General features: G+C 29.5%; 2 protein-coding genes and 5 long non-coding RNA genes across 19 annotated transcripts in view; all 7 read right to left on the bottom strand.

Moving 5' to 3' along the window:
- LOC148239691 (uncharacterized) overlaps positions 1-4,156 on the bottom strand; it is a 7,586-nt gene extending 3,430 nt beyond the window's left edge. The window contains exons 1-5 of the mRNA XM_088212203.1: positions 3,791-4,156; positions 3,603-3,704; positions 3,050-3,347; positions 2,584-2,732; positions 2,227-2,511 (exon numbers count right to left, since the gene is read on the bottom strand). Of these exons, the coding sequence (XP_088068329.1) occupies positions 2,227-2,511; positions 2,584-2,732; positions 3,050-3,347; positions 3,603-3,704; positions 3,791-4,096 (1,140 nt within the window). The 5' untranslated portion in view covers positions 4,097-4,156. The remainder of the gene's footprint in view (positions 1-2,226; positions 2,512-2,583; positions 2,733-3,049; positions 3,348-3,602; positions 3,705-3,790) is intronic.
- An 11,661-nt stretch (positions 4,157-15,817) lies between these two features.
- On the bottom strand, positions 15,818-25,582 carry LOC110826009 (uncharacterized). Of its 6 annotated transcripts, none has more exons than XR_015816650.1 (5): positions 22,249-25,487; positions 20,683-20,724; positions 20,007-20,551; positions 19,811-19,910; positions 15,818-17,926 (listed from the first exon to the last, which is right to left on the bottom strand). It is a non-coding gene; the product is annotated as an uncharacterized LOC110826009 (long non-coding RNA). The 6 variants fall into 6 exon arrangements; XR_015816651.1 differs by having other exon boundaries at positions 15,818-19,910; positions 20,007-20,332; positions 20,509-20,551; positions 22,249-25,484; XR_015816652.1 differs by having other exon boundaries at positions 15,818-19,910; positions 20,007-20,297; positions 20,509-20,551; positions 22,249-25,484.
- A 441-nt stretch (positions 25,583-26,023) lies between these two features.
- Positions 26,024-30,584, bottom strand: LOC148239690 (uncharacterized). Of its 2 annotated transcripts, XR_015816658.1 has the most exons (5): positions 30,195-30,584; positions 30,054-30,089; positions 29,862-29,956; positions 29,676-29,704; positions 26,024-26,235 (listed from the first exon to the last, which is right to left on the bottom strand). It is a non-coding gene; the product is annotated as an uncharacterized LOC148239690 (long non-coding RNA). The 2 variants fall into 2 exon arrangements; XR_015816657.1 differs by lacking the exon at positions 26,024-26,235 and having other exon boundaries at positions 28,654-29,704.
- Positions 30,585-33,971: 3,387 nt separating this feature from the next.
- On the bottom strand, positions 33,972-34,786 carry LOC148239689 (uncharacterized). The gene is made up of 2 exons (XR_015816659.1): positions 34,477-34,786; positions 33,972-34,304 (listed from the first exon to the last, which is right to left on the bottom strand). It is a non-coding gene; the product is annotated as an uncharacterized LOC148239689 (long non-coding RNA).
- A 1,473-nt stretch (positions 34,787-36,259) lies between these two features.
- LOC110826008 (uncharacterized) lies at positions 36,260-42,312 on the bottom strand. Of its 7 annotated transcripts, none has more exons than XR_015816647.1 (4): positions 40,191-42,312; positions 40,010-40,124; positions 36,681-38,793; positions 36,260-36,508 (listed from the first exon to the last, which is right to left on the bottom strand). XR_015816647.1 is itself a non-coding variant. In XM_088212205.1 (4 exons), exons 1-3 carry the CDS (start codon positions 40,446-40,448, stop codon positions 38,723-38,725), a joined length of 444 nt encoding a protein of 147 aa, XP_088068331.1. In that variant the 5' UTR covers positions 40,449-42,311; the 3' UTR covers positions 36,260-36,737; positions 38,720-38,722. The 7 variants fall into 7 exon arrangements, 5 of the variants coding, with proteins under 5 accessions (XP_088068331.1, XP_088068333.1, XP_088068330.1 ...); XR_015816648.1 differs by having other exon boundaries at positions 36,260-36,737; positions 38,720-38,822; positions 40,191-42,307; XM_088212205.1 differs by having other exon boundaries at positions 36,260-36,737; positions 38,720-38,793; positions 40,191-42,311.
- An 8,211-nt stretch (positions 42,313-50,523) lies between these two features.
- On the bottom strand, positions 50,524-52,140 carry LOC110825721 (uncharacterized). The gene is made up of 5 exons (XR_015816656.1): positions 51,578-52,140; positions 51,437-51,472; positions 51,245-51,332; positions 51,059-51,125; positions 50,524-50,946 (listed from the first exon to the last, which is right to left on the bottom strand). It is a non-coding gene; the product is annotated as an uncharacterized LOC110825721 (long non-coding RNA).
- A 2,415-nt stretch (positions 52,141-54,555) lies between these two features.
- Positions 54,556-55,570, bottom strand: LOC148239688 (uncharacterized). The gene is made up of 2 exons (XR_015816655.1): positions 54,999-55,570; positions 54,556-54,827 (listed from the first exon to the last, which is right to left on the bottom strand). It is a non-coding gene; the product is annotated as an uncharacterized LOC148239688 (long non-coding RNA).
- Positions 55,571-72,089: the final 16,519 nt, after the last annotated feature.

Below are 72,089 nucleotides of genomic sequence, written 5' to 3'. Positions count from 1 at the left end.
CCCTTCTATTCATCTCTTTCCGTACTACATAAAAAATTGTAAGAGGAATAAAAGATAAACGACTTTTCCTACCACTAACGCTCTTCCAAGCCCATAACATTTTTCTCACATCATCCACCATTACCCAACGGATGCCCAATGCCCTATATGCTTATACACTAGGGGCATTGTAGTAAAATATGGTCACAAGTCTCTTCTGCCCTCTTACCAAGATAGCAGCCGTTCACTAGGATCCTTCCCCTTTTCATCAATTTGTCGATGGTCAAAATAGATTTACGACCTACCTCTCATGCAAAAAAAGCGATTTTGGAAGGTACATTCACTTCTCATATCTACCAGAATGGGAACTTGTTCTCCTTCTATTCAACTTGAGATGGTATGGTATTGTCAATAGTTTTTTTAAAAAATAAAAATAAAAATAGTAAGATATGATTCATTCACAAGACTAAGAGGTTGCAAACCCGTGTATAAAAGAATGTACAAACCGATTAATGTCAATACAGTCCCCTAAATTCCTCCAGTGCAAGAAGAGGATAAACCCATAATCAAAAAATCAAGGGTCTGAAACCATCTATCTTTAACCTTATCTCATCTTCCACCCCCCTCAAAAGCTCTCATGTTTCTCTTTCTACACCACATGATAGTGAAGAAGGAAATGGAATTCCATCCCTAAGGAATTGAAACTAGAGGTAGAAAGGATGAGAACATGGAAACTATCATATATGTCTATATCAAATATGCTAATAATTAACAAAAAACAAACAATAGGAATAGGATAGAAATTAAAACAAATGAGACCGCTTGTTAAGGTTTCAACTGCATTACTACACAAGGAAATAAAAATGATTACATACATCAAGTGCAATTCTTCATTTTCGTGCAAAATAACTACTTATAAGTCCCATTGGCTATTTACAGTCCAAGAAGTTAGTTCCATAGAAAAAAAATTTAAGTGACAAAAATCTCAACATTCTTGTAAGTCCCATTAGATAGGTCGATATTATGTCCACACATGGAGTCTAGCATCCAAATAAGATTACCTAGCCCCTCAGTGATGTTTACACTTAGGATAGTGGAAAAAAAATAACATCTTATTTATGATATGTATGCATCAGTTGGAGGGTTGGCAAGGGAGACAAAATTAGATTTTGGCAGGATCCGTCGCTAAAAGGAGGAGCACTTAGAGATCAGTTTTCTCAGACTTTTACTATCACACAACACAAGTAACAGTCAGTGAATCATTCAGAGATATAAGAAGGAAGGGAGTGGCAGGTAAATATGCTGAGAAATCTCAATGATTGAGAGATTAACGAGTACGAGATGTTTCTAAATACTTTGTCTTTCATGTCAGCAAAATAATAGCAATAACCAACCAGTATTGAGTCTCAATGCCATCAGGTCTTTCTATAATTACCTGGCTAAGCATAATACTACAAAAACCAGGTTTCATTTTCAACAAATCTGGAAGGTCAAAGCCCCTCTCAGAGTAGCTTTCTTCACGTAGGAGGCCAATGGGGTGTATACTGACAATAGACAAATTGATGAGAAGGTAAACGATAATGATGAACAGTTGTTTTCTATGTAAAAGAGATGCAGAGACTTGTAATCATGTCTTGCTTTGGTGTCCGTTCGTATACAAGTTATGGACTATGGTTTATGGGTTGCTGGGGATTAGTCAAATGATGGCCGAGTAGGTAAGGAATGAGATCTGGGTCTGGAGGGGTATCAGTGGTGTTAACAAACATGTGGATCTCGTCCTTCTTGCTATATTTTAGGTAGTGTGGAAAGAGAGAAACATGAGAACTTTTGAGGTGGTAGATGAAGATATTGATAGGGTTATGAATAGATGGTTCCAGACCGTGAGTACTTTTGTTTTGGTCATTCTTTTTATTCAATCAAGGATTTTGGAGATCTTATTGATATCTTTATTGATATGTGAACACTTTGTACATGGGTTGGCACCTCCTTAGTGCTTGTGAATCAATTATACACACTATACTTTTTATTTCAAAAAAAAAAAAACACTCGACATTATATAAGGCAACTGCACATGGTTCTATGTTCTCACTTTTCTTAATATATCCTACACCAAGATATAAAAGGAAACAGTAACACTGCAATCTAAAAGGAAGTACAAGAGAAAATTAGTACTTGAAGAAATTACCGAAGCATATTTGATCAATTAAGACCCATAGATATGCCATTAAATGTTGACTAGTTTCTCACCTTATCAACTGCAAGTGTGAAAACTTCAAGGTCGCCATCAGGCTTTATGTGGAATCGTGTAAATGACTTGTAATTGGCAATTCGAAGAGAGGAGAAGGCTTCATCAAAGTGGATGTGAAGCCAGTTAATGCAGATATACAGGTAGCTGCCAAACACCAAGGAAACCACAGGGGTTGAAAAAACCCAAAAATAGAGGAAGACAGTAGCATAATAAATGACAGCACCCCCTCGAGAGAGTGACTGTATCCCATTCTTGCAAATATTGCTCCGTGTTACTGCCATTACCTATAAGATTTCTCCCAATAATTTAGAATATTATTTGGAACATTTATCACCAGAAGATGAGAGATATCTTACCTCTGGAACATCAAAAGCAGACATAAGATACTTGATACATGCTGGATAAAGACCAAACGTCCATTGTTCTATACGAGCTCGAAGGCCAGTAGGATCTGGAAAATGCTCACTTTCCACTGACCGATACCACTGATACAAAGAGTGGTAACCTGAAGAAAGAAAAATACTAACACATTACCTCAAAATGAATAGCGTTATTGTTTAAATGATAAAAACTATCATCTTAATATTCCTCATATTCATATTTTGATATATATATATATATATATATATATATCAAATGTCAATCTTTGCCCTAACTTCAAGAGTTTCCTGGTCTACTTATCTTTTGTGAAAGAAGGCATTTAGGCCACACAAACCAGAAGATATTGAAGTAACACAGAAGTAAGGATCCGGGTGAATCCTATTAAAATAACATCTTTCTATAAGATTTTATTAAATAACAACATACAGCTAATAAACTAACCAGATGTTGCTAGCAGTTTATGCTGAATGCATGTCTCTACACCCAGTTCCAAAAGCAGCATAAGAATCAGAGCTGCTGCCAGGTGAGCAGAAACATGAAGGATTCCAATTATTACTCGTTTCTTCCGAGAAACTTTTGAAGGGACGAAAATAATTGCAGTTATCAGTAATACCACAGCACCAGCCAAGGACACATAAGAGTGCTCCAACACGTGCATAAAAGCATTCCACACTGTGCCAAAGAAACTCCTCAAGTGACCAGAAAATGAATCATCTTGCAAGATGTGATCAAGCTTACACTGAAGATTACAAGGAAAAATGAGTAATATTCCAGCTCCACAGCAATATTTACATGTTAAAACTATTTTTTTGCATAATCCTAATGGAGAAAGAGGACTCCACCAAGGTAAGTTTTAGCACCCTGCAAACTAGTACATATACAAAGAAGAAACTAAAGACATCCTAATTTTTATGGAAGGAGGATCCAAGGACATATAAAGTTAAACTAACAGGCATGGCTTTCTAGAACTGAAAAAAATTGAGCAGAAATTCACCTGTGGAAACATCGAAAAAACCAACACAAAGTATATAATGCCGCCAATGAAATCAAATTGCCAGTTCTTCTTTCGAAATTTTAGAATATTACCCAGTGCAATCTGCATGTAGTAGAAAATATGATACATATATGAAGCTGATAAAACAATTAAATATGTATAGACACAAAATTAAATTCAGGGATTACCCTGCTTGAATCATCAAAAGAAGGATAGGCTGCCTTGCTCTCGTATGCCGCTCCGTAAAATTTGGAAAAATTACTGAAGACATGGGTTGGGTGTAAAAAAGCTCCACCACAACCATTCACAAGTAAATGTTGTACGTACACAGGCTTATCTGACTGAACACATGAATGACGCATATAATGATGTAAGTCCCCTGCCAATCGAAGTTTACACCTTCCTTTTAAGTAATCACATATTAGGTGCTCGATATTCTTTCCAGAAACATCATTCCAGTACCAATCAAGAATCCAATTTGGTTCATGTGTCATAATGATCACAGAATCATCCTCACCAACCTGTATAAACAGTGCAACAAAGATTTTCCAAAATTGGCAAAAGTTTTGGAAGATAAATTAGATAACATATCACAAATTTAAAGCAACCAATGGCACCGAAACACAGTACCAGATATTATATATATATATATATATATATATATATATATATAATAGATGGTCAACTAACAATCCTCCTCTAGATGAAGAAGTAAATAATATAAGGAAGGTTTTGTTTCTCTTCCAAACAGATCACAGTTCAAACAATAATTAACATGGTTACAACAATTCTAAGTTGTTTTATCAGAGATAAACAGACTCGATCTTTTCAATCAGCTTGCTTTTCGAATAATTGATCAAAGAATTAATCATTTCATATGACATCAAAGCATGAGGACTAATGTAGGAATCCTAGTTGCTTCATTTCTATTCAATTTAATTTTGTATGAAGTACAAAGGACTCACATTTCCCAGAATCGCTTGACCCCTTGCAATTATCCCAAAATTTTGAATTTGGTCACAATAACACTTGGACTCATTTTGATTCTTAATCTGGATATACAATATTAGGAACCAGATTTGAGAAGAATTGTGGCAGCTTAAGAAAATTGGGTAGGATAAGATTCCAAAGGTCGTGGGAGAAAAAAAGTAGGAAAGGAGAATGAAGACTTTATGTCCTAAGGAACTTCTCAAGAAAGATTAGATGTCAAAGTAAACAGCAAGAATCCATCAATCAATATTTTTTTTCTGTGGGAATCAAATTATATTGATTATCTTCTCTAGACACTTCTAATATGTTAACTAAGTTCTTTTCAAGTTTGTAACATGAGCATCCATATCCTCATTATAGCAACGAAAAAGATTCAAATCCAAGGTCCTTTTCGCACACTAACCAATCAGTGTGTTAGAGTTGAAATCAAACAAAGACTTTCTGGCCTATCACTAGTACTCTATACCTATGCACTTTAGTACATAAAAGTAAATCAACATCAATTCCTAGTCTTATCTGAAAAAAGCAGTCCTAACTATCTAGTTTTGAACACATCACTAGCTTCTCACTAAATACTTGATACCTATCAGCTTTAATACATAAAAGTTAATCAACATTCAATTCCTAATCTTAGTTGAAAATAACAATTCTAACTATCTAATTTTAAATATATCTCTAAGGATGATATCATATATTTGCCAACCACAACTCATTTTGTCTACTAGCCATGATCCAAATGGAAAACCAGCAGACCATACAAAGAAAAGTAAAATATTTTGAGAAAATTATTAGCTTATTCAAATTACCCTAAAAACACCAATTACGTTGTATTTCTTAAAAATAATATTGATCTACCACTATTTATGAGATAAATCCAAAGTTATAACGAGTGCATATTATTTTACAAATGGTAAACAAGTAACTTTCAAGCAACTGAAGAAATCATTCAATCCCATTTTAAGATTGAAGATTAAGTTTAAGAATGATTAAAGAAAGAGAGAGAGAGAGAGAGAGAGAGAGAGAGAGAGAGAGAGAGAGAGAGAGAGAGAGAGAGAGAAATACAAGAGATACTGAGTGTTTTAGGAAGCCACCAACCAGAATTGAGCAAGTTCTCAGCTTCCCGTTTGTGGACAGGTGTGGAGGAAATATATTAGGATGATCACTGAATAGTGAAGGGAACATTTCATCATACTGAAGATGCAAATGTTGCAACAATTGAAAGAATAAATGAGAAGTATGCAACACAAATAATAAAATAATGAGGTAAAATTTCATACGCACTCTCTTCCTCTGCCGCTCTGGCTCTCTTATTCGCACACACTCTCCCTCTTTTGTTGCTCACAGACCGTAAAACATACAGCAGACTATACTGAGAACTTGCCAGCGTAAGTAAGAGAGCCAGTGTTCTCATGTTTGCTACAACCAATCAACATGCAAAATAATTAAAATGAAAATTTAATTTTCACCACTTACAGGGAATTTTGAAGAATGGTCAGGACCTCCGTCCTCTCGCCAACGAGCAAGAAAAATGACAAACATATCAAAACCCAAAAAATATAATGTGAAAGACAAGAAGAAAGAAATACCACATAAAACACAGTAGCTCTTCGTACCAATTGAAGAAGATGAGTGCCCACCATCACTAGTATCTACCATCAAATCGAACCACAGATCTTCTTTTCCACTAAAGTGATCATGGAGTAGATCTCCTCGTAACTCCAAATGAAATATTTTTAAAACTTACTGTGATAGATGATGCAGAAATAAATAACGTTGTAACTCTCTCCAACTCTATCAGAAAATTTTAAAAAATAAATTAGGACTAAAAAAAGCAAAACTAAACTGAAAAATACGATAAAAGAAGGAAGACAAACCTCTTATTTCATGGATGCCTCATAATTCACGTTTAAAAGAGTATTACCAACAAAAAAGAATAAAACACAAGCGACACGCCTGGACCATCTTAAACTTTTTGCCTAAAGAGTTACACACTAACAAGTTTAAAAAATTTTATCTACCAAAAAGATAAAAAAAATATGTTTATTTATCTTAAAAGTGCTCACTAATATTTATAATAACCTTCGGTAATCCTACATTAAAGTAAACAAAAATAATATTGCTAAGTAAATATTTTTTTTTTGAGATAAATATTGCAAGTAAATAATCCTAAATAGAGAAGAAAATATGTAATAGAAAATAAATTTTATGTCATAAGCATAGGAAAATAAACTTTTTATTTTACGAATATCTTATAACCCAACATGTTTCAAGCAGTGTTACCCACAAAAGAGAACAAAACAGAGATAATATATGATTGAGCTCTCTTTTAACTTTTTGCCTAAAGATTTTCATAATAACAAAGAAAAAGAATTTTAACTAGTTATCAAAAAAACATAATATTAAATATGCATTTATTTACCTGATTTTCGACATTTGAAATCTACAACAACTACACAAAAATGAGCATATCAATTTATAAATGATCAAGACTCTTTTACCTTGTAATTAAAATAAGAAGAAAATCAATAGCAACTAAATGCAATATATGCACAGCTTGGCATGGACGTATATCAAAACTTTAAATTAAAAAAAAAAAGACGACTGAAATCAAGAAGAACAGAAATTAAAAGAGGACAATTTTGTTGTTATCAACATAACATTAAAAACAGCCTCAAGTATTGCTATATTAATGTACACATAAAGAAATTCACTGAGAAACTAATGCTAAGTTGTTTTAATTTTTAATCATTTCAACTCCTGCAAATGTTAAAAACGAGATACTCATTTTCAGGGCTGATAGTTGGATTTACTCTTTTTCCTTGTAGGTTTGTAAGGATAATTGTAATTTATTTGTTTCAATTTGTCATTATTGTGTTTGAGATGTTTGTTTGCAGGAAAAGTTGAAGAGCCAAATGTAACTTTTCTTTTGGTTCACTTGACTTTGTGATTGTTTGAGTTTGTTTGTAAGGGTAGTTTGTAATTTGTATTTTGTAATTTGTCATTATTGTGTTTGAGATGTTTGTTTGCTAGGAAAGTTGAAAAGCTAAATGTAATTTTTGTTTTGGTTTACTTGAGTTTTTTTGTAAGGGTAGAAGTAATTTATTTGTTGTAGTTTCTCGTTATTGTGTTTGAGATGTTTGTTATCTGGGAAAGTTGAAGTACTAAATGTAATTATTGTTTTGGTTTACTTGAGTTTGTGATTGTATTTGAGTTTGTTTGTAATTGTATTAGAATTTCAGTGCCTACTTGTTGTTGAAATTTGTTGTTTTAGTTTTTTGTAATTTCACTCGAGTTAATTGTTTGTTTCATTTATTTGGTATTGAAAAAAAAAATCAATTGAATTTTTCTTTCAGTGTACTTGGATTTGTAACTGTATTTGAGTTTGTTTGTATTTTTGTTCCAATTTTGATTTCTAATTATAATTTGTTTGTTTTGCATTGTTCGTATCGATCTATCGTCACGTAGATTTTTAGTATTCAAATCCATCCTTCAACTAGGTTATGGTAGCATAATTTAAAAATTTTTATTTGATTAATTAGTAAAAAATAAAAATAATTGACTAATCAGATAATAAAATAATGAGGTAAAATTTCATACGAACTCGCTTCCTCTGTCGCTCTGGTTCTCTTCTTCGTACACACTCTCTCTCTTTTGTCGCTCACAGACCGTAAAGCACGCCACAGGCTATACCGAGAACCTGCCAGCGTAAGTAAGACAGCCACAATTCGCAGGTTTGCTAAAACAAGTAATTATACAAAATCATTAAAATAAAAATTGAATTTTCATCACTTACAGCACAATTTTAAAGAATGGTCAGGATCTCCTTCCTTTTGCCAGCGACGCGAGAAAAAAGAAAAACATACCAAAACCCAGGAAATATAATGTGATAGACAAGAAGAAAGAGATACCTCATAAAACACAGCAGCTCATAGTACCAAACGACTGTATAATAGACCAGTTAAAATATCCTGATTACCAATTCAGTAAATGCAACCTTATTAGAAACATTAGAAAAATTAAAAAAAAATCGCTGACCAAGTACTCCTGCAACCGAAGAAGACGAGTTTCCGCCATCACCAGTATCTGCCTTCAAATCGAACCACAGATCTTCTTTTCCACTAAAGTGATCATAGAGCAGATCTCTTTGTAGCTCCAAATGAAACCTTTTTAAAACTTAATGTGATAGATGATGCAGAAATAGATAGCGTTGTAACTCTCTCCAACTCCATCAAAAAATTTTAAAAAATAAATTAGGCTTAAAAAAAGTAAAATTAAACTGAAAAATATGATAAAAGAAGGAAAACAAACCTCTTATTCTATGGATACCTCATAATCCACGTCTAAAAGAGTGCTACCAACAAAAAAGAATAAAACACAAGTGACACGTCTGGACCATCTTAAACTTTTTGCCTAAAGAGTTACATACTAACAAAATATAAAAATTTTAACTACCCAAAAAAATAAAAACACATGCTTATTTACCTTAAAAGTGTTCCCTAAGATTGATAATAACCTTCGGTAGTCCTACATTAAAGTAAACATAAAGAATATTGCTAAATAAATGATTCTAAATAGAAAATAAAACTTATATTACAAGCAAAGCAAAATAAACATTTTGTTCCATGAATATCTTATAACCCAAAATATTTCCAGTAGTATTACCCACAAAAGAGAACAAAAAAGAGATAATATATGACTGAACTCTCTTTAATTTTTTACCTAAAGATCTTCATAGTATCAAAGAAAGAAAATTTTAACTAATTATAGAAAAAACATAATATTGAATATGTGTTTATTTACCTAATTTTTGACATTTGAAATCTACAACAATTACACAAAAGTGAGCATATAAATTTATAAATGATCAAGACTCTTTTACGTTGTAACTAAAATAAGAAGAAAACCAATAGCAATTAAATGTAACAAATGCAGGCATGGACGGATATCAAAACTTCAAATTAAAAAACACCGACTAAAATCAAGAAGAAAAGACATTAAAAGAGGACACTTCTGTTGTCTTCAGCATAACATTAAAAACAGCCTCATGTATTGCTATGTCAATGTACACATAAAGAAATTCACTAACGAAATAATGCTAAATTGTTTCTATTTATAATCATTTCAACTCATGCAAATATAAAAAATGATATATTTGTTTTCAGAACTGATACTTGGGTTTTGCTCTTTTTCCTCATAAGTTTGTAAGGATAGTTGTAATTTGTTTATTGTAGTTTGTCGTTATTCTTTTTGAGATGTTTTTTTCTGGGCAAGTTGAAAAGTTAAATGTAATTTTTGTTTTGGTTTACTTGACTTTGTAATTGTATTTGAGTTTGTTTGTAAGGGTAGATGTAATTTGTTTGTTGGAGTTTATCGTTATTGTGTTTGAGAAGTTTGTTATCTGGGAAAGTTGAAGAGCTAAATGTAATTTTTGTTTTGGTCTACTTGAGTTTGTGATTGTATTTGAGTTTGTTTATAATTGTACTAGAATTTCAGTGCCTACTTGTTGTTGAAATTTGTTGTTTTAGTTTCTTGTAATTTCACTCGAGTTAGTTGTTTGTTTCATGTATTTGGAATTGAAAAAAAATCAATTGAATTTTTCTTTCGGTGTACTTGGATTTGTAACTGTATTTGAGTTTGTTTGTATTTTTTTTTCCAATTTTAGTTTCTAATTATAATTTGTTTGCTTTGCGTTGTTCATATCGATCTATCGTCATGTAGCTTTTTAGTGTTCAAATCCATGTAGCTTTGTAGCTTTTTAGTGTTAAACTAAGTTATGGTAGCATAATTTAAAAATTTTTATTTGATTAATTAGTAAAAAATAAAAATAATTGACTAATCAGATAATAAAACAATGAGGTAAAATTTCATATGAACTCGCTTCCTCTGTCGCTCTGGTTCTCTTCTTCGTACACACTCTCCCTCTTTTGTCGCTCACAGATCGTAAAGCACGCCGCAGGCTATACCGAGAACCTGCCAGCGTAAGTAAGATAGCCACTATTCGCAAGTTTGCTATAACAAGTAATTATACAAAATCATTAAAATAAAAATTGAATTTTCATCACTTACGGCACAATTTTGAAGAAGAAAGAGATACCTTATAAAACACAGCAGCTCATAGTACCAAACGACTGTATAATAGACCAGCTTAAATATCCTGATTACCAATTCAGTAAATGCAACCTTATTAGAAACATTAGAAAAAAAAAATCGCTGACCAAGTACTCCTGCAAACGAAGAAGACGAGTTTCCGCTATCACCAGTATCTGCCTTCAAATCGAACCACAGATCTTCTTTTTCACTAAAGTGATCATAGAGCAGATCTCTTTGTAGCTCCAAATGAAACCTTTTTAAAACTTAATGTGATAGATGATGCAGAAATAGATAGCGTTGTAACTCTCCCCAACTCCATCAATTGAATTTTAAAAAATAAATTAGGCTTAAATAAAGTAAAACTATACTGAAAAATATAATAAAATAAGGAAGGCAAACCTCTTATTCCACGGATACCTCATAATCCACGTCTAAAAGAGTGCTACCAACAAAAAAAAATAAAACACAAGTGACACGTCTGGACCATCTTAAACTTTTTGCCTAAAGAGTTACATACTAACAAAATATAAAAATTTTAACTACCCAAAAAAATAAAAACACATGCTTATTTACCTTAAAAGTGCTCCCTAAGATTGATAATAACCTTCGGTAGTCCTACATTAAAGTAAACATAAAGAATATTGCTAAATAAATGATTCTAAATAGAAAATAAAACTTATATCACAAGCAAAGCAAAATAAACATTTTGTTCCACGAATATCTTATAACCCAATATGTTTCCAGTAGTATTATCCACAAAAGAGAACAAAAAAGAGATAATATATGATTAGACTCTCTTTAACTTTTTGCCTAAAGATCTTCATAGTAACAAAGAAAAAAAATTTTAACTAGTTATAGAAAAAACATAATATTGAATACGTGTTTATTTACCTGATTTTTGGCGTTTGAAATCTACAACAATTACACAAAAGTGAGCATATCAATTTATAAATGATCAAGACCCTTTTAAAATCAGAAGAAAACCAATATCAATTAAATGTAACAAATGAAGGCATGGACGGATATCAAAACTTTAAATTAAAAACTAAAATTAAGAAGAACAGACATTAAAAGAGGACAATTTTGTTGTCTTCTGCATAACATTAAGAACAGTCTCAAGTATTGTTATGTTAATGAACAAATAAAGAAATTCACTGATAAAATAATGCTAAATTTTTTCAATTTATAATAATTTCAACTCATGCAAATATTAAAACGAGATATTCATTTTCAGGGCTGATACTTGGGTTTTACTCTTTTTTCTTGTCAGTTTGTAAGGGTAGTTTGTAATTTGTTTGCGGTAATTTGTCGTTATTGTGTTTGAGATGTTTGTTTGCAGGAAAAGTTGAAGAGCCAAATGTAATTTTTATTTTGGTTTACTTGACTTTGTAATTGTATTTGAGTTTGTTTGTAAAGGTAGATGTAATTTGTTTGTTGTAGTTTCTCGTTATTGTGTTTGAGATGTTTGTTATCTGAAAAAGTTGAAGAGCTAAATGTAATTTTTGTTTTGGTGTACTTGAGTTTGTGATTGTATTTGAGTTTGTTTGTAATTGTATTAAAATTTCAGTGCCTACTTGTTGAAATTTGTTGTTTTAGTTTGTTGTAATTTCACTCGAGTTAGTTGTTTGTTTCATTTGTTTGGAATTGAAAAAAAATCAATTGGATTTTTCTTTCAGTGTACTTGGATTTGTAACTGTATTTGAGTTTGTTTGTATTTTTTTTCCAATTTCGGTTTCTAATTATAATTTGTTTGCTTTGCATTGTTCATATCGATCTATCGTCATGTAGGTTTTTAGTGTTCAAATTCATCCTTTAACTAAGTTATGGTAGTATAATTTAAAAATTATTGTTTGATTAGTTAGTAAAAAAATAAAAATAATTGACTAATCAAATAATAAAATAATGAGGTAAAATTTTTATTTTGGTTTACTTGACTTTGTAATTGTATTTGAGTTTGTTTGTAAAGGTAGATGTAATTTGTTTGTTGTAGTTTCTCGTTATTGTGTTTGAGATGTTTGTTATCTGAAAAAGTTGAAGAGCTAAATGTAATTTTTGTTTTGGTGTACTTGAGTTTGTGATTGTATTTGAGTTTGTTTGTAATTGTATTAAAATTTCAGTGCCTACTTGTTGAAATTTGTTGTTTTAGTTTGTTGTAATTTCACTCGAGTTAGTTGTTTGTTTCATTTGTTTGGAATTGAAAAAAAATCAATTGGATTTTTCTTTCAGTGTACTTGGATTTGTAACTGTATTTGAGTTTGTTTGTATTTTTTTTCCAATTTCGGTTTCTAATTATAATTTGTTTGCTTTGCATTGTTCATATCGATCTATCGTCATGTAGGTTTTTAGTGTTCAAATTCATCCTTTAACTAAGTTATGGTAGTATAATTTAAAAATTATTGTTTGATTAGTTAGTAAAAAAATAAAAATAATTGACTAATCAAATAATAAAATAATGAGGTAAAATTTTTATTTTGGTTTACTTGACTTTGTAATTGTATTTGAGTTTGTTTGTAAAGGTAGATGTAATTTGTTTGTTGTAGTTTCTCGTTATTGTGTTTGAGATGTTTGTTATCTGAAAAAGTTGAAGAGCTAAATGTAATTTTTGTTTTGGTGTACTTGAGTTTGTGATTGTATTTGAGTTTGTTTGTAATTGTATTAAAATTTCAGTGCCTACTTGTTGAAATTTGTTGTTTTAGTTTGTTGTAATTTCACTCGAGTTAGTTGTTTGTTTCATTTGTTTGGAATTGAAAAAAAATCAATTGGATTTTTCTTTCAGTGTACTTGGATTTGTAACTGTATTTGAGTTTGTTTGTATTTTTTTTCCAATTTCGGTTTCTAATTATAATTTGTTTGCTTTGCATTGTTCATATCGATCTATCGTCATGTAGGTTTTTAGTGTTCAAATTCATCCTTTAACTAAGTTATGGTAGTATAATTTAAAAATTATTGTTTGATTAGTTAGTAAAAAAATAAAAATAATTGACTAATCAAATAATAAAATAATGAGGTAAAATTTTTATTTTGGTTTACTTGACTTTGTAATTGTATTTGAGTTTGTTTGTAAAGGTAGATGTAATTTGTTTGTTGTAGTTTCTCGTTATTGTGTTTGAGATGTTTGTTATCTGAAAAAGTTGAAGAGCTAAATGTAATTTTTGTTTTGGTGTACTTGAGTTTGTGATTGTATTTGAGTTTGTTTGTAATTGTATTAAAATTTCAGTGCCTACTTGTTGAAATTTGTTGTTTTAGTTTGTTGTAATTTCACTCGAGTTAGTTGTTTGTTCCATTTGTTTGGAATTGAAAAAAAATCAATTGGATTTTTCTTTCAGTGTACTTGGATTTGTAACTGTATTTGAGTTTGTTTGTATTTTTTTTCCAATTTCGGTTTCTAATTATAATTTGTTTGCTTTGCATTGTTCATATCGATCTATCGTCATGTAGGTTTTTAGTGTTCAAATTCATCCTTTAACTAAGTTATGGTAGTATAATTTAAAAATTATTGTTTGATTAGTTAGTAAAAAAATAAAAATAATTGACTAATCAAATAATAAAATAATGAGGTAAAATTTTTATTTTGGTTTACTTGACTTTGTAATTGTATTTGAGTTTGTTTGTAAAGGTAGATGTAATTTGTTTGTTGTAGTTTCTCGTTATTGTGTTTGAGATGTTTGTTATCTGAAAAAGTTGAAGAGCTAAATGTAATTTTTGTTTTGGTGTACTTGAGTTTGTGATTGTATTTGAGTTTGTTTGTAATTGTATTAAAATTTCAGTGCCTACTTGTTGAAATTTGTTGTTTTAGTTTGTTGTAATTTCACTCGAGTTAGTTGTTTGTTTCATTTGTTTGGAATTGAAAAAAAATCAATTGGATTTTTCTTTCAGTGTACTTGGATTTGTAACTGTATTTGAGTTTGTTTGTATTTTTTTTCCAATTTCGGTTTCTAATTATAATTTGTTTGCTTTGCATTGTTCATATCGATCTATCGTCATGTAGGTTTTTAGTGTTCAAATTCATCCTTTAACTAAGTTATGGTAGTATAATTTAAAAATTATTGTTTGATTAGTTAGTAAAAAAATAAAAATAATTGACTAATCAAATAATAAAATAATGAGGTAAAATTTTTATTTTGGTTTACTTGACTTTGTAATTGTATTTGAGTTTGTTTGTAAAGGTAGATGTAATTTGTTTGTTGTAGTTTCTCGTTATTGTGTTTGAGATGTTTGTTATCTGAAAAAGTTGAAGAGCTAAATGTAATTTTTGTTTTGGTGTACTTGAGTTTGTGATTGTATTTGAGTTTGTTTGTAATTGTATTAAAATTTCAGTGCCTACTTGTTGAAATTTGTTGTTTTAGTTTGTTGTAATTTCACTCGAGTTAGTTGTTTGTTTCATTTGTTTGGAATTGAAAAAAAATCAATTGGATTTTTCTTTCAGTGTACTTGGATTTGTAACTGTATTTGAGTTTGTTTGTATTTTTTTTCCAATTTCGGTTTCTAATTATAATTTGTTTGCTTTGCATTGTTCATATCGATCTATCGTCATGTAGGTTTTTAGTGTTCAAATTCATCCTTTAACTAAGTTATGGTAGTATAATTTAAAAATTATTGTTTGATTAGTTAGTAAAAAAATAAAAATAATTGACTAATCAAATAATAAAATAATGAGGTAAAATTTTTATTTTGGTTTACTTGACTTTGTAATTGTATTTGAGTTTGTTTGTAAAGGTAGATGTAATTTGTTTGTTGTAGTTTCTCGTTATTGTGTTTGAGATGTTTGTTATCTGAAAAAGTTGAAGAGCTAAATGTAATTTTTGTTTTGGTGTACTTGAGTTTGTGATTGTATTTGAGTTTGTTTGTAATTGTATTAAAATTTCAGTGCCTACTTGTTGAAATTTGTTGTTTTAGTTTGTTGTAATTTCACTCGAGTTAGTTGTTTGTTCCATTTGTTTGGAATTGAAAAAAAATCAATTGGATTTTTCTTTCAGTGTACTTGGATTTGTAACTGTATTTGAGTTTGTTTGTATTTTTTTTCCAATTTCGGTTTCTAATTATAATTTGTTTGCTTTGCATTGTTCATATCGATCTATCGTCATGTAGGTTTTTAGTGTTCAAATTCATCCTTTAACTAAGTTATGGTAGTATAATTTAAAAATTATTGTTTGATTAGTTAGTAAAAAAATAAAAATAATTGACTAATCAAATAATAAAATAATGAGGTAAAATTTTTATTTTGGTTTACTTGACTTTGTAATTGTATTTGAGTTTGTTTGTAAAGGTAGATGTAATTTGTTTGTTGTAGTTTCTCGTTATTGTGTTTGAGATGTTTGTTATCTGAAAAAGTTGAAGAGCTAAATGTAATTTTTGTTTTGGTGTACTTGAGTTTGTGATTGTATTTGAGTTTGTTTGTAATTGTATTAAAATTTCAGTGCCTACTTGTTGAAATTTGTTGTTTTAGTTTGTTGTAATTTCACTCGAGTTAGTTGTTTGTTTCATTTGTTTGGAATTGAAAAAAAATCAATTGGATTTTTCTTTCAGTGTACTTGGATTTGTAACTGTATTTGAGTTTGTTTGTATTTTTTTTCCAATTTCGGTTTCTAATTATAATTTGTTTGCTTTGCATTGTTCATATCGATCTATCGTCATGTAGGTTTTTAGTGTTCAAATTCATCCTTTAACTAAGTTATGGTAGTATAATTTAAAAATTATTGTTTGATTAGTTAGTAAAAAAATAAAAATAATTGACTAATCAAATAATAAAATAATGAGGTAAAATTTTTATTTTGGTTTACTTGACTTTGTAATTGTATTTGAGTTTGTTTGTAAAGGTAGATGTAATTTGTTTGTTGTAGTTTCTCGTTATTGTGTTTGAGATGTTTGTTATCTGAAAAAGTTGAAGAGCTAAATGTAATTTTTGTTTTGGTGTACTTGAGTTTGTGATTGTATTTGAGTTTGTTTGTAATTGTATTAAAATTTCAGTGCCTACTTGTTGAAATTTGTTGTTTTAGTTTGTTGTAATTTCACTCGAGTTAGTTGTTTGTTTCATTTGTTTGGAATTGAAAAAAAATCAATTGGATTTTTCTTTCAGTGTACTTGGATTTGTAACTGTATTTGAGTTTGTTTGTATTTTTTTTCCAATTTCGGTTTCTAATTATAATTTGTTTGCTTTGCATTGTTCATATCGATCTATCGTCATGTAGGTTTTTAGTGTTCAAATTCATCCTTTAACTAAGTTATGGTAGTATAATTTAAAAATTATTGTTTGATTAGTTAGTAAAAAAATAAAAATAATTGACTAATCAAATAATAAAATAATGAGGTAAAATTTCATACGAACTCGCTTCCTCTGTCGCTCTGGTTCTTTTCTTCGTACACACTCTCCCTCTTTTGTCGCTCACAAACCGTAAAGCACGCCGCAGGCTATACCAAGAACCTGCCAGCGTAAATAAGACAGCCACTATTCGCAGGTTTGCTATAACAAGTAATTATACAAAATCATTAAAATAAAATTTGAATTTTTATCACTTACAGCACAATTTTGAAGAATGGTCAGGATCTCCTTCCTTTTGCCAGCGACGCGAGAAAAAAGACAAATATACCAAAACCCAGAAAATATAATGTGATAGACAAGAAAAAAGAGATACCTCATAAAACACAGCAATTCATAGTACCAAACGACTGTATAATAGACCAGCTCAAATATCCTGATTACCAATTCAGTAAATGCAACCTTATTAGAAATATTAGAAAAATAAAAAAAATCGCTGACCAAGTACTCCTGCAAACGAAGAAGAGGAGTTTCCGCCATCACCAGTATCTGCCTTCAAATTGAACCACAGATCTTCTTTTTCACTAGAGTGATCATGGAGTAGATCTCTTTGTAGTTCTAAATGAAACCTTTTAAAACTTAATGTAATAGATGAAGAAGAAATAGATAGCGTTGTAACTCTCCCCAACTCCATCAAAAAAATTTAAAAAATAAATTAGGCTTAAAAAAAGTAAAACTAAACTGAAAAATATGATAAAAGAAAGAAGACAAACCTTTTATTCCACGAATATCTCATAATCCACGTCTAAAAGAGTGCTACCAACAAAAAAGAATAAAACACAAGTGACACATCTGGACCATCTTATACTTTTTGCCTAAAGAGTTACATACTAACAAAATATAAAAATTTTAACTACCCAAAAAAGTAAAACACATGCTTATTTACCTTAAAAGTGCTCCCTAAGATTGATAATAACCTTTTGTAGTCCTACATTAAAGTAAACATAAATAATATTGCTAAATAAATGATTTTAAATAGAAAATAAAACTTATATCATAAGCAAAGCAAAATAAACCTTTTGTTCTACGAATATCTTATAAACCAAAATATTTCCAGTAGTATTACCCACAAAAGAGAACAAAAAAGAGATAATATACGATTGAACTCTCTTTAACTTTTTACTTAAAGATCTTCATAGTAACAAAGAAAGAAAATTTTAACTAATTATAAAAAAAAATATAATATTAAATACGTGTTCATTTACATGATTTTTGGCGTTTGAAATCTACAACAATTACACAAAAATGAGCATATCAATTTATAAATGATCAAGACTCTTTTACGTTGTAACTAAAATAAGAAGAAATCCAATAGCAATTAAATATAACAAATGCAGGCATGGACGGATATCAAAACTTCAAATTTTAAAAAAATGACTAAAATCAAGAAGAAAAAACATTAAAAGAGGACACTTTTGTTGTCTTCTGCATAACATTAAAAACAGCCTCATGTATTGCTATGTCAATGTACACATCAAGAAATTCACTAACGAAATAATGCTAAATTATTTCTATTTATAGTCATTTCAGCTTATGCAAATCTAAAAAATGAGATATTTGTTTTCAGGACTGATACTTGGGTTTTGCTCTCTTTTAACTTTTTGCCTAAAGATTTTCATAATAACAAAGAAAAAGAATTTTAAGTAGTTATAGAAAAAATATAATATTAAATACGTGTTTATTTACCTGATTTTTACCCTTTGAAATCTACAACAACTATACAAAACTGAGCATATCAATTTATAAATGATCAAGACCTTTTTACGTTGTAATTAAAATAAGAAGAAAACCAATAGCAATTAAATGTAACATATGCACAACTTGGCATGGACGTATATCAAAACTTCAAATTAAAAAAAAAGACGACTAAAATAAAGAAGAACAGACATTAAAAGAGGACAATTTTGTTGTCATCTACATAACATTAAAAACAGCCTCAAGTATTGCTATGTTAATGCACACATAAAGAAATTTACTGAGCAACTAATGCTAAACTATTTCAATTTATAATCATTTCAACTCATGCAAATATTAAAAATGAGATACTCATTTTCAGGGTTGATAGTTGGGTTTTACTCTTTTTCCTGGTCAGTTTGTCGTTATTATGTTTGATATGTTTGTTTGCAGGAAAAGTTAAAAAGCCAAATGTAATTTTTGTTTTGGTTCACTTGACTTTGTAATTGTATTTGAGTTTATTTGTATGGGTAGATGTAATTTCTTTGCTATAGTTTCTCTTTATTGTATTTGAGATGTTTGTTTGCTGGGAAAGTTGAAGAGTTAAATGTAATTTTTGTTTTGATTTACTTGAGTTTGTTTGTAAGGGTAGTTGTAATATGTTACCAGTACTTTGTCGTTATTGTGTTTGAGATGTTTCTTTAATGGGAAAGTTAAAGAGCTAAATGTAATTTTTTGTTTTGGTTTACTTGAGTTTGTGATTGTATTTGAGTAAGTTTGTAATTGTATTAGAATTTTAGCGCCTACTTGTTTTAGTTTGTTGTAATTTCACTCGAGTTAGTTGTTTGTTTCATTTGTTTGGAATTGCAAAAAATCAATTGGATTTTTCTTTCAGTGTACTTGAATTTGTAACTGTATTTGAATTTGTTTGTATTTTTGTTCCAATTTCAGGTTTCTAACTACAATTTGTTTGCTTTGCATTATTCATATCGATGTATCGTTATACAGGTTTTTAGTGTTCAAATTCATCCTACAACTAAGTTATTGTAGCATAATTTAAAAATTATTGTTTGATTAGTTAGTTAAAAAAAAATAATTGACTAATCATATAATAAAATCATGAGGTAAAATTTCATACGAATTCGCTTCCTCTGTCGCTCTGGTTCTCTTCTTCGTACACACTCTCCCTCTTTTGTTGCTCACAGATCGTAAAGCACGTCGCAGGCTATATCGAGAACCTGCCAGCGTAAGTAAGAGAGCCAGTATTCGTAGGTTTGCTACAACAAGTAATTATGCAAAATTATTAAAATAAAAATTGAATTTTCATCACTTACAGCACAATTTTGAAGAATGGTCAGGACCTCCTTCCTTTTGCCAGCGACGCGAGAAACAAGACAAACATACCAAAACCCAGGAAATATAATGTGAAAGACAAGAAGAAAGAGATATCTGATAAAACACAGTAGTTCATAGTACCAAACTACTGTATAATAGACCAGCTCCAATACTCTGATTACCAATTCAGTAAATGCAATTTTATTTGAAACATTAAAGAAACAAAAAAAAAAACTGCTGACCAAGTACTCCTGCAACCGAAGAAGACGAGTTCCCGTCATCACCAGTATCTGTCATCAAATCGAACCACATATCTTCTTTTCCACTAAAGTGATCATAGAGTAGATCTTATTGTAACTCCAAATGAAACATTTTTAAAACTTAATATGATAAATGATGCAGAAATAGATAACGTTGTAACTCTCTCCAACTCCATCAAAAAATTTAAAAAAAATAAAATAAGCTTAAAAAGAAAAATATGATAAAAGAAGGAAGACAAACCTCTTATTCCACAGATATCTCTTAATCCACGTTTAAAAGAGTGCTACCAACAAAAGAAAATAAAACACAAGTGACACACCTGGACCATCTTAAACTTTTTGCCTAAAGAGTTACATACTAACAAAATATAAAAAATTTAACTACCCAAAAAGATAAAAACACATGCTTATTTACCTCAAAAGTGCTCCTTAAGATTGATAATAACCTTCGGTAATCCTGCATTAAAGTAAACATAAAAAATATTGCTGAGTAAATAATTTTAAATAGAATATATATATATATAATAGAAAATAAAATTTATATCGTACGCAAAGAAAACTAAACCTTTGTTCCACGAATATCTTATAACCCAACATGTTTCCAGTAGTGTTACCCACAAAAGAGAATAAAAAAGAGAAAATATATGATTGGACTCTCTTTAACTTTTTGCCTAAAGATCTTCATAGTAACAAAGAAAGAAAATTTTAACTAGTTATAAAAAAAACATAATATTGAATACGTATTTATTTACCTGATTTTTGGCGTTTGAAATCTATAATAATTATACAAAAGTGAGCATATCATTTTATAAATGATCAATACTCTTGTACGTTGTAATTAAAATCAGAAGAAAATCAATAGCAATTAAATGTAACAAATGCAAGCATGGACGGATATCAAAACTTGAAATTAGAAAAAAAAGACTAAAATCAAGAAGAACATACATTAAAAAAGGATAATTTTGTTGTCTTCTGCATAACATTAAAAACAGCCTCAAGTATTGCTATGTTAATGTGCACATAAAGAAATTCACCGACGAAATAATGCTAAATTGATTCAATTTATAATCATTTCAACTCATGTAAATATTAAAACGAGATATTCGTTTTTAGGGTTGATATTTGGATTTTACTCTTTTTCTTTGTCAGTTTATAAGGGTAGTTGTAATTTGTTTGGGGTAATTTGTCGTTATTGTGTTTGAGATGTTTGTTTGCAGGAAAAGTTGAAGGGCCAAATGTAATTTTTGTTTTAGTTTACTTGACTTTGTAATTGTATTTGAGTTTGTTTGTAAAGGTAAGATGTAATTTGTTTGTTATAGTTTCTCATTATTGTGTTTTAGATGTTTGTTATCTGGGAAAGTTGAAGAGCTAAATATAATTTTTATTTTGGTTTATTTGAATTTGTGATTGTATTTGAATTTATTTGTAATTGTATTAGAATTTCAGCATCTACTTCTTGTTTTAGTTTTTTATAATTTCACTCGAGTTAGTTGTTTGTTTCATTTATTTGGAATTGCAAAAAAATCAATTGAATTTTTCTTTCAGTGTATTTTGATTTGTAACTGTATTTGAGTTTTTTTGTATTTTTGTTCCAATTTTGGTTTCTAATTACAATTTGTTTGTTTTGCATTGTTCATATCAATGCATCATCATGTAGGTTTTTAGTGTTCAAATCCATCCTTCAACTAAGTTATTCTAGCATAATTTAAAAATTATTGTTTGATTAGTTAGTAAAAAAAATAATTGACTAATCAGATAATAAAATCATGAGGTAAAATTTCATACGAACTCGCTTCCTCTGTCGCTCTGGTTCTCTTCTTCGTACACACTCTCCCTCTTTTGTTGCTCACATATCGTAAAGCACGCCGTAGGCTATACTGAGAGCCTACCAGCGTAAGTAAGAGAGCTAGTATTTGAAAGTTTGCTACAACCAGTAAATATGCAAAATCATTAAAATGAAATTTAAATTTTCATTACTTACAACACAATTTTGAAGAATGGTTAAATGACCTCCGTCCTCTACCGTTCTGATTCTCTTCTTCGTACACACTCTCTCCCTCTTTTGTTGCTCACATACCGTAAAGCACGCTGTAGGCTGTACTGAGAGCCTGCGAGCGTAAATAAGAGAGCCAGTATTCGCAGGTTTGCTACAACTAGTAAATATGCAAAATCATTAAAATAAAATTTGAATTTTCATCACTTACAAGAAGAATGGTCAATGACCTTCGTCCTCTTGCCAGCGACGCAAGAAACAAGAAAAACATACCAAAATCCAAAAAATATAATATGAAAGAAAAAAAAGAGAGATACTTCATAAAACACAGCAGCTCATAGTACTAAACCACTGTGTGGTCTAGCTCTAATATGTTGATTACCAATTCAGTAAATACAACTTTATTAGAAACATTGAAGAAACAAAAGAAACTGTTGACCAAGTACTCCTGCAACTGAAAAATACGAGTTCCTGCCAATACCATTATCTGCCATCAAAACGGACCACAAATCTTTTTAACTAAAATGATCATGGAGAAGATCTCCTTGCTATGCTCCATATGAAATTTTTTTAAAACTTAATGTGATAAATGATGCGAAAATAGATAGCGTTGTAACTTTCTCCAACTTCATCAAAAAATATTAAAGAACAAATTAGGATGAAAAAAACAAAATTAAAATGAAAAATAGGATAAAAGAAGAAAGACAAACCTACCTGGGGCTCAAAGGAACATGTTAAATGTATTTAGAAACAGAGACCAAAAGATCACCTTTGCAAACTCCATCAAAAACAGAACCTACTAAATCAAATTCCAGAAGAGAGTTTGTCTGTAAAATTATTGAAGCTAATCTGGAATATTTAGATGAAAAAACAAGAAACTGCTGCTATTTTTGAGTAAAATTCAAGTCTATAAATCATGGTAGAAAGGAATAAGAAAAACAACATCTCCCCAGTTTAGAAAGTTGCTGCTATGTTCATAACAAGAAAGAACTCGAATTAATTTAGAAATATGTTATGTGTGAAATTTAGGAAGAGGGCTTTTAGGGTTTATAGAATGTAGCAAACAAAGAGAGAAGTGCAGAGAGAGAGAATAACAGAGAAGAGAACACAGAGAGAAAGAGAACAACAATTCATTATTCCTCATTGCATGTCTTCCTTTGCCAGGTTTCCAGTTATTTACGTAGCATCTGTTCTTAACTAACTAACTAATTGTTTGTCAGCATCAGTTATTTTCAGCTATATCTCTAATTTCATCTTCCACACATAACAAAACAAGTTTATGAAACTAAAAACATTAAATAAGAAGAATAAGTCACCTATGCAAACTCCATGATAGGAGAACCAAATAAAAATAAACTCCATGAATGATCACCTACCAATATTAAGAGATAAGTAAAAATCACCTCCGGCTACCGTTGGGTCTTTGAAGAGAAAGACATATCTCTTCTTTCGATCTTCTTCATCCCTCTTTCTTTGCTCTTCTTTTCTTTCTCTATTTGGCTCTTTACTCCCAATAAACTGAAAAAGAAATACAATGGTAGAGAGAGGACAATTTAATTTGTTTTCTATCATCTTCTTCCTTACCGCTTTCTGATATTCTTTTCTTTCCCTCTCCACATTGAAGAGAATGGAGAGTTTCAGATCCATGTCTGCTCGTTTCTGTCTTTTTCCCACTTTTCTCTCTCCGTTATGCTTGTATTTCTCACCTTCTATCCGGGCAAGGCTTGTGAACAAAAGAGATTGAAATTTAACAGAATGACTAAGTAGTGTTGGGTCTTGAAGAGAAACCCATCTATCTTCTTTTCGATCTTCTTCTTCCTTCTTTCTTTGTTCTTCTTTTCTTTCTCTATTTGATACCTCGCTCTCAAGAAACTGAAGAAGAAAAAGAATGATAGAAGGAGCCATTTTAATCTTGTTTTCTATCTTCGTCTTCCTCATCTCTTTCCGATATTCGCTTCTTTCCCTTCCGACATTGAAGAGAACGAAGAGTTTCAGACCCATGTCTGTTCTTTCCTATCTTTTTCCCCGTTCTCTCCCGTTGTTATGCTTGTATTTCTCTCCTCTCTGCGCAAGGCTTGTGGGCAAGAGATTGAATCTTTCAATACTGTTGGGTCTTTAAGAGAACCCATCTATCTTCTTTTCGATCTTCTTCTTCCCTCTTTCTTTGCTCTTCTTTTCTTTCTCTATTTGGCTCTTTGCTCCCAATAAACTGAAAAAGAAATAAAATGGTAGAAAGAGGACAATTTAATTTGTTTTCTATCATTCTTCCTTAACTCTTTCTGATATTCTTTTCTTTTCCTCTCCACATTGAAGAGAATGGAGAGTTTCAGATCCATGTCTGCTCGTTTCTGTCTTTTTCCCCTTTTTCTCTCTCTGCTATGCTCGTACTTCTCACCTTCTCTCTGGGCAAGGCTTGTGAACAAGAGAGATTGAAATTTAACAGAATGACTAAGTAGTGTTGGGTCTTTAAGAGAAACCCATATATCTTCTTTTCGATCTTTTTTTTTCCTTCTTTCTTTGCTCTTCTTTTCTTTCTCTATTTGATTCTTTGCTCTCAAGAAACTGAAAAAGAAATAGAATGGTAGAGAGAGGACAATTTAATTTGTTTTCTATCATCTTCTTCCTTACCGCTTTCTGATATTCTTTTATTTCCCTCTCCACATTGAAGAGAATGGAGAGTTTCAGATCCATGTCTGCTCGTTTCTGTCTTTTTCCCCGTTCTCTCCCTCTGTTATGCTTGTATTTCTCTCCTCTCTGCGCAAGGCTTGTGGGCAAGAGATTGAATCTTTCAATACTGTTGGGTCTTTAAGAGAACCCATCTATCTTCTTTTCGATCTTCTTCTTCCCTCTTTCTTTGCTCTTCTTTTCTTTCTCTATTTGGCTCTTTGCTCCCAATAAACTGAAAAAGAAATAGAATGGTAGAAAGAGGACAATTTAATTTGTTTTCTATCATCTTCTTCCTTACCTCTTTCTGATATTCTTTTATTTCCCTCTCGACATTGAAGAGAATGGAGGGGTTTCAGATCCATGTCTGGTCGTTTCTGTCTTTTTCCCCTTTTTCTCTCTCTCTTTTGTGCTTGTATCTCTCTTCTTCTCTCTGGGCAAGGCCAGATCTGAAAACAAAGAACGTTGAAAACTTTTTGAAAGTAAAAGAAAGGAAGAAGGTGGTCTGAAGAGGAGAATCGCACGGTCAGTTTGCTTTTAAAGGGAAAATAAAGAAATTCAGACTGCGTTAAAAGGACGCCGACAACGGTCAATTTGTTTTTTAAAAAACTTTTTAAAAAAAAGAAAAAGAAAGAAAAAAGCAACTACTGCATTAAAAAAGTTAAACTACCCGGAGCCAGGCTTAGGGTGTTGTTTTAAATTTTTGTTATATTTTATAAAAAATTAAAACATCTTTATGATAAAAAACTGTAATTATTAATAAAAAAAATAATAAATTAAAAATTTATTTTAAAAGTAAAATATCATAAATAAGAATGTGTGATAAACACTTATTAATTAATTCTAAAAAAATGTACATGATTATTTGACAGAAAAATGAAAAAGACTCCCTTGTAGATGATTTTTTTTATTAATTATTATTGAAAGAAAATAAAAATAAATAAATTTAAAACGGATAAACATAATTTTACAATTAATTTTAACAATTTATGTTAGAATATAAATAATTAATTATAATATTTTTCTATAATTTCTTAAATAATTAATTTAATCAATCATTTAATACAATCAAAACATATATACTTTTTGAATTTTCTATATGCATTAAAATAGCAGTATCTTAACCACACATTTGAAGAAAAGTAACAACACAATATTATCTATAAAAAAAAATGTAAGACAAACAATAGGAATATTTTAAATTTTTTGCCTAAAGAATCACATAATAACAAGAGTTAATTATTTTAGCTAGCTGAGCAAAAATAAAATATTGGGTACATAATTATTTACTTCATCTTTGGAGTTTGAAATCTACAATAAGCAAATAAAAGTGAGCAAATCAATTTGTAAATAACCAAGATTCGTCAATGTTATAATTCAAAGAAGTAAAAAACCATTAGCAAATAAATGGAACATATGGATAATTTTCTATGGGAACTATGCATACCAAAATTGAAATATAAAAGAAGAGAACCAAGCAATTAAATGTAACATATGCATAGTTTGGCATGAAAATATTTTTATGATAAAAAACTGTAATTATTAAGAAAGAGATAATAAATTAAAAGTTTTTTTTAAGTAAAATATCATAAATAAGAATGTGTGATAAACACTTTTTAATTAATTCTAAAAAATGTGAATGTGGATTTTACTGGGAAATAGAAAAAAATAAAAAAAATAAAAATTGACAGAAAAATGAAAAAGAGCACCTTCTAGATGATTTTTTTTTATTAATTATTACTGAAAGAAAATAAAAATAAATAAATTTAAAACGGATAAATATAATTTTACAATAAATTTTAATAATTTATGTTAGAATATAAATAATTAACTATGATATTTTTTTATAATTTTTTAGATAATTAATTTAATCAATTATTTAATACAATCAAAATATATATACTTTTTAGGTTCTTTATATGCATTAAAGCAACATTATCTCAACCACATATTTAGAGAAAAGTAATACCTTTCATGTATGATAAATATGGACACCAACCACTGCATGTCAATTAAAAATAGGACAAAAAAAAAAGATAAAAATGCGCCCAGACCACTCAAGTAACAAAACAATGTTATCTATAAAAGAATAAAAAATGCAAAACAAACAACTGGACTATTTTAAATTTTTCGCTTAAAGAGTCACATAATTACAAGAGCTAATTATTTTAACTACTGAGCAAAAACAAAATATTGGGTACACGATTATTTACCTCATCTTTGGAGTTCGAAATTAACAATAAGCAAATAAAAGTGAGCAAATCAATTTGTAAATAATAAAGATTCGTCAATATTATAATTCAAAGAAGTAAAAAATCATTAGCAAATAAATAGAACATATGGATAATTTTCCATGGGAACTACGCGTACCAAAATTGAAATATAAAAAAAAAATCAACTAGAACCAGGAATAACAAGCATTAAAAGAGAACAATAAACATATCTTTTTATGAATAAATAAGATTTTTCTATATTGTAATTTAAATGAAAAGAGAACTAAGCAATTAAATGTAACATATGCATAGTTTGGCATGACAAAACGGATATCAAAACTTCAAATTAAAAAAACGACTAAAACAAAGAACAAACATCAAAATAGGACAATTTTATTATTCTCAGCATAATATTTAAAATTGTTTTTTGAATACTGTTATGTATACACACATAAAAGAAATTCATTAAGCAAATAATGCTAATTTTATTAATTTATAATCATTTCAACTCATACAAATGTAAAAAATGACATGTTCGTTCTATAGGCTGATATTTGAGATTTATTATTTTTTTATCCTTCACTTTTATTTACTCATTTCTAGGCAATTAGTAGTCAAAATCCTAGATCACCTCAATTCTTAAAACAAACATTCATTGGATTCAAATATCAAATAGATATACTATAAATTTAAGTCAAGGTTCTCCAATAGTCATCACTTGCAACTCTTCCAACAGTATTTTTGACATACAGCTAATGTTGTAAATTTACCAAACATTTCTTTTTCTTAAGCACCAATCCCTAAGTTCACTTTTCATAATTGGAAAACAATATTCTAATGAACATCCTTCAATAATTACAATCATCCTCTATCTACTATATCAACTCGCAACACCTTGAACTATTTAATCCATGACTTTATCACTAAGATCTTCAAAATAAGAAAATGAACGATAACTCTAAATTATAGATTTCTAAAAATTAAACTCTTAAAATAAAATAATCCTCCAATCTAAATCTAAAGTAAAGTTAACATATGATAAATCTTTAAGTTAGAATTTCTTTGTCACTTACACCATAATAGTTTTTTAATGAAGTAAGAAAGCTTGGCTCTCCATCTACATTTCGTATTTTTTTATTACACCATAATTTATGGATATAATCTTGCAGTAGATTTAGTTCGGGTGCTAGAAAAAATTGTTTTTTCATTGCAAGTGAAGCATTTTGCAATACGTTCGGAGGCCACATTACATAAACTATTAGGGTCCAATACACACTTAATGTAGCAAATGAGTATATTTATTGCGAGGTATATTAACCTGTTGGCTAACTCCGATACTCAAAACTCTTCTTCATGTTCTACTAGTGATGTCATCTTATAAACTATCTTTACTTGATACTTTTATTTGTCAAACTCTTTTTTCAATTACAAATTACTTTTAACTCTTATTGTATTCAAACTATATATTATCTTTTAGAATTAGATTCAAAAGAAAATTACATACATTTGCAATCTTCTTTTTCTTCTATATCTTCCCTTGAAACGATAATTTACCACCATCTTGGAGCTAAAATTAAACAAGAACTTACCTCCACAAACTTACTACTAACTACTCTATTCCTATTAGCTTCAATACATAAAAAATCAATCAGTGTCCACTTCCTAACATTACTCAACAATCCTAACCATCTAAGTTTAAATAAACCACTGTGGATGATACCACATAACAACCAACAACCACCATCTTTCTAACAACGGGCTATGACCAAAACAAAAAAATATTAAACCATACAAAAGAAAGTAATCTACCTCCAAAAACCTACAAAATGATTCAAGTCATCTTAAAACACCAATTACATCGAATATCTTAGAACAATACTAACCGACCAGTGTGTTAGAGCTAAAATCAAACAAAGACTTTCTGGCCTATCACTAGTACTCTATACCTATGAGCTTTAGTACATAAAAATCAATCAACATCAATTCCTAGTCTTATCTGAAAAAAGCAATCCTAACTATTTAGTTTTGAATGCATCACTAGCTACTCACTAAATACTCGATACCTATAAGCTTTAATACATAAAAGTTAATCAACATTCAATTCCTAATCTTAGTTGAAAATAACAATTCTAACTATCTAATTTTAAATATATCTCTAAGGATGATATTATATATTTGCCAACAACCACAAGTCATTCTGTCTACTAGCCATGATCCAAAGGGAAAACCAGTAGACCATATAGAGAAAAGTAAAATATTTTGAGAAAATTATTAGTTTATTCAAGTTACCCTAAAAACACCAACTACGTTGTATTTCTTAAAAATAATATTGATCTACCACTATGTATGAGCTAAAGCCAAAGTTATAACGAGTGTATATTATTTTGCAAATGGTAAACAAGTAACTTTCAAGCAACTGAAGAAATCATTCAATCGCATTTTAGGATTGAAGATTAAGTTTAAGAATGATTAAAGAAAGAAAGAGAGAGAGAGAGAGAGAAAGACAAGAGATACTAAGTGTTTTAAGAAGCCACCAACCAGAATTGAGTAAGTTCTCAGCTTCCCGCCTGTGGACAGGTGTGGAGGAAATATATCAGAATGATCATTAAATAGTGAAGGGAACATTTTATCATACTGAAGATGCAAATGTTGCAACAATTGAAAGAATAAATGAGAAGTATGCAACACAAATAATAAAATAATGAGGTAAAATTTCATACGCACTCTCTTCCTCTGCCGTTCTATTTTTCTTCTTCGTACACACTCTCCCTCTTTTGTCGCTCACAGACCGTAAAACATGCAGCAGACTATACTGAGAACTTGCCAGCGTAAGTAAGAGAGTCAGTATTCTCATGTTTGCTACAACCAATCAACATGCAAAATCATTAAAATGAAATTTTAATTTTCACCACTTACAGTGCAATTTTGAAAAATGGTCGTGACCTCCGTCCTCTTGCCAACGAGCGAGAAAAAAGACAAACATATCAAAACCCAAAAAATATAATGTGAAAGACAAGAAGAAAGAAATACCACATAAAACACAGTAGCTCTTCGTACCAATTCAGTAAATGCAACCTTATTAAAAACATTGACGAATCAAAAGAAACTACTGACCACTCCTGCAATCAAAGAAAACAAGTTACCGCCATCACAGTATCTGCCATCAAATCGAACCACAGATCTACTTTTCGACTAAAATGATCATGCAGTAGATCTCCATGTTAAGCTCCATCAACTAACTTTTTAAAACTAAATGTGATAGATGATGCTGAAATAGATAGCGTTGTAAATCTCTCCAACTCCATCAAAAAAAATTTAAAAACAATTAGGCTAAAAAAGCAAAAAAAAAATAGAAAAATATGATAAAAGAAGAAAGACAAACCTCTTATTCCACAGATACCTTATAATTCACGTCTAAAAAAGTGCTACCAACAAAGAAAAAAAAACATAAATGACACATCTGGACCATCTTAAACGTTTTTCCTAAAGAGTTACACTCTAACAAGATATAAAACTGTTATCTACCCAAAAAGATAAAAATATATGCTTATTTACCTTAAAACTGCTAACTAAGATTGATAATAATCTTCGGTGGTCCTATATTAAAGTAAACAAAAATAATATTGCTAAGTAATCCTAAATAGAAAAGAAAATATCTAATAGAAAATAAAATTTATGTCAAAGCATAGGAAAATAAACCTCTTATTCCACGTATATCTTATAACCTAACATGTTTCAAGCAGTGTTACCCACAAAAGAGAAAAAAACAGAGATAATATATGATTGGTCTCTGTTCAACATTTTGCCTAAAGATTTTCATAATAGCAAAGAAAGAAAATTTTAACTAGTTATGAAAAAAATATAATATTAAATACGTGTTTATTTACCTAATTTTTGCCGTTTGAAATCTACAACAACTACACAAAAGTAAGCATATCAATTTATAAATGATCAAAGCCTTTTTACATCGTAATTAAAATAAGAAGAAAACCAATAGTAATTAAATGTAACATATGTGCACAGCTTGGCATGGACAGATATCAAAACTTCAAATTAAAAATGAACGACTAAAATCAAGAAGAATAAATATTAAAAGAGGACAATTTTGTTGTCTTCTGTATAACATTAAAAACAGCTTCAAGTATTGCTATGTTAGTGTACACATAAAGAAATTCACTTACGAAATAATGCTAAATTATTTCAATTTATAATCATTTAACCTCATGCAAGTATTAAAATGAGATATTCGTTTTCAGGGCTGATACTTGGGTTTTACTCTTTTTTCTTATCAGTTTATAAGGGTAGTTGTAATTTTTTACAGGTACTTTATCGTTATTATGTTTGATATATTTGTTTGCAGAGAAAGTTGAAGAACTAAATTTAATTTTTATTTTGGTTTACTTGAGTTTTTGATTATATTTGAGTTTTTTTTTTGTAATTGTATTAGTATTTGAGCGCCTACTTGTTGTATTTTCACTCGAGTTAGTTGTTTGTTTCATTTATTTGAAATTGCAAAAAAAATCAATTGGATTTTTCTTTCAGTGTACTTGGATTTGTAACTGTATTTGAGTTTGTTTGTTTTTTATTCCAATATCGGTTTCTAATTACAATTTGTTTGCTATGCATTGTTGATATCGATCTATCGTCATATAGGTTTTTAGTGTTCAAATCCATCCTTCAACTAAGTTATGGTAGCATAATTTAAAAATTATTGTTTGATTAGTTAGTAAAAAAATAAAAATAATTGACTAATCAGATAATAAAATCATGAGGCAAAATTTCATACGAACTCATTTCCTCTGTTGCTCTGGTTCTCTTCTTCGTACACACTCCCCCTCTTTTGTCGCTCACAGACCATAAAGCACGCCGCAGGCTATACCGAGAACCTGCCAACGTAAGTAAGACAGCCACTATTCGCAGGTTTGCTACAACAAGTAATTATGAAAAATCATTAAAATAAAAATTGAATTTTCATCACTTACAACACAATTTTGAAGAATGGTCAGGACCTCCTTCCAACGATGCGAGAAATAAGATAAACATACAAAAACCCAGTAAATAGAATGTGAAAGACAAGAAGAAAGAGATACCTCATAAAACACAGCAGCTCATAGTACCAAATGACTGTATAATAGACCAGCTCCAATATCCTGATTACCAATTCAGTAAATGTAACCTTATTATAAACATTAAAGAAACAAAAAAATACCGCCGACCAAGCACTCCTGCAACCGAAGAAGATGAGTTCCCGCCATCAAATCGAACCACATATATTCTTTTCCACTAAAGTGATCATAGAGTAGATCTCCTTGTAGCTCCAAATGAAACCTTTTTAAAACTTAATGTGATAGATGATACAGAAATAGATAGCGTTGTAACTCTCTCTAACTCCATCAAAAAAATTTAAAAAATAAATTAGGCTTAAAAAAAGCAAAACTAAATTGAAAAATATGATAAAAGAAGAAAGACAAACCTCTTATTCCACGGATACCTCATAATCCACGTTTAAAAGAGTGCTACCAACAAAAAAAAATAAAATACAAGTGACACACCTATACTATCTTAAACTTTTTATCTAAAGAGTTACATACTAACAAAATATAAAAATTTTAACTACCCAAAAAGATAAAAACCCATGCTTATTTACCTTAAAAGTGCTCCCTAAGATTGATAATAACGTTCACTAGTCCTACATTAAAGTAAACATAAAGAATATTACTGAGTAAATAATTCTAAATAGAAAAAAATTATATATATATATTAGAAAATAAAATTTATATCGTAAGTAAAGCAAAATAAACCTTTTGTTCTACGAATATCTTATAAACCAACATGTTTCTAGTAGTGTTACTCACAAAAGATAACAAAAAAAAGATAATATATGATTGGACTCTCTTTAACTTTTTGCCTAAAGATCTTTATAGTAACAAAGAAAGAAAATCTTAACTAGTTATAGAAAAAATATAATATTGAATACGTGTTTATTTACCTGATTTTGAGCGTTTGAAATCTACAACAATTACACAAATGTGAGTATATCAATTTATAAATGATCAAGACTCTTTTAAAATCAGAAGAAAACCAATGGCAACTAAATGTAACAAATGCAGGCATAGACGGATATCAAAACTTTAAATTAAAAAAAAAACAACTAAAATAAAAAAGAAAAGACATTAAAAGAGGACAATTTTGTTGTCTTCTGCATAACATTAAAAACAGCCTCAAGTATTACTATGTTAATGTACACATAAAGAAATTCACTGACAAAATAATGCTAAATTGTTTCAATTTATAATCATTTCTACTCACGCAAATATTAAAACGAGATATTCGTTTTCAGGGCTAATACTTGGGTTTTACCATTTTTCCTTGTCAGTTTGTAAGGGAAGTTGTAATTTGTTTGCGGTAATTTATCGTTATTGTGTTTGAGATGTTTGTTTGCAGGGAAAGTTGAAGAGTCAAATGTACTTTTTGTTTTGGTTTACTTGACTTTGTAATTGTATTTGAGTTTGTTTGTAAGGGTAGATGTAATTTATTTGTTATAGTTTCTCGTTATTGTGTTTGAGATTTTTGTTATCTGGAAAAGTTGAAGAGTTAAATGTAATTTTTGTTTTGGTTTACTTAAATTTGTGATTCTATTTGAGTTTGTTTGTAATTGTATTAGAATTTCAACGCCTACTTCTTGTTAAAATATGTCGTTTTAGTTTGTTGTAATTTCACTCAAGTTAGTTGTTTGTTTTATTTATTAGGAATTACAAGAAAATCAATTGGATTTTTCTTTCAGTGTACTTAGATTACTGACTGTATTCGAGTTTTTTTGTATTTTTGTTCCAATTTCAGTTTCTAATTATAATTTGTTTGCTTTGCATTGTTCATATCGATCTATCGCATGTAGCTTTTTAGTGTTCAAATCCATCATTTAACTAAGTTATAGTAGCATAATTTAAAAATTATTGTTTGATTAGATAGTAAAAAATTAAAAATAATTGACTAATCAGATAATAAAATCATGAGGTAAAATTTCATACGAACTCGCTTCCTCTGTCGCTCTGGTTCTCTTCTACGTACACACTCTCCCTCTTTTGTCGCTCACAGACCGTAAAGCACGCCGCAGGCTATACCGAGAACCTGCCATCGTAAGTAAGACAACCACTATTCGCAGGTTTGCTACAACAAGTAATTATGCAAAATCATTAAAACAAAAATTGAATTTTCATCACTTACAGCACAATTTTCAAGAATTATCAGAACCTCCTTCCTTTTGTCAGCGACGCGAGAAACAAGACAAAAATACCAAAACTCAGAAACTATAATGTGAAAGATAAGAAGAAAGAGATACCTCATAAAACACAACAGCTCATAGTACCAAACAACTGTGTAACAGACCAGCTCCAATATCCTGATTACCAATTCAGTAAATGCAACCTTATTAGAAATATTAAAAAAATAAAAAATAACCGCTGACCAAGTACTCCTGCAACCGAAGAAGACGAGTTCCCGCCATCACCAGTATCTGCCATCAAATTGAACCACATATCTTCTTTTCCACTAAAGTGATCGTAGAGTAGATCTCCTTGTAGCTCCAAATAAAACTTTTTTAAAACAGAATGTGATAGATGATGCTGAAATAGATAGCGTTGTAACTCTCTCCAACTTCATCAAAAAAATTTAAAAAATAAATTAGGCTTTAAAAAATTAAAACTAAACTTAAAAATATGATAAAAGAAGGAAGACAAACCTCTTATTCCACGGATACCTCATAATCCACGTCTAAAAGAGTGCTACCAACAAAAAAGAATAAAACACAAGTGACACGTCTGGACCATCTTAAACTTTTTACCTAAAGAGTTACATACTAACAAAATATAAAAATTTTAACTACCTAAAAAGATAAAAATACATGCTTATTTACCTTAAAAGTGCTCCTTAAGATTGATAATAACATTCGCTAGTCCTACATTAAAGTAAACATAGAGAATATTGTTAAGTAAATAATTCTAAATATAATATATATATATATATATATATAATAGAAAATAAAATTTGTATCGTAAGCAAAGTAAAATAAACCTTTTGTTTCACGAATATCTTATAACCCAACATGTTTTCAGCAGTGTTACCCACAAAAAAGAACAAAAAATATATATATATGATTGAACTCTATTTAACTTTTTGCTTAAAGATCTTCAGAGTAACAAAGAAAGAAAATTTTAACTAGTTATAGAAAAAACATAATATTGAATACGTGTTTATTTACCTGATTTTTGCCGTTTGAAACCTACAACAATTACACAAAAGTGAGCATATCAATTTATAAATGATCAAGACTCTTTTAAAAACAGGCATGCACGGATATCAAAACTTCAAATTAAAAAAAATGACTAAAATCAAGAACAACAGACATTGAAAGAGGACAATTTTGTTGTCTTCTGCATAACATTAAAAACAATCTCAGGTATTACTATGTTAATGTACACATAAAGAAATTCACTGACAAAATAATGCTAAATTTTTTTATTTTATAATCATTTCAACTCATGCAAATATTAAAACGAGAATTTGTTTTTAGGGTTGATACTTGGGTTTTATTCTTTTTCTTTGTCAGTTTGTAATTTGTTTGCAGTAATTTGTCGTTATTGTGTTTGAGATGCTTGTTTACAGGAAAAGTTGAAGAGCCAAATGTAATTTTTATTTTGGTTTACTTGACTTTGTAATTGTATTTGAGTTTATTTGTAAGGGTAAATGTAATTTGTTTCTTGTAGTTTCTCGTTATTGTGTTTGAGATGTTTGTTTGTTGGAAAAATTGAAGAGCTAAATGTAATTTTTATTTTGGTTTACTTGAGTTTGTGATTGTATTTGAATTTATTTGTAATTGTATTAGAATTTCAGCAGCTACTTGTTTTCGTTTATTGTACAGTTTCACTCGACTTAGTTGTTTGTTTCATTTTTATGGAATTGCAAAAAAATCAATTGAATTTTTCTTTCAGTATACTTGAATTTGTTAATGTATTTGAATTTGTTTGTATTTTTATTCCAATTTCAGTTTCTAATTACAATTTGTTTGTTTTGCATTGTTCATATCGATCTAGCGTCATGTAGGTTTTTAATGTTCAAATCCATCCTTCAACTAAGTTATGGTAGCATAATTTAAAAATTATTATTTGATTAGTTAGTAAAAAAATAAAAATAATTGACTAATCAGATAATAGAATCATGAGGTAAACTTTCATACGAACTCTCTTCCTCTGCCGTTCTGGTTCTCTTCTTCATACACACTCTCCCTCTTTTGTTGCTCACATACCGTAAAGCCCGCCGTAGGCTATACTGAGAGCTTGCCAGCGTAAGTAAGAGAGTCAGTATTCGCAGGTTTGCTACAATCAGTAAATATGCAAAATTATTAAAATGAAATTTGAATTTTCACAACTTACAGCACAATTTTAAAGAATGGTCATGACCTCCGTCATCTTGCCAGCGACGCGAGAAACAAGACAAACATACCAAAATCTAAGAAATATAATGGAAAAAACAAGAAGAAAGAGATACCTCATAAAACACAGCAGCTCATAGTACCAAACCACTGTATGGTCTAGCTCCAAAATCCTAATTACCAATTAAGTAAATGCAACCTTATTAGAAACATTGAAGAAACAAAAGAAACTGCTGACCAAGTACTCCTGCAACCCAAGAAGACGAGTTCCCGCCAGTACCATTATCTGCCATCAAATCGAACTACAAATCTTTTTAACTAAAATGATCATGGAGAAGATCTCCTTATGAAGCTCCATTTAAAAACTTTTTAAAACTTAATGTGATAAATGATGCAGAAATAAATAACATTGTAACTCTCTCCAACTCCATTAAAAAATATTAAAGAAAAAATTAGGATGAAAAAAACAAAACAAAACTGAAAAACAGGATAAAAGAAGAAAGACAAACCTCTTATTCTGCTGGTTCCTCATAATCTATATCTAAAAGAGCGTTACGAACAAAAGAAAACAAAACACAAGTGACACGCCTGGACCATCTTAAACGTTTTGACAAAGAGTTACGCACTAACAAAATATAAAAATATTAGCTACCCAAAAAGATAAAAACACATGATTATTTACGTTAAAAGTGTTTCTAAGATTGATAATAACCTTCGGTAGTCCTATATTAAAGTAACCAAAAAGAATATAGTTAAGTAAATAATTCTAAATACTAAAAAATATATGTAATAAAAAATAAAATTCATGTCATAAGCATTAAAAAATAAACCTTTTATTTCACAAATATATCATAGCCCGACATTTCTCCAGCAATGTTACCCAGAAAAGAGAACAAAACAAAGATAATATATGATTAGATTCCTTTCAACTTTTTACCTCAAGATCTTCATAATAACAAAGAAATAAAATTTTAACTAGTTAAAGAAAAAACATACTATTAAATATATGTTTATTTATCTGATTTTTACCATTTGAAATCTACAACAACTACACAAAAGTAAGCATATCAATTTATAAATGATCAAGACTCTTTTATGTTGTAATTCAAATCAGAAGAGAATCAATAGCAATTAAATATAATATATGCACAACTTGACATGGACATTGAAAACGACCATTAAAAGAGGACAATTTTGTTGTCCTCTGCATGACATTAAAAACAACCTCAAGTATTGCTATATTAATGTACACATAAAGAAATTCATTGACGAAAAATACTAGATTGTTTTAATTTATAATCATTTCAACTCATGAAAATGTTAAAAACGAAATATTCAATTTTTGGGTTGATACTTGAAGTTCACTCTTTTTCCTTGTCAGTTTGTAAGGATAGTTGTAATTTATTTGTTGTAGTTTGTCGTTATTGTGTTTGAGATGCTTGTTTGCTAAAAAAGTTGAAGAGCTAAATGAAATTTTTGTTTTGGTTTAAAAGCTATTAGGTTTCTAAAATCTTCAAAATAAGAAAATGAACGATAACTCTAAATTATAAGTTTGTAAAAATTAAACTCTTAAAATAAAATAATCCTCCAATCTAAATCTAAAGTAAAGCTAACATGTGATAAATCTTTAAATTAGAATTTTTCAGTCGCAGAATTTTATGTATTTTAAAAACTATTAATTTTTTAATGAAGTAAGGAAACTTAGCTCTCCATCTACATTTCGCATTTTTTTTATTAAATTATGTAGTTGAAAAATTCATGGATATAATCTTGCAGTAGATTTAGTTCGGGTGCCAAAAAAAATTGTTTTTTCAGTGCAAGTGCAGCATTTTTGCAATACGTTCACAAGCCACATTACATAAACTATTAGGATCCAATACACACACTTAATGCAGCAAATAAGTATATTTATTTCGAGGTGTATTAACCTGCTGCCTAACTCCGATGCTCCAAACTCTTCTTCATGTTCTACTAGTGATGTCATCTTATAAACTATCTTTACTTGATACTTTTATTTACCAAACTTTTCTTTCAATTACAAATTACTTTTAACTGTTATTGTATTCAAACTATGTATTATCTTTTAGAATTAGATTCAAAAGAAAGCCACCAACTGGAATTGAGCAAGTTCTCAGCTTCCCGTATGCGGACATACCTTTCATGCTATTTCAGTGCCAAAGTTCACTAGCCCATGTCGACAGGTGTGGAGGAAATATATTAGGATGATCACTGAATAGTGAAGGGAACATCTCATCATACTGAAAAAGCAAATATTGCAACAATTGAAAGCATAAATGAGAAATATGCGACACTTTAGAAAATATTTCTAATTATGAAAATATTTAAAGGAAAGTTCACAAGATAAAATAGTTTTTTATAGTTTTTTAAGAAGTTTTAGATTGTGAAAGAAATGATAAGTTAGAAAATTAAAAAAGACTATAGATTACCATCTATGCAATAGAGCTCCAAATCCAATCGTTATTCTTGCTTTTATTTTTAGTATATTTATTTTTGTTGTAACATTTTTACGCTGTTAGTTTTCAAGAAAACCCGAATACTCTGAATACTTTGGGAGGGTAATCAATCAAGCAATTCTTCTTTTCGAAAGTTCCCTCAATCGGAAAAGGGTAATATGTTCATATTTGATTCATACATTAGCATATAACTATGGAATATCCACAGCATTATATTCTATTCCCAACCTACCTGGGTCTCAAAGGAACGTGTCAAATGTACTTAGAAACAGAGACCAAAATATCAACTTCGCAAACTCCATAAAAAACAGAACCTACTAAATCAAATTCCAGAAGATAGTTTGTTTGTCTGTAAAATTATTAAAGCTAAATTGGAATATTTAAATGAAAAAACAAGAAACTGCTGCTATCTTTTGAGTAAATTTCAAGTCTATAAATCATGGTAAAAAGGAATAAGAAAAACAACATCTCCCCAGTTAAGAAACCTGCTGCAATGTTTATAACAAGAAAGAACTCGAATTAATTTAGAAATATGTTATGTGTGAAATTTAGGAAGAGGGCTTTTAGGGTTTGGAATGTAGCAAACAAAGAGAGAAGTGCAGAGAGAGTGAGAAACAGACAAAGAGAGAATAAAAGAGAGAAGAGAACACAGAGAGAGACAGAGAACCAATTCATTATTCCTCATTACAGATATAGTTGAAAATAACTTATGCTAAGAAACAATTAGTTAGTTAGTTAAGAACAGATGCTACACATAACAAAACAAATTTATGAAAACTAAAAACATTAAATAAGAAGAATAAATAAATAAGAAGACAAACTGTAAAAAGAAATTTAAAAAAAAAAAGATTTATGTAAAACCCAGATTAAGAGAGACTAAATCACTTATGCCAACTTCATGAAAGGAGAACCAAATAAAAATAAACTCCATGAATGATCACCTACCAATATTAAGAGATAAGTAAAAATACCTCCGGCTACCGTTGGGTCTTTGAAGAGAAAGACATATCTCTTCTTTCGATCTTCTTCTTCCCTCTTTCTTTGCTCTTCTTTTCCTTCTCTATTTGGCTCTTTACTCCCAGTAAACTGAAAAAGAAATAGAATGTTAGAAAGAGGACAGTTCAATTTGTTTTCTATCATCTTCTTCCTTACCTCTTTCAGATATTCTTTTCTTTCCCTCTCCACATTGAAGAGAATGGAGAGTTTCAGATCCATGTCTGCTCGTTCCTGTCTTTTTCCCCTTTTTCTCTCTCTGCTATGCTCGGACTTCTCACCTTCTCTCTGGGCAAGGCTTGTGAACAAGAGAGATCGAAATTTAACAGAATGACTAAGTAGTGTTGGGTCTTGAAGAGAAACCCATCGATCTTCTTTTCGATCTCCCTTGAAGAGAACGGAGAGTTTCAGATCCATGTCTGCTCGTTTCTGTCTTTTTCCCCTTTTTCTCTCTCTATTATGTTTGTATTTCTCACCTTCTCTCTGGGCAAGGCTTGTGAACAAGATAGATTGAAATTTAACAGAATGACTAGGCAGTGTTGGGTCTTTAAGAGAAACCTATCTATCTTCCTTTCGATCTTCTTTTTTCCTTCTTTCTTTGTTCTTCTTTACTTTCTCTATTTGATTCTTTGCTCTCAAGAAACTGAAAAAGAAATAGAATGCTAGAAAGATGACCATTCTAATTTGTTTTCTATCATCTTCTTCCTTACCTCTTTCTGATATTCTTTTCTTTCCCTCTCCACATTGAAGAGAATGGAGGGGTTTCAGATCCATGTCTGGTCGTTTCTGTCTTTTTCCCCTTTTTCTCTCTCTCTTTTGTGCTTGTATCTCTCTCCTTCTCTCTGGGCAAGGCGAGATCTGGAAACAAAGAACGTCGAAAACTTTTTGCAAGTAAAAGAGAGGCAGAAGGTGGTCTGAAGAGGAGAATTGGAAAACTTTTGTGGGGTTTTAATCTAATCGCACGGTCAGTTTGCTTTTAAAGGGAAAATAAAGAAATTCAGACTGCGCACGCCGACAAGCATAACACAACGGTCAATTTGTTTTTTAAAAAACTTTTTAAAGAAAAGAAAAAGAAAGAAAAAAGCAACTATTGCAGATCCATGTCTGCTCGTTTCTGTCTTTTTCCCCTTTTTCTCTCTCTGCTATGCTCGTACTTCTCACCTTCTCTCTGGGCAAGGCTTGTGAACAAGAGAGATTGAAATTTAACAGAATGACTAAGTAGTGTTGGGTCTTTAAGAGAAACCCATATATCTTCTTTTCGATCTTCTTTTTTCCTTCTTTCTTTGCTCTTCTTTTCTTTCTCTATTTGATTCTTTGCTCTCAAGAAACTGAAAAATAAATAGAATGGTAAAACGATGACCATTCTAATTTGTTTTCTATCATCTTCTTCCTCACCTCTTTCTGATATTCTTTTCTTTCCCTCTCCACATTGAAGAGAATGGAGAGTTCCAGATCCATGTCTGCTCGTTTCTGTCTTTTTCCCCTTATTCTCTCTCTGCTATGCTCGTACTTCTCAACTTCTCTCTGGGCAAGGCTTGTGAGAACAAGAGAGATTGAAATTTAACAGAATGACTAGGCAGTGTTGGGTCTTTAAGAGAAACCTATCTATCTTCTTTTCGATCTTCTTTTTTTTTCCTTCTTTCTTTGTTCTTCTTTTCTTTCTCTATTTGATTCTTTGCTCTCAAGAAACTGAAAAAGAAATAGAATGCTAGAAAGATTACCATTCTAATTTGTTTTCTACCATCTTCTTCCTTACCTCTTTCTGATATTCTTTTCTTTCCCTCTCCACATTGAAGAGAATGGAGGGGTTTCAGACCTCGTTTCTGTCTTTTTCCCCTTTTTCTCTCTCTCTTTTGTGCTTGTATCTCTCTCCTTCTCTCTGGGCAAGGCCAGATCTGAAAACAAAGAACGTTGAAAACTTTTTGAAAGTAAAAGAAAGACGAAAGAAAGGAAGAAGGTGGTCTGAAGAGGAGAATTGGAAAACTTTTGTGGGGTTTTAATCTAATCGCACGGTCAGTTTGCTTTTAAAGGGGAGATAAAGAAATTCAGACTGCGTTAAAAGGACGCCGACAAGCATAACACAACGGTCAATTTGTTTTTTAAAAAACTTTTTAAAGAAAAGAAAAAGAAAAAAGCAACTACTGCGTTAAAAAAGTTAAACTACACGGAGCCCAGGCTTAGGGTGTTGTTTTAAATTTTGGTTATATTTTATAAAAAATTAAAATATCTTTATAATAGAAAACTGTAGTTATTAAGAAAGAGATAATAAATTAAAAAAAAAATTAAAGTAAAATAGCATAAATAAGAATGTGAAGAATGTGTGATAAACACTTAGTAATTAATTCTAAAAAAATGTGAGTGAATTTTACTGGGAAATAGAAAAAATTAAAAAAATTTGACAGAAAAATGAAAAAGACTCCCTTGTAGATGATTTTTTTTTATTAATTATTACTGAAAGAAAATAAAAATAAATAAATTTAAAGCGGATAAATATAATTTTGTAATAAATTTTAATAATTTATGTTAGAATATAAATAATTAACTATGATATTTTTTTACAATTTTTTAAATAATTAATTTAATCAATTATTTAATACAATCAAAACATATATACTTTTTTAGTTCTCTATATGCATTAAAGCAACACTATCTCAACCACACGTTTAGAGAAAAGTAATATATTTCATATATGATAAATATGGACACCAACCACTGCATGCCAATTAAAAATAGGACCAAAAAAAAGATAAAAATGCAGAAGAGTCCAGACCACTCAAGTAACAAAACAATGATATCAATGAAAGAAAAAAAAATGCAAAACAAACAACCGGACTATTTTAAATTTTTTTTCTAAAGAGTCACATAATAACAAGAGCTAATTGTTTTAACTAGCTGAGCAAAAACAAAATATTGGGTACATGATTATTTACCTCAACTTTGGAGTTTGAAATCAACAATAAGCAAATAAAAGTGAGTAAATCAATTTGTAAATAACAAAGATTCGTCAATATTATAATTCAAAGAAGTAAAAAATCATTAACAAATAAATAGAACATATAGATAATTTTTCATGGGAACTACGCGTACCAAAATTGAAATATAAAAAAAAATCAACTAGAACCATGAGTAACAAGCATTAAAAGAGAACAATAAACATATCTTTTTATAAATAAGTAAGATTTTTCTACATTATAATTTAAATAAGAAGAGAACCAAATAATTAAAAGTAACATATGCATAGTTTGGCATGAAAAAACGGATATTGAAACTTCAAAATTAAAAAAACGACTAAAATAAAGAACAAACATCAAAAGATGACAATTTTATTATTCTCAGTATAATATTTAAAATCGTCTTTTGAGTACTACTACGTTAATGTACATATAAAAGAAATTCACTAAGCTAATAATACTAATTTTGTCGATTTATAATCATTTCAATTCATACGAATGTAAAAATGATATGTTCATTCTATAAGCTGATATTTAGGATTTATTGTTATTTTATCATTCACTTTTGTTTACTCATTTCTAAGCAATTAGTAGTCAAAATCCTAGATCATCTCAATTCATAAGACAAACATTCATTGGATTCAAATATCAAATAAATATACTATAAATTTAAATCAGAGTTCTCTAATAGTTATCACTTGCAACTCTTCCAACAGTATTTTTGACATATAGCTAATGTTGTAACTTTACCAAACATTTCTTTTTCTTAAGCACTAATCCCTAAGTTCACTTTTCATAACTGAAAAATAATATTCCAATGGACATCCTTCAAACATTCACTATGGATGATACCACATAATAACCAACAACCACCATCTTTCTAACAACACGCTATGAGCAAAACATTAAACCATACAAAAGAAAGTCATCTACCTCCAAAAACCTATAAAATGATTCAAGTCATCTTAAAACACTAATTACATCGAATATCTTAGAGCAATACTAACCGACCAATGTATTAGAGCTAAAATAAAACAAAAACTTTCTTGCCTATCACTAGTACTCTATACATAAAAGTCAATCAACATCAACTCCTAGTCTTATATGAAAAAAGCAATCCTAACTATCTAGTTTTGAATGCATCACTAGCTCATCACTAAATACTCGATACCTATAAGCTTTAATACATAAAAGTTAATCAACATTCAATTCTTAATGTTATTTAAAAATAGCAATTCTAACTATCTAATTTTAAATATATCTCTAAGGATGATATCATATATTTGCCAACAACCACAAGTCATTCTGTCTACTAGCCATGATCCAAAGGGAAAACCAGCAGACCATATAAAGAAAAGTAAATTATCTTGAGAAAATTATTAGCTTATTCAAGTTACCCTAAAAACACCAATTACGTTGTATTTCTTAAAAATAATATTGATCTATCACTATCTATGAGCTAAATTAAAAGTTATAACGAGTGCATATTATTTTGCAAATGGTAAACAAGTAACTTTCAAGTAACTAAAGAAATCATTCAATCGCATTTTAGGATTGAAGATTAAGTTTAAGAATGATTAAAGAGAGAGAGAGAGAGAGAGAGAGAGAGAGAGAAGAGATACTGAGTGTTTTAGGAAGCCACCAACCAGAATTGAGCAAGTTCTCAGCTTCCCGTTTGTGGACAAGTGTGGAGGAAATATATCAGGATGATCACTAAATAGTGAAGGGAACATTTCATCATACTGAAGATGCAAATGTTGCAACAATTGAAAGAATAAATGAGAAGTATGCAATACAGATAATAAAATAATGAGGTAAAATTTCATACGCTCTCTCTTCCTCTGCCACTCTGGTTCTCTTCTTCGTACACACTCTCCCTCTTTTATCGCTCACAGACCGTAAAACATGCAGCAGACTATACTGAGAACTTGCCAGTGTAAATAAGAGAGCCAGTATTCTCATGTTTGCTACAACCAATCAACATGCAAAATCATTAAAATAAAAATTTAATTTTCATCACTTACAGCGTAATTTTTCATTACTTACAGCGCAATTTTGAAGAATGGTCAGGACCTCCGTCCTCTTGCCAACGAGCGAGAAAAAAGACAAACATATCAAAACCCAAAAAATATAATGTGAAAGACAAGAAGAAAGAAATACCACATAAAACACAGTAGCTCTTCGTACCAATTCAGTAAATGCAACCTTGTTAAAAACATTGAAGAATCAAAAGAAACTACTGACCACTCCTCCAACCGAAGAAAACAAGTTCCCGCCATCACCAATATCTGCCATCAAATCGAACCACAGATCTACTTTTCGACTAAAATGATCATGCAGTAGATCTCCATGTTAAGCTCCATCAACTAACTTTTTAAAACTAAATGTGATAGATGATGCTGAAATAGATAGCGTTGTAAATCTCTCCAACTCCATCAAAAAAATTTAAAAAACAATTAGGCTAAAAAAGCAAAAAAATAGAAAAATATGATAAAAGAAGGAAGACAAACCTCTTATTCTACAGATACCTCATAATTCACGTCTAAAAGAGTGCTACCAACAAAAAAAAACAAAACACAAGTGACACATCTGGACCATCTTAAACGTTTTTCCTAAAGAGTTACACATTAACAAAATATAAAAATTTTATCTACCCAAAAAGATAAAAATATATGCTTATTTACCTTAAAAGTGCTAACTACAATTGATAATAACCTTCGGTAGTCCTATATTAAAGTAAACAAAAATAATATTGCTAAGTAAATAATCTTAAATAGAAAATAAAATTTATGTCATAAGCATAGGAAAATAAACCTCTTATTCCACGTATATCTTATAACCCAACATGTTTCAAGCAGTGTTACCCACAAAAGAGAACAAAACAGAGATAATATATGATTGGTATCTGTTCAACATTTTGCCTAAAGATTTTCATAATAGCGAAAAAAGAAAATTTTAACTAGTTATAGAAAAAATATAATATTAAATACGTGTTTATTTACCTGATTTTTGCCGTTTGAAATCTACAACAACTACACAAAAGTAAGCATATCAATTTATAAATGATCAAGACCCTTTTACGTTGTAATTAAAATAAGAAGAAAACCAATAGCAATTAAATATAACATATGTGCACAGCTTGGCATGGTCGGATATCAAAACTTCAAATTAAAAAAGAACGACTAAAATCAAGAATAACATATATTAAAATAGGACAATTTTGTTGTCTGCTGCATAACATTAAAAACAGCCTCAAGTATTGCTATGTTAATGTACACATAAAGAAATTCACAGATGAAATAATGCTAAATTATTTCAATTTATAATCATTTAACCTCACGTAAATATTAAAATGAGATATTCGTTTTCAAGTCTGATACTTGGGTTTTACTCTTTTTTCTTGTCAGTTTGTAAGGGTAGTTGTAATTTTTTACTGATACTTTGTCGTTAATTTGTTTGAGATTTTTGTTTGCTGGAAAAGTTGAAGAGCTAAACGTAATTTTTGTTTTGGTTTACTTGAGTTTGTGATTGTATTTGAGTTTGTTTGTATTAGAATTTGAGCGTCGACTTGTTCTTGTAATTTCGCTCGAGTTAGTTGTTTGTTTTAATTGTTTGGAATTGCAAAAAAAATCAATCGGATTTTTCTTTCAGTGTACTTAAATTTGTAACTGTATTTGAGTTTGTTTGTATTTTTATTCCAATTTCGGTTTCTAATTACAATTTGTTTGCTTTGCATTGTTGATATCGATCTATCACCATATAGGTTTTTAGTGTTCAAATACATCATTCAACTAAGTTTTGGTAGCATAATTTAAAAATTATTGTTTGATTAGTTAGTAAAAAAATAAAAATAATTGACTAATCAGATAATAAAATCATGAAGCAAAATTTCATACGAACTCACTTCCTCTATCGCTCTGGTCCTCTTCTTCATACACACTCTCCCTCTTTTGTCGCTCACAGACCATAAAGCACGCCGCAGGCTATACCGAGAGTCTGCCAGCGTAAGTAAGACAGTCACTATTCGCACGTTTGCTACAACAAGTAATTATGCAAAATCATTAAAATAAAAATTAAATTTTCATCACTTACAGCACTATTTTAAAGAATGGTTAGGACCTCCTTCCAGCGACGCGAGAAATTAAACAAACATACCAAAACTCAGGAAATAGAATGTGAAGAAAGAGATACCTCATAAAACACATCAACTCATAGTACCAAACGACTGTATAATAGACTAGCTCCAATATTCTGATCACCAATTCAGTAAATGCAACCTTGTTAGAAACATTAAAGAAAAAAAAAAACCACCGACCAAGCACTCCTGCAACCGAAGAAGATGAGTTCCTGCCATCAAATCGAACCACATATCTTCTTTTCTACTAAAGTGATCATAGAGTAGATCTCCTTGTAGCTCCAAATGAAACCTTTTTAAAACTTAATGTGATAGATGATGTAGAAATAGATAGCGTTGTAACTCTCTCCAACTCCATCAGAAAATTTTAAAAAATAAATTAGGCCTAAAAAAAGCAAAACTAAACTGAAAAATACGATAAAAGAAGGAAGACAAACCTCTTATTTCACGGATACCTCATAATTCACGTCTAAAAGAGTGTTACCAACAAAAAAGAATAAAACACAAGTGACACGCCTGGACCATCTTAAACTTTTTGCCTAAAGAGTTACACACTAAAAAGTTTAAAAAATTTTATCTACCAGAAAGTTAAAAAAAACATATTTATTTACCTTAAAAGTGCTCACTAATATTTATAATAACCTTCGGTAATCCTACATTAAAGTAAACAAAAATAATATTGCTAAGTACATATTTTTTTTTGAGATAAATATTGCAAGTAAATAATCCTAAATAGAGAAGAAAATATGTAATAGAAAATAAATTTTATGTCATAAGCATAGGAAAATAAACTTTTTATTCTACGAATATCTTATAACCCAACATGTTTCAAGCAGTGTTACCCACAAAAGAGAACAAAACAGAGATAATATATGATTGGACTCCCTTTTAACTTTTTGCCTAAAGATTTTCATAATAACAAAGAAAAAGAATTTTAACTAGTTATAAAAAAAATAATATTAAATATGTATTTATTTACCTGATTTTTGCCGTTTGAAATCTACAACTACACAAAACTAAGCATATCAATTTATAAATGATCAAGACTCTTTTACCTTGTAATTAAAATAAGAAGAAAATCAATAGCAATTAAATGTAACATATGCACAGCTTGACAAGGACATATATCAAAACTTCAAATTAAAAAAAAGACGAATGAAATCAAGAAGAACAGACATTAAAAAGGACAATTTTGCTGTCATCAACATAACATTAAAAACAGCCTCAAGTATTGCTATGTTAATGTACACATAAAGAAATTCACTGAGAAACTAATGCTAATTCAGTAAATGCAACCTTATTAGAAAGATTAAAGAAACAAAAAAAATCGCTGACCAAGTACTCCTGCAACCGAAGAAGACAAGTTCCCGCCATCACCAATATCTGCCATCAAATCGAACCACATATCTTCTTTTCCACTAAAGTGATCATAGAGTAGATCTCCTTGTAGCTCCAAATGAAACCTTTTTAAAACTCAATGTAATAGATGATGCACAAATAGATAGCGTTGTAACTCTCTCCAACTCCATCAAAAAATTTAAAAAATAAATTAGACTCAAAAAAAGCAAAACTAAATTGAAAAATATGATAAAAGAAGAAAGACAAACCTCTTATTCCACAGATACTTCATAATCTACAAACTAAAATACAGGTGACACTGCTGGACCATCTTAAACTTTTTGCCTAAAGAATTACATACTAACAAAATATAAAAATTTTGACTACCCAAAAAGATAAAAACACATGCTTATTTACCTTAAAAGTGCTCCATAAGATTGATAATAATCTTCGGTAGTCCTACATTAAAGTAAACATAAAGAATACTGCTAAATAAATAATTCTAAATAGAAAAAAATTATATATATATATTAGAAAATAAAATTTATATCGTAAGTAAAGCAAAATAAACCTTTTGTTCCACGAATATCTTATAAACCAACATGTTTCTAGTAGTGTTACCCACAAAAGATAATAAAAAAAAGATAATATATGATTGGACTCTCTTTAACTTTTTGCATAAAGATCTTTATAGTAACAAAGAAAGAAAATTTTAACTAGTTATAGAAAAAATATAATATTGAATACGTGTTTATTTACCTGATTTTGAGCGTTTGAAATCTACAACAATTACACAAATGTGAGTATATCAATTTATAAATGATCAAGACTCTTTTAAAATCAGAAGAAAACCAATGGCAACTAAATGTAACAAATGCAGGCATAGACGGATATCAAAACTTTAAATTAAAAAAAACGACTAAAATAAAAAAGAAAAGACATTAAAAGAGGACAATTTTGTTGTCTTCTGCATAACATTAAAAACAGCCTCAAGTATTACTATGTTAATGTACACATAAAGAAATTCACTGACAAAATAATGCTAAATTGTTTCAATTTATAATCATTTCTACTCACGCAAATATTAAAACGAGATATTCGTTTTCAGGGCTAATACTTGGGTTTTACCATTTTTCCTTGTCAGTTTGTAAGGGAAGTTGTAATTTGTTTGCGGTAATTTATCGTTATTGTGTTTGAGATGTTTGTTTGCAGGGAAAGTTGAAGAGTCAAATGTACTTTTTGTTTTGGTTTACTTGACTTTGTAATTGTATTTGAGTTTGTTTGTAAGGGTAGATGTATTTTGTTTGTTGTAGTTTCTCGTTATTGTGTTTGAGATTTTTGTTATCTGGAAAAGTTGAAGAGCTAAATATAATTTTTGTTTTGGTTTACTTGAGTTTGTGATTGTATTTGAGTTTGTTTGTAATTGTATTAGAATTTTAGCGCCTACTTATTGTTAAAATTTGTTATTTTAGTTTGTTGTAATTTCACTCGAGTTAGCTGTTTGGTTCATTTATTAGGAATTACAAAAAAATCAATTGGATTTTTGAGTTTGTTTGTAATTGTATTAGAATTTTAGCGCCTACTTGTTGTTAAAATTTGTTATTTTAGTTTGTTGTAATTTCACTCGAGTTAGCTCTTTGTTTCATTTATTAGGAATTACAAAAAAATCAATTGGATTTTCCTTTCAGTGTACTTGGATTACTAACTGTATTCGAGTTTTTTTGTATATTTGTTCCAATATCGGTTTCTAATTATAATTTGTTTGCTTTGCATTGTTCATATCGATCTATCTTCGTGCAGCTTTTTAGTGTTCAAATCCATCCTTTAACTAAGCTTTAGTAGCATAATTTAAAAATTATTGTTTGATTAGTCAGTAAAAAATTAAAAATAATCGACTAATCAAATAATAAAATCATAAGGTAAAATTTCATACGAACTCGCTTCCTCTGTCGCTCTAGTTCTCTTCTTCGTACACACTCTCCCTCTTTTGTCGCTCACAGAGCATAAAGCACACCGCAGGCTATACCGAGAACCTGCCAGCGTAACTAAGACTGGCACTATTCGCAGGTTTGCTACAATCAATAAATATGCAAAATCATTAAAATGAAATTTGAATTTTCATCACTTACAGCACAATTTTGAAGAATTGTCAGGACCTCCTTCCTTTTGCCAGCGATGCGAGAAATAAGACAAAAATACCAAAACTCAGAAAATATAATGTGAAAGATAAGAAGAAAGAGATCTCTCATAAAACACAGCATCTCATAGTACCAAACAACTGTGTAATAGACCAGCTCCAATATCCTGATTACCAATTCAGTAAATGCAACCTTATTTGAAACATTAAAAAAACAAAAAATAACCACTGACCAAGTACTCCTGCAACCGAAGAAGACGAGTTCCCGTCATCACCAGTATCTGCCATTAAATCAAACCACATATCTTCTTTTCCACTAAAGTGATCATAGAGTAGATCTCCTTGTAGCTCCAACTGAAGAAATCACATTTTAAGATTGAAGATTAAGTTTAAGAATGATTAAAGAAAGAGAGAGAGAGAGAGAGAGAAAGAGAAGAGATACTGAGTGTTTTAGGAAGCCACCAACCAGAATTGAGCAAGTTCTCAGCTTCCCGTATGTGGACAGGTGTGGAGGAAATATATCAGGATGATCACTGAATAGTGAAGGGAACATTTCATCATACTGAAGATGCAAATATTGCAACAATTGAAAGAATAAATGAGAAGTATGCAACACAGATAATAAAATAATGAGGTAAAATTTCATACGCACTCTCTTCCTCTGCCGCTCTGGCTCTCTTCTTCGTACAAACTCTCCCTCTTTTGTCGCTCACAGACCGTAAAACATGCAGCAGACTATACTGAGAATTTGCCAGCGTAAGTAAGAGAGCCAATATTCTCATGTTTGCTACAACCAATCAACATACAAAATCATTAAAATGAAAATTTAATTTTCACCACTTACAGTGCAATTTTGAAGAATGGTTAGGACCTCCGTCATCTTGCCAACGAGTAAGAAAAAAGACAAACATATCAAAACCCAAAAAACATAATGTGAAAGACAAGAAGAAAAAAATACCACATAAAGCATAGTAGCTCTTCGTACCAATTCAGTAAATGCAACCTTGTTAAAAACATTGAAGAATCAAAAGAAACTATTGACCACTCCTGCAATCGAAGAAAATAAGTTCCCGCCATCACCAGTATATGCCATCAAATCGAACCACAGATCTACTTTTCGACATCATGCAGTAGATCTCCATTTTAAGCTCCATCAACTAACTTTTTAAAACTAAATGTGATAGATGATGCTAAAATAGATAGCGTTGTAATTCTCTCCAACTCCATCAAAAAAATTTAAAAAATAATTAGGCTAAAAAAGCAAAAAAATAGAAAAATATAATAAAAGAAGGAAGACAAACCTCTTATTCTACAGATACCTCATAATTCACATCTAAAAGAATGCCACCAACAAAAGAAAATAAAATACAAGTGACACATCTGGACCATCTTAAACGTTTTTCCTAAAGAGTTACACACAAACAAAATATAAAAATTTTATCTACCCAAAAAGATAAAAATATATGCTTATTTACCTTAAAAGTGCTAACTAAGATTGATAATAACCTTTGGTAGTCCTATATTAAAGTAAACAAAATTAATATTGCTAAGTAAATAATACTAAATAGAAAAGAAAATATGTAATAGAAAATAAAATTTATGTCATAAGCATAGGAAAATAAACCTATTATTCCATGTATATGTTATAACCCAATATGTTTCAAGCAGTGTTACCTAAAAAAAGAGAACAAAACAGAGATAATATATGATTGGTCTCTATTCAATATTTTGCCTAAAGATTTTCATAATAGCAAAGAAAGAAAATTTTAACTAGTTATAGAAAAAACATAATATTAAATACATGTTTATTTACCTGATTTTTGCCGTTTGAAATCTACAACAACTACACAAAAGTAAGCATATCAATTTATAAATGATCAAGGCCTTTTTACGTCGTAATTAAAATAAGAAGAAAACCAATAGCAATTAAATGTAACATATGTGCACAGCATGGCATGGACAGATATCAAAACTTCAAATTAAAAAAGAACGACTAAAATCAAGAAGAACAAATATTAAAAGAGGAAAATTTTGTTGTCTTCTGCACAATATTAAAAACAGCCTCAAGTATTGCTATGTTAATGTACACATAAAGAAATTCATTGGCGAAATAATGCTAAATTATTTCAATTTATAATCATTTAACCTCATGCAAATATTAAAATGAGATATTCGTTTTTAGGACTGATACTTGAGTTTTACTCTTTTTTCTTGTCAGTTTGTAAGGGTAATTGTAATTTTTTACCGGTATTTTGTCGTTATTATGTTTGAGATGTTTGTTTGTAGAGAAAGTTGAAGAGCTAAATGTAATTTTTGTTTTGGTTTACTTGAGTTTGTGATTGTATTTGAGTTTGTTTGTAATTGTATTAAAATTTGAGTGCCTACTTGTTGTTGTAATTTTGCTCGAGTTAGTTGTTTGCTTCATTTTTTTGGAATTGCGAAAAAAATCAATTGGATTTTTCTTTCAGTGTACTTAAATTTGTAATTATATTTGAGTTTGTTTGTATTTTTGTTCCAATTTCGGTTTCTAATTACAATTTGTTTGCTTTGCATGGTTGATATCGATCTATCCTCATATAGGTTTTTAGTGTTCAAATCCATCCTTCAACTAAATTTAGTAAATGCAACCTTATTAGAAAGATAAAAGAAGCAAAAAAAACCGCTGACCAAGTATTCCTGCAACTGAAGAAAACGAGTTCCTGCCAGCACCAGTATCTGCCATCAAATCGAACCACATATCTTCTTTTCCACTAAAGTGATCATAGAGTAGATCTCCTTTTAGCTCCAAATGAAACTTTTTTAAAACTTAATGTGATAGATAATGCACAAATAGATAGCGTTGTAACTCTCTCCAACTCCATCAAAAAATTTTAAAAAATAAATTAGGCTAAAAAAAACAAAACTAAACTGAAAAATATGATAAAAGAAGAAAGACAAATCTCTTATTCCACAGATACTTCATAATCTACAAACAAAAGAAAATAAAACACAGGTGACACTGCTGGACCATCTTAAACTTTTTGCCTAAAGAATTACATACTAACAAAATATAAAAATTTTGATTACCCAAAAGGATAAACACACATGCTTATTTACCTTATAAGTGCTCCATAAGATTAATAATAACTTTCGGTAGTCCTACATTAAAGTAAACATAAAGAATACTGCTAAATAAATAATTCTAAATAGAAAAAATATTTATATATATATAATAGAAAATAAAATTTATATCGTAAGTAAAGCAAAATAAACCTTTTGTTCCACGAATATCTTATAATCCAACATGTTTCCAGTAGTATTACCCACAAAAGAGAACAAAAAAGAGATAATATATGATTGGACTCTCTTAAACTTTTTGCATAAAGATCTTTATAATAACAAAGAAAGAAAATTTTAACTAGCTATAGAAAAAAATATAATATTGAATACGTGTTTATTTATCTGATTTTGGGCGTTTGAAATCTACAACAATTACACAAAAGTGAGTATATCAATTTATAAATGATCAAGACTCTTTTAAAATTAGAAGAAAACCAATAGCAATTAAATGTAACAAATGCAGGCATGGACAGATTTCAAAACTTTAAATTAAAAAAAACGACTAAAATAAAAAAGAAAAAACATTAAAAGAGGACAATTTTGTTGTCTTTTGCATAACATTAAAAACAACCTCAAGTATTACTATGTAATTTTTGTTTTAGTTTACTTGAGTTTATGATTATATTTGAGTTTATTTGTAATTGTATTAGAATTTCAGCGTCTACTTGTTTTAGTTTGTTGTACAATTTCACTCAAACTTAGTTGTTTGTTTCATTTTTGTGGAATTGCAAATAAATCAATTGGATTTTTCTTTAAATATACATGAATTTATTAATTTATTTGAATTTGTTTGTATTTTTATTCCAATTTCAGTTTCTTATTACAATTTGTTTGTTTTGCATTGTTCATATCGATCTAGCGTCATGTAGGTTTTTAGTGTTCAAATCCATCCTTCAACTAAGTTATGGTAGCATAATTTAAAAATTATTGTTTGATTAGTTAGTAAAAAATAAAAATAATTGATTAATCAGATAATAAAATCATGAGGTAAACTTTCATACGAACTCTCTTCCTCTGCCTTCCTGGTTCTCTTCTTCGTACACACTCTCCCTCTTTTGTTGCTCACATACCGTAAAGCACGCCGTAGGCTATACTGAGAGCCTGCCAGCGTAAGAGAGCCAGTATTCGCAGGTTTGCTACAATCAATAAATATGCAAAATCATTAAAATGAAATTTGAATTTCATCACTTACAGCACAATTTTAAAGAATGCTCATGACCTCCGTTATCTTGCCAGCGACGCGAGAAACAAGACAAACATACCAAAATCTAAGAAATATAATGGGAAAGGCAAGAAGAAAGAGATACCTCCTAAAACACAGCAGCTCATAGTACCAAACCATTGTATGGTCTAGCTCCAAAATCCTAATTACCAATTCAGTAAATGCAACATTATTAGAAACAATGAAGAAACAAAAGAAACTGATGACCAAGTACTCCTACAACTGAAGAATACGAATTTCTGCCAGTACCATTATCTGCCATCAAATCAAACCACAGATCTTTTTAACTAAAATGATCATGGAGAAGATCTCCTTATGAAGCTCCATCTAAAAACTTTTTAAAACTTAATGTAATAAATGATGCGGAAATAAATAATGTTGTAACTCTCTCCAACTCTATTAAAAAATATTAAAGAAAAAATTAAGATGAAAAAAAACAAAATAAAATTGAAAAACAGGATAAAAGAGGAAAGACAAACCTCTTATTGTGCTGGTACATCATAATCTATATCTAAAAAAGTGCTACGAACAAAAGAAAATAAAACACAAGTGACACGCCTGGACCATCTTAAACTTTTTGCCTAAGAGTTACACACTGACAAAATATTAAAATATTAGCTACCCAAAAAGATAAAAACACACGTTTATTACATTAAAAGTGCTCCTAAAATTGATAATAACTTTCGGTAGTCCTATATTAAAGTAAACAAAAAGAATATTGTTAAGTAAATAATTATAAATAGAAAAAAATATATGTAATAAAAAAATAAAATTTATGTCATAAGCATTGAAAAATAAACTTTTTATTTCACGAATATATCATAACCCAACATTTCTCCAGCGGTGTTACCCAGAAAAGAGAACAAAACAGAGATAATATATGATTGGATTCCTTTCAACTTTTTACCTAAAGATCTTCATTATAACAATTAAAGAAAATTTTAACTAGTTAAAGAAAAAACACACTATTAAATATATGTTTATTTACATGATTTTTGTCATTTGAAATCTACAACAACTACACAAAAGTAAGTATATCAGTTTATAAATGATCAAGACTCTTTTATGTTATAATTCAAATCAGAAGAGAATCAATAGCAACTAAATATAATGTGATAGACAAGAAGAAAGAGATATCTCATAAAACACAGCACCTCATAGTACCAAACGACTGTATAATAGACCAGCTCAAATATCCTGATTACCAATTCAGTAAATGCAACCTTATTAGAAACATTAGAAAAAAAAAAAAATCGCTGACCAAGTACTCCTACAACCGAAGAAGACGAGTTTCTGCCATCACCAGTATCTGCCTTCAAATCGAACCACATATCTTCTTTTTCACTAAAGTGATCATAGAGCAGATCTCTTTGTAGCTCCAAATGAAACTTTTTTAAAACTTAATGTGATAGATGATGCAGAAATAGATAGCGTTGTAACTCTCCCCAACTCCATCAATTGAATTTTAAAAAATAAATTAGGATTAAAAAAAGTAAAACTAAACTGAAAAATATGATAAAAGAAGAAAAACAAACCTCTTATTCTACAGATACATCATAATCCACGTCTAAAAGGGTGCTACCAACAAAAAAAAATAAAACACAAGTGACACGTCTGGACCATAAACTTTTTGCCTAAAGAGTTACATACTAACAAAATATAAAAATTTTAACTACCCAAAAAAATAAAAACACATGCTTATTTACCTTAAAAGTGCTCCCTAAAATTGATAATAACCTATGGTAGTCCTATATTAAAGTAAACATAAAGAATATTGCTAAATAAATGATTCTAAATAGAAAATAAAACTTATATCATAAGCAAAACAAAATAAACCTTTTGTTCTACGAATATCTTATAACCCAAAATGTTTCCAGTAGTATTACCCACAAAAGAGAACAAAAAAGAGATAATATATGATTAAACTCTCTTTAACTTTTTACCTAAAGATCTTCATAGTATCAAAGAAAGAAAATTTTAACTAATTATAGAAAAAATATAATATTGAATACGTGTTTATTTACCTGATTTTTGGCGTTTGAAATCTACAACAATTACACAAAAGTGAGCATATATAAATGATCAAGACTCTTTTATGTTGTAACTAAAATAAGAAGAAAACCAATAGCAATTAAATGTAACAAATGCAGGCATGGACGGATATCAAAACTTCAAATTAAAAAAAAAACCGACTAAAATCAAGAAGAAAAGACATTAAAAGAGGACACTTCTGTTGTCTTCTGCATAACATTAAAAACAGCCTCATGTATTGCTATGTCAATGTACACATAAAAAAATTCACTAACGAAATAATGCTAAATTGTTTCCATTTAATCATTTCAACTCATACAAATATAAAAAATGAGATATTTATTTTCAGGACTGATACTTGGGTTTTGCTCTTTTTCCTTGTAAGTTTGTAAGGGTAGTTGTAATTTGTTTATTATGGTTTGTCGTTATTGTTTTTGAGATGTTTTTTTCTTGGCAAGTTGAAGAACTAAATGTAATTTTTGTTTTTGTTTATTTGACTTTGTAATTGTATTTGAGTTTGTTTGTAAGGGTAAATGTAATTTGTTTGTTGTAGTTTCTCGTTATTGTGTTTGAGATGTTTGTTATCTGGAAAAGTTGAAGAACTAAATATAATTATTGTTTTGATTTACTTAAGTTTGTGATTATATTTGAGTTTGTTTGTAATTGTACTAGAATTTCAGTGCCAACTTAGTTGTTTGTTTCATTTATTTGGAATTAAAAAAAAAATCAATTGAATTTTTCTTTCGGTATACTTGGATTTGTAACTGTATTTGAGTTTGTTTGTATTTTTTTTCCAATTTCAGTTTCTAATTATAATTTATTTGCTTTACATTGTTTATATCGATCTATCGTCATGTAGCTTTTTAGTGTTCAAATCCATGTAGCTTTGTAGCTTTTTAGTGTTCAACTAAGTTATGGTACCATAATTTAAAAATTATTATTTAATTAGTTAGTAAAAAATAAAAATAATTGACTAATCAGATAATAAAATAATGAGGTAAAATTTCATACGAACTCGCTTCTTTTGTCGCTCTGGTTCTCTTCTTCGTACACACTCTCCCTCTTTTGTCGCTCACATATCGTAAAGCACGCCGCAGACTATACCGAGAACCTGCCAGCGTAAGTAAGACAGCCACTATTCGCAGGTTTGCTATAATAAGTAATTATACAAAATCATTAAAATAAAAATTGAATTTTCATCATTTACAGGATCTCCTTTCTTTTGATAGCGACGCGAGAAAAAAGACGAACATACCAAAACTCAGGAAATATAATGTGATACACAAGAAGAAAGAGATACCTTATAAAACACAGCAACTCATAGTACCAAACGACTGTATAATAGACCAGTTCAAATATCCTGATTACCAATTCATTAAATACAACCTTATTAGAAACATTAAAAAAATAAAAAAAAAAATCGCTAACCAAGTACTCCTGCAACCGAAGATGAGTTTCCGCCATCACTAGTATCTACCTTCAAATCGAACCACAAATCTTTTTCACTAAAGTAATCATAGAGCAGATCTCTTTGTAGCTCCAAATGAAACCTTTTTAAAACTTAATGTGATAAATGATGCAGAAATAGAAAGTGTTCTAACTCTCCCCAACTCCATCAATTGAATTTTGAAAAATAAATTAGGCTTAAAAAAAGTAAAACTAAACTGAAAAATATTATAAAAGAAGGAAGCCAAACTTCTTATTCCACGGATACCTTATAATTCTCGTCTAAAAGAGTGCTACCAACAAAAAAGAATAATACACAAATGATACGCCTGGACCATCTTAAACTTTTTGCCGAAGAATTATACACTAACAAAATATTAAAATATTAGCTACCCAAAAAGATAAAAACACACGTTTATTACGTTAAAAGTGCTCCTAAAATTGATAATAACTTTCGGTAGTCCTATATTAAAGTAAACAAAAAGAATATTGTTAAGTAAATAATTATAAATAGAAAAAAATATATGTAATAAAAAAATAAAATTTATGTCATAAGCATTGAAAAATAAACTTTTTATTTCACGAATATATCATAACCCAACATTTCTCCAGCAGTGTTACCCAGAAAAGAGAACAAAACAGAGATGATATATGATTGGATTCCTTTCAACTTTTTACCTAAAGATCTTCATGATAACAATTAAAGAAAATTTTAACTAGTTAAAGAAAAAACACACTATTGAATATATGTTTATTTACATGATTTTTGCCATTTGAAATCTACAACAACTACACAAAAGTAAGTATATCAGTTTATAAATGATCAAGACTCTTTTATGTTATAATTCAAATCAGAAGAGAATCAATAGCAACTAAATATAACATATGCACAACTTGACATGGACATTAAAAACGACCATTAAAAGAGGACAATTTTATTGTCCTCTGCATGACATTAAAAACAGCCTCAAGTATTGCTATATTAATGTACACATAAAGAAACTCATTGACGAAATAATACTAAATTGTTTCAATTTATAATCATTTCAACTCATGAAAATGTTAAGAACGAGATATTCGATTTATGAGTTGATATTTAAAGTTTACTCTTTTTCCTTGTCAGTTTGTAAGGGTAGTTGTAATTTATTTGTTGTAGTTTGCCGTTATTGTGTTTGAGATGCTTGTTTGCTAAAAAAGTTGAAGAGCTAAATGTAATTTTTGTTTTAGTTTAAAAGCTATTAGGTTTCTAAGATCTTCAAAATAAGAAAATGAACGATAACTCTAAATGATAGGTTTCTTAAAATTAAACTCTTAAAATAAAATAATCTTCCAATTTAAATCTAAAGTAAAGCTAATATGTGATAAATTTTTAAATTAGAATTTTTCTGTCGCAGAATTTTATGTATTTTAAAAACTATTAGTTTTTTAATGAAGTAAGAAAACTTGGCTCTCCATCTACATTTTGTATTTTTTTGATTAAATTATGTAGTTGAAAAATTCATGGATATAATCTTGCAGTAGATTTAGTTCGAGTGCCAAAAAAAATTATTTTTTCATTGCAAGTGCGGCATTTTGCAATACGTTCGGATGCCACATTACATAAACTATTAGGGTCCAACACACACACTTAATGCAGCAAATGAGTATATTTATTGCGAGGTATATTAACCTGCTGCCTAACTCTGATGCTCCAAACTCTTTTTCATGTTCTACTAGTGATGTCTGCTCGTTCCTGATTTTTTCCCCTTTTTCTCTCTCCGTTATGCTCGTACTTCTCACCTTCTCTCTGGGCAAGGCTTGTGAACAAGAGAGATTGAAATTTAACAGAATGACTAAGTAGTGTTGGGTCTTGAGGAGAAACCCATCTATCTTCTTTTCGATCTTCTTCTTCCTTCTTTCTTTGTTCTTCTTTTCTTTCTCTATTTGGTTCGTTGCTCTCAAGAAACTGAAGAAGAAAAAGAATGATAGAAGGAACCATTTTAATCTTGTTTTCTATCTTCTTCTTCCTCATCTCTTTCCGATATTCGCTTCTTTCCCTCCCGACATTGAAGAGAACGAAGAGTTTCAGACCCATGTCTGTTCTTTCCTATCTTTTTCCCCGTTCTCTCCCGTTGTTATGCTTGTATTTCTCTCCTCTCTGCGCAAGACTTGTGGGCAAGAGATTGAATCTTTCAATACTGTTGGGTCTTTAAGAGAACCCATCTATCTTCTTTTCGATCTTCTTCTTCCCTCTTTCTTTGCTCTTCTTTTCTTTCTCTATTTGGCTCTTTACTCCCAATAAACTGAAAAAGAAATAGAATGGTAGAGAGAGGACAATTTAATTTGTTTTCTATCATCTTCTTCCTTACCTCTTTCTGATATTCTTTTCTTTCCCTCTCCACATTGAAGAGAATGGAGAGTTTCAGATCCATGTCTGCTCGTTTCTGTCTTTTTCCCCTCTTTCTCTCTCTGCTATGCTCGTACTTCTCACCTTCTCTCTGGGCAAGGCTTGTGAACAAGAGAGATTGAAATTTAACAGAATGACTAAGTAGTGTTGGGTCTTTAAGACAAACCCATCTATCTTCTTTTCGATCTTCTTCTTCCTTCTTTCTTTGTTCTTCTTTTCTTTCTCTATTTGGTTCTTTGCTCTCAAGAAACTGAAGAAGAAAAAGAATGTTAGAACGATGACCATTCTAATTTGTTTTCTATCATCTTCTTCCTTACCTCTTTCTGATATTCTTTTCTTTCCCTCTCCACATTGAAGAGAATGGGGGGGGTTTCAGATCCATGTCTGGTCGTTTCTGTCTTTTTCCTGTTTTTCTCTCTCTCTTTTGTGCTTGTATCTCTCTTCTTTTCTCTGGGCAAGGCCAGATCTGAAAACAAAGAACGTGGAAGACTTTTTGAAAGTAAAAGAAAGGAAGAAGGTGGTCTGAAGAGGAGAATCGCACGGTCAGTTTGCTTTAAAGGGAAAATAAAGAAATGCAGACTGCGTTAAAAGGACGCCGACAACGGTCAATTTGTTTTTTAAAAAACTTTTTAAAGAAAAGAAAAAGAAAGAAAAAAGCAGCGTTAAAAAAGTTAAACTACGCGGAGTCCAGGCTAGGGTGTTGTTTTAAATTTTTGTTATATTTTATAAAAAATTAAAACATTTTTATGATAAAAAACTGTAATTATTAAGAAAGAGATAATAAATTAAAAGTTTTTTTTTTAAGTAAAATTTCATAAATAAGAATGTATGATAAACACTTATTAATTAATTCTAAAAAAATGTACATGATTATTTGACAGAAAAATGAAAAAGACTCCCTTGTAGATGATTTTTTTTATTAATTATTATTGAAAGAAAATAAAAATAAATAAATTTAAAGCAGATAAATATAATTTTACAATAAATTTTAATAATTTATGTTAGAATATAAATAATTAACTATATATATTTTGATTGTATTATATAATTGATTAACTATACATATAATTATGCTTCAAATGTAGATTATGAAATAATTTATAAAGTAAAATGTTTTTATTTAGTTTTAGAAAGTATGAAAATTTATGTATATTCAATGAAAGTTGGTGAGTTCCTCCATATTACTTTAAAAAATTATTAAATTTTGGGTATTTATTATTCAACTTTTGTAAACAGTTGGCATTTACTTATGAAATAAATATTTTATGTAATAATTATAAGCTAATGTTGTATTATATTTTATTTAACAACTATTCAACAAAACTATATAGAATATTAATTAATTATTTAAAAAATTATAAAAAAATATCATACTTTTTGGGTTCTCTATATGCATTAATTAAAGCAACAGTGTCTCAACCACACATTTGGAAAAAAATAATATCTTTCGTGTATGATAAATATGGACACCAACCACTACATGTTAATTAAAAAGAGAACAAAAAAAAAGATAAAAATGCAGAGGAGCACAGACCATTCAAGTAACAAAACAATGTTATCTATAAAAGAATAAAAAATGCAAAACAAACAACTAGACTATTTTAAATTTTTTGCCTAAAGAGTCACATAATAACATGAGCAATTTATTTTAATTAGCTGAGCAAAAACAAAATATTGGGTACACGATTATTTACCTCATCTTTGGAGTTCGAAATCAACAATAAGCAAATAAAAGTGAGCAAATCAATTTGTAAATAACAAAGATTCGTCGATATTATAATTCAAAGAAGTAAAAAATCATTAGCAAATAAATAGAACATATGGATAATTTCCCATGGGAGCTACGCGTACCAAAATTGAAATATAAAAAAAAATCAACTAGAACCGGGAGTAACAAGCATTAAAAGAGAACAATAAACTTATTTTTTTATGAACAAATAAGATTTTTCTACATTGTAATTTAAATGAGAAGAGAACTAAGCAATTAAATGTAACATATGCATAGTTTGGCATGAAAAAACGGATATCAAAACTTCAAATTAAAAAAAGACTAAAACAAAGAACAAACATCAAAAGAGGACAATTTTATTACTCTCAGCATAATATTTAAAATTGCCTTCTTTTAAGTACTGCTATGTTAATGTACACATAAAAGAAATTCACTAAGCAAATAATGCTAATTTTATCAATTTATAATCATTTCAACTCATACAAATGTAAAAAAAATGACATGTTCGTTCTATAGGCTGATATTTGGGATTTATTGTTTTTTTATCCTTCACTTTTGTTTACTCATTTTTAGGCAATTAGTAGTCAAAATCCTAGATCACCTCAATTCTTAAAACAAACAATCATTGGATTCAAATATCAAATAGATATATTATAAATTTAAGTCAAAGTTATCCAATAGTCATCACTTGCAACTCTTCCAACAGTATTTTTGACATACAGCTAATGTTGTAAATTTACCAGACATTTCTTTTTCTTAAGCACCAATCCCTAAGTTCACTTTTCATAACTAGAAAACAATATTCTAATGGACATCCTTCAATAATTAGAATCATCCTCTATCTACTATATCAACTCGCAACACCTTGAACTATTTAATCCATGACTTTATCACTAAAATCTTCAAAATAAGAAAATGAACGATAATTCTAAATTATAGATTCTAAAAATTAAACTCTTAAAATAAAATAATCCTCCAATCTAAATCTAAAGTAAAGTTAACATATGGTAAATCTTTAAGTTAGAATTTCTTTGTCACTTACACCATAATAGTTTTTTAATGAAGTAAGAAAGCTTGGCTCTCCATCTACATTTCGTATTTTTTTATTAAATTATGTAGTTGAAAAATTCATGGATATAATCTTGCAGTAGATTTAGTTCGGGTGCCAAAAAAAATTATTTTTTCATTGCAAGTGCAGCATTTTGCAATACGTTCGGATGCCACATTACGTAAACTATTAGGGGTCCAATACACACTTAATGCAGCAAACGAGTATATTTATTGCGAGGTATATTAACCTGCTGCCTAACTCCGATGCTCCAAACTCTTCTTCATGTTCTACTAGTGATATCATCTTATAAACTATCTTTACTTGATACTTTTATTTACCAAACTCTTTTTTCAATTACAAATTACATTTAACTCTTATTGTATTAAAACTATGTATTATCTTTTAGAATTAGATTCAAAAGAAAATCACATACATTTGCAATCTTCTTTTTCTTCTCTATCTTGCCTTGAAACGATAATTTACCACTATCTTGGAGCTAAAATCAAACAAGAACTTACCTCCACAAACTTACTACTAACTACTCTATTCATATTAGCTTCAAAACATAAAAAATCAATCAGTGTCCACTTCCTAACATTACTCAACAATCCTAACCATCTAAGTTTAAATAAACCACTGTGGATGATACCACATAACAACCAACAACCACCATCTTTCTAACAATGGTCTATGACCAAAATAAAAAAATATTAAACCATACAAAAGAAAGTAATCTACCTCCAAAAACCTACAAAATGATTCAAGTCATCTTAAAATACCAATTACATCGAATATCTTAGAACAATACTAACCAATCAGTGTGTTAGAGTTAAAATCAAACAAAGACTTTCTGGCCTATCACTAGTCCTCTATACCTATGCACTTTAGTACATAAAAGTCAATCAACATCAATTCCTAGTCTTATCTGAAAAAAGCAGTCCTAACTATCTAGTTTTGAATACATCACTAGCTTCTCACTAAATACTCGATACCTATCAGCTTTAATACATAAAAGTTAATCAAGATTCAATTCCTAATCTTAGTTGAAAATAACAATTCTAACTATCTAATTTTAAATATATCTCTAAGGATGATATCATATATTTGCCAACCACAACTCATTCTGTCTACTAGCCATGATCCAAATGGAAAACCAGCAGACCATACAAAGAAAAGTAAAATATTTTGAGAAAATTATTAGCTTATTCAAGTTACCCTAAAAACACCAACTACGTTGTATTTCTTAAAAATAATATTGATCTACCACTATTTATGAGCTAAAGCCAAAGTTATAACGAGTGCATATTATTTTACAAATGGTAAACAAGTAACTTTCAAGCAACTGAAGAAATCATTCAATCCCATTTTAAGATTGAAGATTAAGTTTAAGAATGATTAAAGAAAGAGAGAGAGAGAGAGAGAGAGAGAGAGAGAGAGAGAGAGAAATACAAGAGATACTGAGTGTTTTAGGAAGCCACCAACCAGAATTGAGCAAGTTCTCAGCTTCTCGTTTGTGGACAGGTGTGGAGGAAATATATCAGGATGATCACTGAATAATGAAGGGAACATTTCATCATACTGAAGATGCAAATGTTGCAACAATTGAAAGAATAAATGAGAAGTATCCAACACAGATAATAAAATAATGAGGTAAAATTTCATACGCACTCTCTTCCTCTGCCGCTCTGGCTCTCTTATTCGCACACACTCTCCCTCTTTTGTTGCTCACAGACCGTAAAACATACAGCAGACTATACTCAGAACTTGCCAGCGTAAGTAAGAGAGCCAGTATTCTCATGTTTGCTACAACCAATCAACATGCAAAATAATTAAAATGAAATTTTAATTTTCACCACTTACAGCGCAATTTTGAAGAATGGTCAGGACCTCCGTCCTCTCGCCAACGAGCAAGAAAAATGACAAACATATCAAAACCCAAAAAATATAATGTGAAAGACAAGAAGAAAGAAATACCACATAAAACACAGTAGCTCTTCGTACCAATCGAAGAAGATGAGTGCCCACCATCACTAGTATCTACCATCAAATCGAACCACAGATCTTCTTTTCCACTAAAGTTATCATGGAGTAGATCTCCTCGTAGCTCCAAATGAAACCTTTTTAAAACTTACTGTGATAGATGATGCAGAAATAAATAACGTTGTAACTCTCTCTAACTCTATCAGAAAATTTTAAAAAATAAATTAGGACTAAAAAAAGCAAAACTAAACTGAAAAATACGATAAAAGAAGGAAGACAAACCTCTTATTTCATGGATGCCTCATAATTCACGTTTAAAAGAGTGTTACCAACAAAAAAGAATAAAACACAAGCGACACGCCTGGACCATCTTAAACTTTTTGCCTAAAGAGTTACACACTAACAAGTTTAAAAAATTTTATCTACCAAAAAGATAAAAAAAACATGTTTATTTATCTTAAAAGTGCTCATTAATATTTATAATAACCTTCGGTAATCCTACATTAAAGTAAACAAAAATAATATTGCTAAGTAAATATTTTTTTTTGAGATAAATATTGCAAGTAAATAATCATAAATAGAGAAGAAAATATGTAATAGAAAATAAATTTTATGTCATAAGCATAGGAAAATAAACTTTTTATTTTACGAATATCTTATAACCCAACATGTTTCAAGCAGTGTTACCCACAAAAGAGAACAAAACAGAGATAATATATGATTGGGCTCTCTTTTAACTTTTTGCCTAAAGATTTTCATAATAACAAAGAAAAAGAATTTTAACTAGTTATCAAAAAAATATAATATTAAATATGTATTTATTTACCTGATTTTTGACATTTGAAATCTACAACAACTACACAAAAATGAGCATATCAATTTATAAATGATCAAGACTCTTTTACCTTGTAATTAAAATAAGAAGAAAATCAATAGCAATTAAATGCAACATATGCACAGCTTGGCATGGACGTATATCAAAACTTTAAATTAAAAAAAAAAAAAAGACGACTGAAATCAAGAAGAACAGAAATTAAAAGAGGACAATTTTGTTGTCATCAACATAACATTAAAAACAGCCTCAAGTATTGCTATATTAATGTACACATAAAGAAATTCACTGAGAAACTAATGCTAAGTTGTTTTAATTTTTAATCATTTCAACTCCTGCAAATGTTAAAAACGAGATACTCATTTTCAGGGCTGATAGTTGGATTTACTCTTTTTCCTTGTAGGTTTGTAAGGATAATTGTAATTTATTTGTTTCAATTTGTCATTATTGTGTTTGAGATGTTTGTTTGCAGGAAAAGTTGAAGAGCCAAATGTAACTTTTCTTTTGGTTCACTTGACTTTGTGATTGTTTGAGTTTGTTTGTAAGGGTAGTTTGTAATTTGTATTTTGTAATTTGTCATTATTGTGTTTGAGATGTTTGTTTGCTAGGAAAGTTGAAAAGCTAAATGTAATTTTTGTTTTGGTTTACTTGAGTTTTTTTGTAAGGGTAGAAGTAATTTATTTGTTGTAGTTTCTCGTTATTGTGTTTGAGATGTTTGTTATCTGGGAAAGTTGAAGAACTAAATGTAATTATTGTTTTGGTTTACTTGAGTTTGTGATTGTATTTGAGTTTGTTTATAATTGTATTAGAATTTCAGTGCCTACTTGTTGTTGAAATTTGTTGTTTTAGTTTCTTATAATTTCACTCGAGTTAATTGTTTGTTTCATTTATTTGGTATTGAAAAAAAAAATCAATTGAATTTTTCTTTCAGTGTACTTGGATTTGTAACTGTATTTGAGTTTGTTTGTATTTTTGTTCCAATTTTGGTTTCTAAATATAATTTGTTTGTTTTGCATTGTTCATATCGATCTATCGTCACGTAGCTTTTTAGTATTCAAATCCATCCTTCAACTAGGTTATGGTAGCATAATTTAAAAATTTTTATTTGATTAGTTAGTAAAAAATAAAAATAATTGACTAATCAGATAATAAAATAATGAGGTAAAATTTCATACGAACTCGCTTCCTCTGTCGCTCTGGTTCTCTTCTTCGTACACACTCTCTCTCTTTTGTCGCTCACAGACCGTAAAGCACGCCACAGGTTATACAGAGAACCTGCCAGCGTAAGTAAGACAGCCACAATTCGCAGGTTTGCTATAACAAGTAATTATACAAAATCATTAAAATAAAAATTGAATTTTCATCACTTACAGCACAATTTTAAAGAATTGTCAGGATCTCCTTCCTTTTGCCAGCGACGCGAGAAAAAAGAAAAACATACCAAAACCCAGGAAATATAATGTGATAGACAAGAAGAAAGAGATACCTCATAAAACACAGCAGCTCATAGTACCAAACGACTGTATAATAGACCAGCTCAAATATCCTGATTACCAATTCAGTAAATGCAACCTTATTAGAAACATTAGAAAAATAAAAAAAAATCGCTGACCAAGTACTCCTGCAACCGAAGAAGACGAGTTTCCGCCATCACCAGTATCTGCCTTCAAATCGAACCACAGATCTTCTTTTCCACTAAAGTGATCATAGAGCAGATCTCTTTGTAGCTCCAAATGAAACCTTTTTAAAACTTAATGTGATAGATGATGCAGAAATAGATAGCGTTGCAACTCTCCCCAACTCCATCAAAAAATTTTAAAAAATAAATTAGGCTTAAAAAAAGTAAAACTAAACTGAAAAATATGATAAAAGAAGGAAGACAAACCTCTTATTCTACGGATACCTCATAATCCACGTCTAAAAGAGTGCTACCAACAAAAAAGAATAAAACACAAGTGACACGTCTGGACCATCTTAAACTTTTTGCCTAAAGAGTTACATACTAACAAAATATAAAAATTTTAACTACCCAAAAAAATAAAAACACATACTTATTTACCTTAAAAGTGCTCCCTAAGATTGATAATAACCTTCGGTAGTCCTACATTAAAGTAAACATAAAGAATATTACTAAATAAATTATTCTAAATAGAAAATAAAACTTATATTACAAGCAAAGCAAAATAAACATTTTGTTCCATGAATATCTTATAACCCAAAATATTTCCAGTAGTATTACCCACAAAAGAGAACAAAAAAGAGATAATATATTATTGAACTCTCTTTAACTTTTTACCTAAAGATCTTCATAGTATCAAAGAAAGAAAATTTTAACTAATTATAGAAAAAACATAATATTGAATATGTGTTTATTTACCTGATTTTTGGCGTTTGAAATCTACAACAATTACACAAAAGTGAGCATATAAATTTATAAATGATCAAGACTCTTTTACGTTGTAACTAAAATAAGAAGAAAACCAATAGCAATTAAATGTAACAAATGCAGGCATGGACGGATATCAAAACTTCAAATTAAAAAACACCGACTAAAATCAAGAAGAAAAGACATTAAAAGAGGACACTTCTGTTGTCTTCAGCATAACATTAAAAACAGCCTCATGTATTGCTATGTCAATGTACACATAAAGAAATTCACTAACGAAATAATGCTAAATTGTTTCTATTTGTAATCATTTCAACTCATGCAAATATAAAAAAGGATATATTTGTTTTCAGAGCTGATACTTGGGTTTTGCTCTTTTTCCTCGTAAGTTTGTAAGGGTAGTTGTAATTTGTTTATTGTAGTTTGCTGTTATTGATTTTGAGATGTTTTTTTCTGGGCAAGTTGAAAAGTTAAATGTAATTTTTGTTTTGGTTTCTTGACTTTGTAATTGTATTTGAGTTTGTTTGTAAGGGTAGATGTAATTTGTTTGTTGGAGTTTATCGTTATTGTGTTTGAGAAGTTTGTTATCTGGGAAAGTTGAAGAGCTAAATGTAATTTTTGTTTTGGTCTACTTGAGTTTGTGATTGTATTTGAGTTTGTTTGTAATTGTACTAGAATTTCAGTGCCTACTTGTTGAAATTTGTTGTTTTAGTTTCTTGTAATTTCACTCGAGTTAGTTGTTTGGTTCATGTATTTGGAATTGAAAAAAAATCAATTGAATTTTTCTTTCGGTGTACTTGGATTTGTAACTGTATTTGAGTTTGTTTATATTTTTTTTTCCAATTTTAGTTTCTAATTATAATTTGTTTGCTTTGCATTGTTCATATCGATCTATCGTCATGTAGCTTTTTAGTGTTCAAATCCATGTAGCTTTGTAGCTTTTTAGTGTTAAACTAAGTTATGGTAGTATAATTTAAAAATTATTATTTGATTAATTAGTAAAAAATAAAAATAATTGACTAATCAGATAATAAAACAATGAGGTAAAATTTCATACGAACTCGCTTCCTCTGTCGCTCTGGTTCTCTTCTTCGTACACACTCTCCCTCTTTTGTCGCTCACAGACCGTAAAGCACGCCGATGGCTATACCGAGAACCTGCCAGCGTAAGTAAGATAGCCACTATTCGCAGGTTTGCTATAACAAGTAATTATATAAAATCATTAAAATAAAAATTGAATTTTCATCACTTACGGCACAATTTTGAAGAATGGTCAGGATCTCCTTCCTTTCGCCAGCGACGCGAGAAAAAAGAAAAACATACCAAAACCCAAGAAATATAATGTGATAGACAAGAAGAAAGAGATACCTCATAAAACACAGCAGCTCATAGGACTAAACGACTGTATAATAGACCAGCTTAAATATCCTGATTACCAATTCAGTAAATGCAACCTTATTAGAAACATTAGAAAAAAAAAATCGCTGACCAAGTACTCCTGCAACCGAAGAAGACGAGTTTCCGCCATCACCAGTATCTGCCTTCAAATCGAACCACAGATCTTCTTTTTCACTAAAGTGATCATAGAGCAGATCTCTTTGTAGCTCCAAATGAAATCTTTTTAAAACTTAATGTGATAGATGATGCAGAAATAGATAGCGTTGTAACTATCCCCAACTCCATCAATTGAATTTTAAAAAATAAATTAGGCTTAAATAAAGTAAAACTATACTGAAAAATATAATAAAATAAGAAAGGCAAACCTCTTATTCCACGGATACCTCATAATCCACGTCTAAAAGAGTGCTACCAACAAAAAAGAATAAAACACAAGTGACACGTCTGGACCATCTTAAACTTTTTGCCTAAAGAGTTACATACTAACAAAATATAAAAATTTTAACTACCCAAAAAAATAAAAACACATGCTTATTTACCTTAAAAGTGCTCCCTAAGATTGATAATAACCTTCGGTAGTCCGACATTAAAGTAAACATAAAGAATATTGCTGAATAAATGATTCTAAATAGAAAATAAAACTTATATCACAAGCAAAGGAAAATAAACATTTTGTTCCACGAATATCTTATATAACCCAATATGTTTCCAGTAGTATTACCCACAAAAGAGAACAAAAAAGAGATAATATATGATTGGACTCTCTTTAACTTTTTGCCTAAAGATCTTCATAGTAACAAAGAAAAAAATTTTTAACTAGTTATAGAAAAGACATAATATTGAATACGTGTTTATTTACCTGATTTTTGGCGTTTGAAATCTACAACAATTACACAAAAGTGAGCATATCAATTTATAAATGATCAAGACCCTTTTAAAATCAGAAGAAAACCAATATCAATTAAATGTAACAAATGAAGGCATGGACGGATATCAAAACTTTAAATTAAAAAAAAATGACTAAAATTAAGAAGAACAGCCATTAAAAGAGGACAATTTTGTTGTCTTCTGCATAACATTAAGAACAGTCTCAAGTATTGTTATGTTAATGTACAAATAAAGAAATTCACTGATAAAATAATGCTAAATTTTTTCAATTTATAATAATTTCAACTCATGCAAATATTAAAACGAGATATTCGTTTTCAGGGCTGATACTTGGGTTTTACTCTTTTTTCTTGTCAGTTTGTAAGGGTAGTTTGTAATTTGTTTGCGGTAATTTGTCGCTATTGTGTTTGAGATGTTTGTTTGCAGGAAAAGTTGAAGAGCCAAATGTAATTTTTATTTTGGTTTACTTGACTTTGTAATTGTATTTGAGTTTGTTTGTAAAGGTAGATGTAATTTGTTTGTTGTAGTTTCTCGTTATTGTGTTTGAGATGTTTGTTATCTGGAAAAGTTGAAGAGCTAAATGTAATTTTTGTTTTGATGTACTTGAGTTTGTGATTGTATTTGAGTTTGTTTGTAATTGTATTAAAATTTCAGTGCCTACTTGTTGAAATTTGTTGTTTTAGTTTGTTGTAATTTCACTCGAGCTAGTTATTTGTTTCATTTGTTTAGAATTGAAAAAAAAATCAATTGGATTTTTCTTTCAGTGTACTTGGATTTGTAACTGTATTTGAGTTTGTTTGTATTTTTTTTGCCAATTTCGGTTTCTAATTATAATTTGTTTGCTTTGCATTGTTCATATCGATCTATCGTCATGTAGGTTTTTAGTGTTCAAATTCATTCTTTAACTAAGTTATGGTAGTATAATTTAAAAATTATTGTTTGATTAGTTAGTAAAAAAATAAAAATAATTGACTAATCAAATAATAAAATAATGAGGTAAAATTTCATACGAACTCGCTTCCTCTGTTGCTCTGGTTCTTTTCTTCGTA

The sequence above is a fragment of the Carica papaya genome, unplaced genomic scaffold (assembly GCF_054855325.1).
Source record: "Carica papaya isolate Zhongbai unplaced genomic scaffold, ASM5485532v1 h2tg000021l, whole genome shotgun sequence".
Taxonomy (NCBI): Eukaryota; Viridiplantae; Streptophyta; class Magnoliopsida; order Brassicales; family Caricaceae; genus Carica; species Carica papaya.
Note: the sequence above shows the minus strand (reverse complement) of the source record. Positions and strands in the feature narration are given on the sequence as shown.

Bases quoted from the DNA above. Each gene is read 5' to 3' on its own strand.
- LOC110826008 (XM_088212204.1), bottom strand. From the start codon at position 40,448: ATGGATCTGAAACTCTCCGTTCTCTTCAAGGGAGATCGAAAAGAAGAT. The intron at 40,125-40,190 runs GTAAGGAAGAAG...TTTCTTTTTCAG, and splicing joins GAAAAGAATATCTGAAAGAG to TTTACTGGGAGTAAAGAGCC. The intron at 38,794-40,009 runs GTATTTTTACTT...TTCACTATTCAG, and splicing joins AGACCCAACGGTAGCCGGAG to TGATCATCCTAATATATTTC.